Here is a 72,089-nt window from a genome sequence, read left to right on the forward strand (position 1 = left end):
CAACCAAAATAAATAAATAATACACATGACATTATTTAAGTTTTACCTCGGTTAATAAATAACCGGTTGAGACACCGAGGGCTAACAGACAACGCTAGGTGACCAAACAAGATGGACAAACAACGGTGGCGATGCACGAGTGGACCGACAACGAGGATGACACGAAGGGACAGTGGGGCTGCGGCTCGGCTGGGCTGCGGCTGGGGCTGGCTATCCGACGGCGGTGATAGGAGCCGAGAGATAGAGGGAAGATGGTGGCTAGGGTTATGTTGTTACTTCAATAATCAATAATACCTAATGATATATTAACTAGTTTAAATAACTAGTTAATCATGTCGGGCCACCAAGCCATATTAAGCCCAATCTCATTAAAGGTTCATATCTCGTTTATTAGTCGTTACCGGTAAACTAGTGTAAGCGGTCCACGTCCGTTACCCAAGGTGTAACTCTTACGGGTCATAACCCGGTTGGCCACATTGACTTAAGCTGATCGGTCCATATTTCCAAAAACTAGAAGGAGCTGAAAAAAGAAATTACATCAATAGAAGAGTATATGAGTTTTCAACAAATCTAACTTTATAAGTTTTCAACATTGCTTAACTTGGAACAAAATAACCTGTGTTCGATTAGAGACAAAATAGTGGCAAGTTCTTCAATTGAGCGGTGAAATTGGACATGGATGGTGGAACCTTGGCTTCAACTCCTTTAGAAGTGCAATGCAAAAGTTATGGAACTATCTTGTATTATTGTTGGGCACTATCTTGGAGGATACAAATGGTAAGTGGAGGTGGGAGCTATAGAAAGATGGGCTATTAGACTACTCGCTATGGTGAGAGGCTTCGAAGCCCCTCCCTAGTGCCACCTCAGCGCCACATGTGCACTGGGGGCTTCAAAGCCCCACCCCAAAGATGCCCCTCAATGGTAAGGGGGCTTCGAAGCCCCTTAATTTTTTTTTATTTTAATAAACTAACAAATTTATTAAATACAAACTAAATTAAAACTAAAAACATATACATAAAAAAATCAACTAATATTAGTCGTCGTCGTCGCCGTTTTGTTGTTTGTTTCTCCAAATATGTTCAACCAAATCCGCTCGAAGACTGAAATTCGTTTCTTTTTTTCGTGTGCTTAATAAAATAGCAAATCTCTCATCTTCGTTTAGTGTTGTCATCGGATCCGGCGCATCGTCGTACTCGCCTTGACATATTGCTCTACCCGAGTCCTCCAGTATCATATTATGCAAGATAATACAAGTGTACATTACATTTCTTAACTTATCCATGTGCAGAATACGAGCCGGATGTCTAATTATAGACCAACGTTTCTTTAATACCCCGAATGCCCTTTCGATGTCCTTTCTGGCCGACTCGTGTTTTTTCTTGTAATATTGTCGTTTATCATCAGTCGGACACGTAAAGCTATGAACCAACGTTGCCTAATCCGGATAAATGCCATCGACTAAATAATATCCGTATTCCTAGTTGACACCATTAGTGGAAAATGAGGTGTCGGGTCCAACCCCGTTTACGAGACGGTCGAAAAGAGGAGACGCATTTATCACAGCTATATCATTATTTGCACCGGGCATCCCAAAGAACGCATGCCATATCCAAAGATCAAATGATGCAGCAGCCTCAAGGATAACCGTTGGTCCATCATGATCACCCCGATGATATTGACCTTGCCAAGCAACTGGGTAAGCTTCCCAAGCCCAATGTGTGCAATCAAGACTACCAAGCATCCTAGGAAAACCGTGCCTCTGTTCATGCACCTCGTCTATTTTTTGTATGTCGGCTTAAGTCGGTTCCCTCAAATATTTTTTATGATATAGTTGAGGAATACCTAATATTAAATTTTAATGTCAGTTTATTAACTTTGCATTTAAAATGAGAGGATTTATAAATACATATTAAAAAATGATAATACTCACATTCGCAGAACGTGTGAAGGGCTTCACGAGCCATTGTCTCCGACATTTGTAAATACTCTTCCATGGCGTCGCTCGTGGTCCCGTACGCGAGTTGACGAATTTCCGTCGTGAATTTTCGCAATGGAGAATAACCGGGCTTACCTCTCGCGTCATCCCGTTGTTGAAAAAATCAAAATCGCGTTCTAAATCACCAACAATTGGTAAAAAAAGTTGGCGAGTCATCCGAAAACGCCGCCGGAATTGTTCCGCATTAAAAGTCGCGTCCGACGAAAAATAATCTTGCATCAACCTTTCATGAGCACCGACACGATCTCGTTGTCGATGAGGACGTCTTGTTAGAGGTTGTGAGCTTTCGCAATGCTCGACTAAGACTCTGGCAGCATCTAAAATAGCACTAAATATTATGTCATCCCCTGAATCGGAGTCTGAAATAACGTCGGGATCAGGGTAGTAGTCGGGTGTCGAAGACGAATCGGAAGACATTTTTGGGAGAAAATTATAAAAATTGAGATTGTATGGTTTAGTTTGAGATATATATATATATATATATATATATATCCCAAACAGTCCAAAAAATAGCCGTTGGAGAGGGAGAGGGTCCCACACAAATCACCTTCCGCGCCGGCCGTTTGAACGACCTCTCCCTCGGCGCCCCTGGACCAACCGCGCCCCACGGCGGTGTTCCCCGCTCGTCGCCCAATGCCACCTCATCCCACCACGCCCCATAGCGAGTAGTCTTATAACTATATATAATTTACAAGTTTGGTGCCGCAAGTGGTTTATTGGGCCACTTGGCGGCGCCGTATTGGTATATAAATTTTGTATTTTTTTTAGTTATGGAAACTGATAAAACGTCATTTTTTTTAGTTCTGGTACCATAACAAATCCGAAAGAAACCGGCCGAGTTCGTGCAGACTCGCACCTTTATTTAGTGGGCCACTTGGCGGCACCGTATTGGTCGGTGAATTTTGTATTTTTTTTAGTTTAGTTACCACAATAAACGTAATGGAAACTACCATAACAAATCTGTAACAAATCTGAAAGAAATCGGCCGAGTTCGCGCAGACTCGCGACTTTATCTAAAGCCCATGACCGACAACGCTACCGACCGACACCCCCCCCCCCCAAAAAAAATTGGTCGTTGGTCCACCTCAAGTTTTTTATTTTTTTTGTTTTTTAGTTCCGGTAATATAAGGTACGTAATCAAAACCGACCAAATTCGTGTCAAGTTACCGCCTCAATGCTCGGGACCGACAACGCTTTGGTTTTACCATCGCCTGGGTTTGCCAACCAACTAAACATCTTCTTAAATATTTTGTTTTTTTATACGAACGCAGCCGGTACTGACCGAATTCATGTCGACTCATCGTCGTAACGTTCGGGTTTTACCAATGCCCGGGTTTCAACGTATGGGTTTTGAGAGCTGCCCGGCGCAACACGCCAGGATGAAAATCTAGTTTACAATAAAAATCGATTCGTTTTCATGTCGGTAACTCTACCCCTGATGTCTCAACTTTTGCTATGGAATGGAAAATGTAGGTTGTCACACCCTCAAAATCCACTAACGGAGTTTTACCGTCAGAGGGTGTGAACTAACAGGATCGGAATCATTAGTTATAATCAAACCATAAAACAAAGTTTTAAAACCATGAAAACGTTTACGAGTAATTAAATGCGGAAGCGTAAAACCATAGAAACCAATGTTGCGTCACGCAGGACGACTTAAAACCCAATGATAACAGTTTAAAATAAGTTTGCATAATTAAAAGTGTTTCAAGCAATGCATGATCCTAAACCGCGCGCCCGCCTCGGCTACCTGAGAATAACATACTAAAAGTGTCAACACAGGGTTGGTGAGTTCACGAGTTCAAATAAAATAAAGCGTTAGGGTTTGCGTTCAGCGTTTTGCGTTAAGCGTTACCAGATAGTGTTATGTCAATTATATATCTATAGGTAGCTAGCCTATAAAACAAGTATTACTAAGTGTTCGACACCGAAGCTGACTGTTTATCATTTGCCTTGCCACCAGGTCTATCCCGACCATGGTATGTGTTTAGACAAGATTACACCCACTCGACCTCCAGTCGAGTTTAGCGTTGGGTGGGGTTTGTCAAACCCAGTAGTACTACTCAACAATGACTCGCTATTATCCATTATTAAACGGTTCGATGTGAATGAAGGACTTTAGTTAACGCGTTTGCCACTTAGTCTTTACAAGTGATATATAATTTATACTAACAAAATCTTAAATGCGTTTTTCGGGTATGTTATTTCCCCCAAGTGAAAAGCGTTTGAAAACAGTTTAGAAGGGGTAAGTGAACTCACTGTTTGCGAAGTATTCTCAAAATAAATCACCAAGATGCGCGTCACAGAAAAACTCTCTCTAGCGTTCTAAAACAACAAAGAGACTTTTCTAAGTGTCAGAATATTATCGAGTCTCTAGACCCGGCACATAATACCTATGCACACAGCATGTTTCGTGTTTCGTTTGTGAATCGTGTGTGACCTTAACAAGTACATTTGTGATACGATACGTGTGTGAGCAATTATTTACGTGTCATGTATTAATAATGTACATCACTAGCAATTACTCCCCGTAAGGGCAATTTGATCACACATAACAATTAACTAGCAATTATTCCCCACGAGGGCAATTTGGTCAAATCATGACAATCAATTAGCAATTATTCCCCGTAAGGGCAATTTGGTCAAAACACGATAATAAATTAGAAATCACGTTGTTTCATGCAACTTTCACAAAATTTAGCAACTAGTTTCATCGAGACAGAAATTCTACTTGAAAGATTGTACTATTCCACCGATCATAGCATCTCAATTAATTTACCAAAAATCATCACTAAAGCATATATGTCTTAGGTTTCCAGAACATATTTTATTATATTTTTATTCCACATAGAATTCTCACAATAATCAAATCATTACAGCAAACTCATAACAGTCAAATTCATGCGCAACAGAATGTTATTTGAAATTCCCGTTAAACTAAAAATCCAATAAATGCAAGACCACTTGGGTTAGGTTCCTAACTCAATAAGTCAACTTCCAGAAGTGGAACCAACCCAATTGGTCTCGTAGTTCATGAGATATAACATTTACAAAACAACCCAACAGCAGGTCTAACAACTCAGCTTTGCACAACGTTTTTGTAAAATCATAAAGGTTAACTTTTACACGTCCAAAAATTGCAAATTTACATTATTTAGAAACTAGACTCAACCTAGTTTACTGTAGTATCAATTATCTCAATCAATTTTCGCTTTTACACCCCGTTACAGTCAATCAAACATCAACAACACAATCTGTCCAGAAACTGTTTGTATCCAAACTCAACAATTTAACTATCTATGGACCACAAGTCATTCATATAACATTCTAGATACCATAACTACTATCCATGCATATCAATTACACCATACATACATAGTTAGGGTTTTATTTGATCTCAAACTCAAAGACACAACAATTAACATGCAATAATATCAAAACTAGTTATCAAATCATCATCAATACACCATCAAATCAACAAGAATCATATGAACACCATACATAGGAAAAATCGGACCTAGAGTTTGCAATTATACCTTCAAAACACCAATACAAGCAATAGGAAGGTAGAGAATGGCTAGAAACGGATGTAGGATGCTTCAATTGTGAAAGACAAGATCAAAATCCAAGAGGTATGTGTGTGTGTGTGATCCGATTGTGAGGAGAGGGGGAGGGGGGGTTTGGCCGTCGGCTATGTGAGGGAAAGAGGGAGGGGAGTTAGGGTTTATAATAATATTATTTAATAACATGTTACACTTTAGTCCCTAAACTTCCAAATGTTACATCTCTAGCTTAATTAACTTAGTTTTGCACATTGAGTTAACATTATATAACATGTTATCACATAACACATAATCCTAACACATAATTATCACATAATTAGTGTTTTGACGTTTTTCGTTTATTCACCAATCGTTTGCGTCAACTCGTTTGCGTTTCGGTGCAATTCCCGAAAGACTACACATGTAGTAAGTGTTAAGCGTCATTTAAACCCTAGTTTAAATGTAATGAGGTGTGCGTTATAGATTCAGTGATCTTTAAGTTTGAATTGACGGAGTTGAGTTAACGGAGTTAACCTGAAATTGACGATTGTCACATAGGTTCTTCTAAAGGTTAGTCTTTCTGGACAGAGGGCGAAAATGAGAAGAATCGCAAAATTGAACACCTTTTATAAAAGAAAATTTGTGAATGAAATTAATTGGTGCCCATTATGTAAAAGCGAAAAGGAATCGGTGGATCATGCACTAATATCTTCCTATGTGGCATAGGTAATACGCCAATTTATTAATAGTTGGTGCAGCATAACCCGGTGTACGCTTTTGAGATCCGTGATCTTCTCAAAATCCAACTCTCAATAGTGGACTCGATAAGATGAAACATCAAACAACAATTCATTCAGTAATCCTCACAGCGTGTTGATGTATATGAAAGGCGAGAAACAAGGTCTTCTTCCACAACAAAAGGTGTCGGTTAACATAATCAAGGAAGAAATCAAAAGATCGAGCTTCCTTTGGATGAAGAATTTCATGAAGAAAATAGTGGGGACAGATAGGGAAACTTTGTGTGCCCTTTCATTTTGATTATACTTGTATTGGGGTGTATATGTAATACTGTGATTGAGCATAATGTTGTATGTTGTCGGGCATCTTGCTAGTCTTGATATTGTTTGTTAACTAAAATTGGTTCAAAAAGAAAAATAAAACTACTGGTGAAATATTCCCTCGGTAACTTTAAAAAATATAATGTATTCTTATATGTAGATACTAAACGGGTGCTCGCGCGATGCAGCGGGTGTTTGAACCTGCTAATCACGTATAAATATAAGTGTTTATGGTTCGGTTAAAACCTTGAAATCGTTTAAATCGGTCATTGGTTTGACTTCTTTTTTCTTTTTCTTTTTTACTTTCGGTTTGTTGGTCGGTTTCAAAATTTTCAAAATGTAGTGAACGGTTGGTTCGCGGTTTATATCGGCAACCGGTCATATGAAACCAGAAAAGACTGTAAATTAACCTAATTGCAATATGATTCATTTTGTAATCTTTGTTGTTATTATTTCACGTCCTAGATCTTCCATTAATATTTACCATTTATGTGGCTACAATTATCATTTTTTATTTATGATCATCTCAAGTATCATATTATATTGGTTTTTAGTTAAAATTGATAGTACATTTAAATTATTAATTATTTTAAACTAAATTTATTGTTAAAGTTTTAACTGTGAAACCAAACTGGAACCAGACCGTTAGTAACGATTCGGTTTCAACTTTCAATGGTTGAGTTTGGTTTTGGACGACAAAAAATCGGTATTAATAGTTGGACTCACAAGTTTAACTTAAAACCCATCAAAACCGACACTGAACACCCCTGCGTAACATATTAATTTATTTAAAATGAAAAGATTACAACAATATCATATCCAAATTAAAGAGAATAAAATGCTCGTTTTTATGGTGCAATTTGTTTATAAAAATATTAAAGTATGAAAAGGCTATAGTCGTTTAAAAAGCATGGGTGGAAAGTTAGTTTACAAGTTAAATTAAAAACATAATATGGTTAAAGGTGAGAGACCAAACTTGTAAGTTGAATGGATTGTGTTTAAAAGACATGTTTACCCTTATTAACAAATGTACCTCATGCTTTAAGTGTTGTAAATTAGTTAAAAATGAGTGTTTTAATTTGCCCTTGTTTGATGTATTATATATAGTATAGATATAGATAGATATAGATATAGATATTTTAATTCAAGAAAACATATAAGAAAAGTAAAACTGCTGGTGAAATATTCCCTCGGTAACTTTAAAAAATATAATGTATTCTTATATGTATATATTTTAATTCAAGAAAACTATTTGTTTGTATTTGATTTTTTATAAGATATCTCATAGTTGACTATGACTCATATTTTTGTCATTATTTGTCTTTACAACTAGTTTGTTTAAGTATTTTGTTAATGAAATGGCTGTAACGTGTAAACATAACTTTTTTAATTAATCTAGTAAACATACTAAATATTATGAAGGGAAAAGTTAATATGGTCTGTTACACATATAATTTTTATATGAAACATCAAAACTATGTATGTAGTTTAATAAAAAGTCAATTAAAATGTAATTATATATATATTAATTTTGAACTTTCTTGACAAAAACTGTGTATTAGGGGTTGTAAACTGTGGTTTAGAGGTTGTAAATTATGTTCCTTTCATTGTACAGCATGGTTTAATATTTGTATCAGCTTTGTCTGTCTTAGGTAAGTTAACACGTGGTTTCCACTTTCTGTTAACTGTACACGCGTCTTCCCCGCCCGTGCCCACCACTTTATCAGTCTATCGGTCATTAGAACACGGTTTAACCACAACCATGGAGATACCCTCATCTCACTCATGTGTTCGAATGCTTACAGTTTCTCACAGATATGACGCCTTACCTTTGTGTGCGTTTGGAAACCCTAGGTACTGATAAGAGTTTCAGGCGTACTCATTGGTTGTTTCATTGGAGAGATTTTCTACAACGTGGTTAAGGGTCGCTGCCGTCGATGAAGCCTAAATACCGTTGCTTCTTCGTCTTCATCCTCCTGGTAACTGATGTGGTCTGCTTGACTCTTTTCTGAATTTGCTTATGATGATGGATCCCTTGGTAATGAACTTATAATGTTTTTTAGATTACTTAATAATCTGATTTTTTTTTCCAACTTTCATTTTCCTCTATTGCTAAGAAGAGTACTTTTGGTTTTCTTATGCAGAGATCGTTGTGGTGGTTTGTGTCCTTAGCGGAGTTTTGGCTGGTCGAGGTTAGTATTGCTAGCAAACGCACATTGTTTTGTCTACATCAGTTTGTTGTTTGGTGGGTTTTGTTTTGTTTTGTTCGTGACCCTTTTGCAAATTTTGAACTTCAATTTGGATATGTCACTGCTTCTATACTTGGTGTTTTGCAACATGTTGATTTTGTATCTACTAAAATAATATACCTGGATATTGTATTAGAACAGATATTTGACTGTCATCGTCCTCAAAAGTGGGTAGAAATCTCCACCTGGGTTTCGTTTGTAAATAAAGTTTTTGGTAGGGGTGTACATGATTTGGTTTGGGTCGGTTTTGGGCTAAAGCCGAGCCAAAAACCGAAATTTCAGCTTTGGATTTTTGGAAGTTGTTTTGGGCAGTCACAGGTTTCATTTCTGTACCAAATTCCTTTATTGGACATGTGTACTTAATTAGTGTCTTCTGACTTTAAAGTGGCATGTAACGGGCTGGAACTTATGTCAATTATATATTGTGGTTAGAGGTGCACAAACCGGTTTTTTTAAAAAAACCGGTTCGGTTATTAACCGGACCGGTTTTTTTTTACCCGGAAAAAAACCGGTTCGGTTAATAACCGGTTTTTTCTGTCAAAACCCTAACCGGTGGTCTAACCGGTTAGGACCGGTTTAGAAACCGGTTAGAACCGGTTAATAAACCGGTTTTTTTTATTAACCGGTTTTTTTTTTTTTTTTTTTTTAAATTTCGCGGTTTCAAATACGAATATTTGTTTTTTATATTTTGTACTTAATGAAGACCATTATTTTTTCACAGTATAAACAAACCGGTAACTACAAGGCAAACCGGTAACTACAAGGCAAAACGGACTGACCGAAGCCATTCTTTGCTTTCGTTGTTAGGGTTCTTTGCTTGGAAGATGAGTATGAGTGTGTGTTGGTGAATGTGTTTTCAACAAACCAAAGATTAAAAACACATAACTTTCATTTATAGTTTTTACATTAAAAATACAAACATTAAATCGTTATCGCATATTCGTAACTCAAAAATACAAACATTAAATCATTAACACTGAAGAAATCTCTGCCAAGAACTGTTGTTCATGATTTAACTCAAAAATACAAACATTAAATCGTGAACTAGCAGATGCTCCTGTTGTTCCCAATCGCAGTTTGTTCATGATTTGCCTCCATGTTTGCTGTTTCTTTAACTAAATTAGAAAAATCCAAATCAACAAGTAAATAAGAGCACATATTAGGAAAAAGAATGCTTAGACACGATTACATGAACAACTTGCTGTTTCTTACTCATGATTTGCCTCCATGTTTGCTGTTTCTTTAACTAATTTTCTTCGCTACCCGATCCCGAGCTATTTCTTAGGTAATCGTCGTACGCGGCTTCTTCATCGGTCATTGGTTGAGTGTGTCCTTCATTGACCTCGTCTTCATACAAGCCCGCTTCATACTCCATTTCCCCCTCGAGTGAGCGTTGATGTTGTGCCCTATCTAAAGAGTCCAAGTAATCCTTGTAGCAAATCGACATCTCTATAGCTGGTGCAGTGAGTCGAGTCCTCCTAATCGATATAACCCTGCCAGAAACAGAAAAAGCAGACTCCGAAGCTACCGTGGAAGCTTGGACCGTTAGTAAATCTTTGGCCATGGCGGCGACGATCGGAAACTCATCCTCCTTACCTCTCCACCAAGCCAGCAAATCAAGACTTCTAAATTCATCCGGAGTCATGTGTTTCACAAAGTTGGTACCACCATACTTTCCAAGTTCACTGCTTGGGGTGTTTACCCTTTGACGTTTACCGGCGTCTTCCCAAATCATGTAGTACATCCCCATTTCAAGGTCGGTTTGGGATTGGGATTAGGCAACAGCTCTTAACGAGTCATGAATTTGGGAAGACGACCCGTATTTTGTAAGGTAGACATCATACATGTTTGACAAGGTGGTGTTGAAAGCATTCTTTAAAGTTTGGCTATAATAGGGGTTTTGATCGTCGTTTAACCCAAGCTCATCACAAATTTTTTCTATTAAAGCTTCAACACCACCAACATTGATGCAAGGGTTTAACGCAGCAGCACATGTCAAAACAGCGGGTAGTTGTTGAAAATATTTTCTAAATTTTTCTTTCATTTTTACACCCATATCAAAATAAGGTGCACCCCTACAATCAAGTTCACTCAACTTTGTGCACATGACAGCAATTTTTGATAAAGCAATGGGGCTTGTTGGATAGTAAACCCCGGATAAACTAGTTGTGCAAGATTTAAAAATTTGAAGGACCTCCGTAACGATCTCAATTAATAACCAGTTTCTAGGATCATATGGTGCACATTTACCCCTACTTGACAAAATTTGATGAAACGCAATTAATGATTCTTTTTGTTGGATGGCTTTCTCAAACATATTACAAGTCGAGTTCCATCTTGTTGGACAATCCCAATTTGGCCCCAACCATTGACAATTAGCTTCTACACAAAATTTTTTGTATCTTGAAAATGTTTTATTGTTGCTAAAAACATCTCGTAACATTCTTTTAAAACTGTTTCTTTGCGTTTCGATCACGTTTAACCCATCTTGCACGGCCAAGTTGATAATATGTGCAATGCATCGGCTATGAAAAAACGCTCCATCACAAATAGGTTTATACTTTAATTTTAAATGGCCAACCGCGGCCGTATTGTTGGACGCGTTATCAAACGAAATTGAAAAGATTTTATCTTCAATTTTGTATTGTCGAATGACTTTATCCAAGATTTGAAAAATATTTCTACCCGTGTGCGGGTAATCAAACAATTGAAACGCAACGGTTCGTTTCATCATTTGCCACGACTCGGGGTCAACCCAATGAGCCGTCACACAAATGTATGAGTCGGGCGAACCATGAGGTACCGACCAAACATCCGTTGTTAAGTTTACACCAGTTTGTAAGTTTGAAAAGTATGAAATTAGTTCGGATTTAGTGTTTTTCCATGCTTTAAGACAATCTCTTCTAAGGGTCGAACGACTTACGTGTTGGTAGCGTGGTTGAACATAGTTTTGCATCATCTCCGTGAATTGAGGGTTGTCGAAGTGGTTGAAAGGAAGTGTTTGTTGAATCACAAAGTTTGAAAACTGTTGACGTACCGCTTCAACGTCGTACGTAAACACCCCTCCTTGATTCGTCGTCTCCGGCTGCGAACTACTTCCCGCTTCGTCCTTCAAGGCCTTGCAAAAGCGCTGTTGTATATGCGCTTTTAAAGTGGAGTTTGCATCTTTGGCATAGAACTTCAAACAGTGCTTGCATCGAGCTTTTTGGCGACCGTTAGACAGTTCGCATAGGTCGAAATGTTGCCACACATCTTGGTTTCGTTTCGTGGGGATCATCCGAACGACCGTTATGTCTGTGTTCGAGGCACCCATGTTGACGGATGAAGCAGCACTTTGGGAGGCCATGATAATAAGAGCGTATAATCGAGTATGAAATAAACGAGTACGAGTATGAAATAAACGACTACGAAATAAGAGCGTATGGAGTGGTAATGTGGTATAATTGAGTGTGAGATAACAAAATAATCGCGTATGAAATAAACGTTTAGAGCTAGTAGAGTTGTATAATCGAGTGTGAGCTAACCTACCCAACCTAAACTATATATAGTTGTTTGTGGGGGTAAAATGTTAAAAAAAACGGCTAGAAATCAAGAAAAAACGGGCAAAAAAGGACCCAAACGGTCATATGGCCGTTTTATAACGGTCAAAAACCGGTTAACCTAAAAACCGGTTAACCGGTTTTTAGGTTAACCGGTTTTTGACCGTTAACCGGTTTTTAGGTTAACCGGTTTTTTAATAACCGGTTTTTAAATTTAACCGGTTTTTTTACTAACCGGTTCAATAACCGGTTTTTGTCCACGAATGAGTAACCGAAGTACTAACCGGCGGTTCAATAACCGGTCTAACCGGTTTTTTAATAACCAGTTTTTCTATTAACCGGTTTTCGGTTAAACCGACCAAACCGGTTCTATAACCGGTTTTTTTGAACACCTCTAATTGTGGTTATAAAGATACATGTTATTTGTTTGTTTTTTTAGGTGGGCTTAACAGTTTTTTACTAGGACGGTTCAAACTAAGGGTGGCAAACCCAACCCAAATAAATTGTTTTGGGTCAAGATGGATAAACTTTAAAAGTAAAATGGGTTAGGATGAATCATAAAAAATTTTTAAGTGGGTCAGGATGGGGTGGAAATATACAAGTGAGTTTCATTTATAGGTTAAAATGGATCAAAACAAAATATCCAAGTTATCCAAAATTTATCTAATTCAAAATACTCAAACTATCACGTGCGAAACAAAACTCATCCGAAACCCAAAAACGATCAAAACGAAACAAAAACCCTGAACTGACTAAAACGAAACTGAACTGAAGTAGAAAAACGACCAAAACTAAACAAAAAAAAAACGGGAATGAAACCGAAAAACTGACCAAAACGAAACAAAAAAAGTGAAATGCAACCGAAAAGCTAACCAAAACTAAACAAAAACACCGAATCGACCAAACCGAAACAAAACTGAACCGAAATAGAAAAACGACCAAAACGAAACAAAAAAACGGGAATGAAACCAAAAAACTGACCAAAACGAAACAAAAAAAGTGAAATGCAACCGAAAAGCTAACCAAAACACTGAATCGACCAAACCGAAACAAAACTAAATCGAAATAGAAAAACGACCAAAACGAAACAAAAAAACCGAAATGAAACAGAAAAGTTGACCAAAACGAAACAAAAAAAAAAAGCGAAATGCAACTGAAAAGCGGACCAAAACAAAACAAAAACAGCGAACCGACCAAAACGAAACAAAAACACCAAATCGACCGAAACAAAACAAAAAAAAAAACAAAACGAAACTGAACCGAAATAGAAAAACGACCAAAATGAAACAAAAAAAAGCGAAATGCAACTGAAACCTGACCAAAACAAAACAAAAACACTTAACCGACCAAAGCGAAACAAAAAAACCGAAACGAAAATGAACCGAAATAGAAAAACGACCGAAACGTAACAAAAAAACGAATTGAAACTGAAAAACTGACCAAAAGGAAACATAAAAAAAAACTAAATGCAATTTAAAAACCGGACCAAAACGAATCAAAAACACCGAACCGACCAAACGAAACAAAAAAACTGAAACGAAACTAAACCGAAATAAAAAAACGACCTAAACGATACAAAAAAACCGATATGAAACCGAAAAACTGACCAAAACGAAACAAAAAAAAGCGAAATGCAATCAAAAAGCTTACCAAAACGAAACAAAAAAACTGAAACGTAGCCGACCAAAATAAAACAAATGTTACGAAACGAAATGAAACCGAAAAAACTGGCTAAAACAAAACAACACTGAAACCGAAAAAACGAGAAATCGAAACCGAAATCATTGAAACCGAGCAGATACCGAAACTTACCGAAATGGAAAAAACAAAACCGTACCGAAAAAACCCCTGAAAAACTCGAACCTGAACCGGTACAAAAAGTTTTGTTTTTTTGTATTTTTTTTATTTATTTATGAACGAGGATGATGGGGGAGACATTTTAGTTATTTTACATTTTGCATTTTTTATTTATGTTTTGAGTTATTATTTTTTTAATAGTTTTTTTGAATATATTCTTAGGGGTTTTTAAAACTCTTTGTATGTCAACCTTCACTTGAGTCAAGATATGTTAGTTTTACCCATCTTGACCCATATCCATCCTAACCCTCTATTTTAAAAATCCATCTTGACCCCATATCCATCCTGACCCATACCCACCCTGACCCGTTACCCAAATCCAACCCAACCCACTCCAATTGCCACCTCTAGCACTTCAAACAGTAAGCGTCTTTTGGTGCAGTGGGTTATAATCAAAGGCAGTGTTAGTTTGCTCAGATACATGAATTGTCAAACAGTAAGCGAAGAACATAAGATAACGTCTTTTGGTGCAGCTTCTGAGTTGTACTGAATGTTTCTTTTGTTGTACATATGCTTATCCCTTTGAAGTTATGCATCCATCAGTTGTACAACCTGCTGGGTCTTCTGTAAGCTTACTTTTTATTTATTTCCTTAGATGTGTCTTTCATATGGCATACGTCTCACTTACTTATACACGTGTCTTTCCCCACCAACAACTGGTTAATCACTCAACATCATATGGTGGTTCTCTCTCATCATAAAACATAGATTTCTTCAATCATAACTATGGAGATCCCGGTACATATCTATATTCTTCGTCATGCCACGAAGTAAAGAGAGGAATTGTTTGCAGTGGTTGCGTTGACTTTTTAGCCAACGAATGATCATTACCGACCGTCTATGGTGGCAGCGACATACCTTTTTTTTATCTCTCTCTACTTGGGTTATGACAGCCGGCTATCAAAACTAAAATTGATCTCCGTCGTTTGTTGAAGCCATTGTCTGCTGCAAATCCCCAATCACACTGCAGTTGCCGGCTCCAATTGTGGCGGTGGTGTGGTCGTGGCAGTGGTCACCGTCATGCCTTCTTCGTTTACAGCATCATCAAGGTCCCTAATTTATTTATAAATTTGTAGATAGGGGTTTCAGTTTTAGACCAATTGTGACTTGATATCCTATTTTATGCAATATCTTTTGTAGAGTCTGGTACCGCAGGGAGACCAATTTCTTAATCAATGGTGATTCTCTATTTAATTTGACTTGATATCTTATTTTATTCCTTTTGTATGTAGCTATGATTCTGTGTCAACATAAGTAATTTAGTAACTATGTTTGATGGATAAACCATTGTTATTTATAGTTTGTGAGAACTCCGGAAGCAGTTGTCATTCAAGGAAACAATGATATCTTGGTGAGCATTTTATTATTATATACATGGGTCAATAATATGTTAGCAGTAAACTTTTTTGTTAACCTAAGTGTTCACCATGGCAGATATAAGACAATTTGCTGAAGGCCTGTGACAAGCAATGAAGTTAGATGGCATGGACCATGTGATATTTGACATTTCCAATTCTTTTAGTTAATGTTACGGCATTCAATTCAGAGGCATAGATATTAAGGTGAGCAAAATAGTATTTTAAATGTATAACATCTAATTTACATGTTTGTGGTAAAAAAAAAATTCAAATTTCACCACAAACATGTACAAAATAGGATTATCATTGATAATTTCCAGTCAATTTGGTAGTTAATTGTTGAACAAAACTCCAAGCTTGGAAATATTGCAGTTTTGATTTCACCGAGCTTCATAGGAGGGATAAAACTGAACCCTAAGCTCAAGACGGCAGTCACACAGAGGATGATGATGGGATGCAGATGAGCCAGATGCAGTGTGGTGAATGAGTCAATGAAGATGTCAAAAGAGTAGACATTTTATATGCTCTTATGAAATTTGAAATAGCAAATGGGGACGAAGTGAATAAGATAGGCCTACTCTATAGTTTCCTGCACAAACTAAATATAATCCTATGAGCTCTAAAAAACTTGCAGACCAGGAGTCAAAACACTAACCCTATATCCGTTTGCGTTTGGCGTGACTCCTAGGAAACTATAGAGTAGGCCTATCTTATTTATTTCGTCCCCATTTGCTATTTCAATTGTTATACAGATTAGGTGTAGTCTTTAGCCTTGATTTCTGTTTAATGAATATATTTGTTCACTCCTTTATTGGCAAAGTTTGATTTCATGAGTAAGTGATAAAAGGTTGTGAGAGAGATGTGAAGGACCAACGTAGCGTGCCTTTTGTTAGGTAAAATGCCTTTGTGGTTTACTTTTTATGAAAGCTTACTCTTATTGTCATTTTGTCCTTATAAGTCATGAATTTTTATACACAAATTGGCAGTATTGCAGTAGCACTAAAAGTCAAGTGTATTGTTTTGTTTATATGTTGACAATTGAGTCAAATTTTGATTTTGTGGATTGGCAGTAGAGATTAATTCTCATTTAAAGAAGGAAAAAAAGATGTTCTTGGAGTAAGGAGCCTGCTAATAGGAATGGTAACTAGATTATATTGATGGCATTTCAAACACCTAAATAATAAGATCATGATGGTGGCACAACCGCAAAATGGCAGATGACTTTAAAGTGAAGAGGCCCATAATATGTTTTAATGATAAGAAAAAACACACAAAAACAAGTGGAGGTGAAAAGAAACTGAAGTTTTTAAGAGACTTTTGGTAAGGCAACGGGCACCCCTTTTTGCAGGCTTTATATTAATGTAAAAGCTGTTGAAACCTGGGTTTCATACTAATGTAAAAGTTGTTGAACCGAGCGTTACATGTCTTAACTTGTTGCGGCGGGTCTAAGTACTAGTTTAAATCTATTTAGTACATAAAACTAACTCCATAGCTTTCTCCAAACACTCTAGCCAGAATCAATCTTAGAAAACCCCATTAACACCGGAATTATTTCGTTGTTTAAATCCATTTCGTTGTAAATTCCATTAATAAAAATGAATGGAACCTGGTATGTTGAAAAAAAAACAAGTTGAAGAAAACAACGTTGAACCTGAATTATAAATATAATAACAACCTAAATCCATTGTTATTATCTAAGAATTTCGAATTAAAAGAAGAAGACAACATGAACTCCTTTGTTATTATTTAAATATTAACCAAACCCCATAAAATAGGTCAAACATCGCTGGGCACACAAAACCGATGAAGAAGAAGCGTAATCGAATGGTTATACAATTTTTGGAGACATTAAGGAAGATAATTTTGTAAACAAGGAAAGAGATTTTAAGTGAGTTTTAATCAAAACTATGTAGTTTGATGGGTTCACATATAAGTTATATATGTAACAACCTCATATTCACTTTCTTCTATTAAATATACCAAAACAAAATTATATATAGCTATATAAACAATAGTTAATGGGTTGGTGACTCATTACAACAACAAAGACTATAAAACATCAAAAGATTTTGAGGTCTTAAGCTAACTGTTTGGATATAACATAAATTCGCTCTTAAAAAAGTAAAAGAAAACTATATAAACAATAAATACCATAAAGGATGTTCATACTTGAATTTAAAAATCAGGTCGGTCCACCTAGTTTTATAAACCAAAATTTATAAGGGAATCCCCAGAAAAACGAATATTGTGTTTCCAATCTAAACAAACAACTCATGCCAGATTTTCAGCACAACCTGTTTTCTAGTATTTATTCTAAAATAATATGTATAGAATATATGGACACTACAGGAACCACTGCATAATACAATTAAACAATTAATATCAAAATAGTGAAAAAGGTAAAAGTGTGACGTAAAAATCTCTATATAAACATCACATTTAAAGAACATTGTACAAATATATCATATAGATATTACAATTCGTACTATATGTGTATGGCATAATACATATAATTAAAACTATAGTAGTGAGACAAGAAAAATTGTAGGTAACTAGGCATGCGTTATATTTAAAACCAATTTTATGTTAAGAACAACGAGAATTTAATAGAACACCTATACATAGTATATATTGACGATTTAAATGGAGGATGAGCAAGCACTTATGTAACTGCATTACGTATCACACTTAAATAAAAAAGAACAACTTAACTATACCACCCTCAAAATTCTCTATATTCTTTTTTTTTTCCTACAATGTGTAAATGTATGATCACCTAAACCATTATGAAATTCAATGATGAGAAACACTATAATAAATGATGAACAACTCATGAACAATTACTGTATAAACTTGACTATTAATTATGAAAACGTTGTAAAATATATTAATGTTCCGGATTTAAGAACAAAACAAATCCATAATCAAAGAATCAATCTTCTCTACGTACATTTAGAAACCAAAAAAGAATAGATCAAAAGTATACCGAAAAAACCTCTTTCCAATTTCCGATCAAGTAACATTATTATTATTATTATTAACTCTTCCAAGCATAAACCAGCAACGAAAAACCCGAAGGCCCTTTAAGCTCATTCTCCTCCACACTCTCCCATTCCATAACCGACCCGCACCCGGACGACACCGACGATAACGATGACGACGACGAGCTTTTCGCCCTTTTCAACTTGTCCTTTTTCATTTTCTTCATCTCGAAACCAAACCCGAAACCCGACCCGAATGCTGAAATACCCGACCCGGACCCGTTTAACCGGGCTAAAAATTTATCATCCTCATGGTAGTCAAATCCGGATTTCTCAAATCTGAACATGAACAACGCGTAATTGTCATCAACTTCTTCTCCTAACAACCAGTTATGAACATCCCACGAAATTTGAATAGTCACGCCGTCGATTTCGACGCGCTCGTTGCCTCGAAATTTCCATTGTAAATGTTTTACGACCAGCACTCGTTTACTGTCCACGGAAAAATATAGCCGGGACTCGTCGCCAGCGCTAGAACTGCCAAGACTGTCAATACTGGCGCTGGCGACGCGAGTGCAGTCTATAGTGATTTCGTGGGTTTTCCCCCGAAAAGTCACTTTAGTGGTGTATTTTTTATTTGCTATGCTAGGAACATGTTCCCGGCGTAGCATGATTATTTGGGATTTATTTGATTGGTTGGATTTAATTTTGGAGTAGGCTTGTTTTGGGGAGTCTCCAATGAGGAGTGTTATTTGGTTATTCGCGGTCATCGCGATGTAGAATCCGGATACAGGTTCCGGGCCAAATTCAAATTTGGCTCGGGACAAGTCGTAGTGTATCCGGATGGAGTCGGTGGGGGAGATTAAAATTTTTTTGGAACCATAACGGTTCCAAAAAATAAAGGGTTTGATTTGGAGGTGGAAGGAGGGGTTGCCGGAATTTGAGTCTCCGGCGGCGGCGCCGCCGTCGCCAGCGCCGGAGGGGAGGAGGTGGAGGTGGAGGGATCGGGTGAATTGGGTGCGGGACCAGGTTAGGGCGAAGATGCCGATATCGGTGTGGTAGAGAGTGGTGGTGACGTTGGGTTTTGGCGACAGTGGTGGTGGTGACTGTGGCTGGTGGTGACGGCGGTGGGGGGTTGGGTGGTTGGAGGACATGGTGGTGGATTGGGTAATGAACTAATGATAATAATAATAATAATAATAATAATAATAATAATAATAATAATAATATTAGTATTATTATTTTGGATATTGGAAGAAAGTGTAGGTTAAAAGAATGGGTTTATAAAGGGGTGAGTGGAACAATGGGGTGCGGGAAATAGACGTTTTGGTCACATCTAAAAAAACTTATTTCATACGACTAGGATTTAATTATTTACTAATCGTGTTTTTTAAGTAATAATCAAATAATTTATGTTTTAAGATCAAAAGCTGCCAAATCATCTAGAAAAAACCTTCTGCTCATCCAACGAATTAATATTCACGTTGTCATATCTTTATAATAATACATGTAAATGTTCACTCATTTTAAAACAAAAATATATGCACAAGACTACGTTATTAATCTATACTATATATAAAGCATGAGTGATGGACCTCTTAATTTTTAAGAGGTACCAAACTTGTTTTTAGTACAAATTACAATGCATTAAATTAAGACATTTTAAGGGCAAAATTGTATTTTAACAACTTTGTCTTTTTGCAAAAGCAATACGGTTGATTTTTATATTATTCAAAAATATTTACAAGTTTAGTCATTTACCTTTAATCACATTTTATTAATTTATATAATAGTTGTATATATACCCCTTTTTATAAACCAACTACCCCGACAATGTTTAAACACTTATAACTTTTTCACACACTAATATTTTTTTAAAAATATTATACCATAAAAATGAGTATTTTATTCTCTTTAATTTGAGTATGGTATTGCTATATTTTTTTAATTTTAAAAACTTAACGTGTTACGTGATTATCATTAAAGACCGTCAAAAGAATCGGGCGGGTTCGGCCGTTCGGGTCATTGGTCTAAAAGGTTAAGGTTGGAATTGGTAGATACAAAAAATGCTACTTTGGTTTGGGTCAGGGCGGGTTTAGGTTGAAAGGGGTCAAGTCATAACAAATTTCGAGTTAGAACAATGTCAAGCGGAACAGGTTGCAGGTCAAGACGAGTTTAATATAGAGTTACGTGCGCACCGACACCTGATTGCGCGCGTACATTTGTTGTGTGGCGTGCCTACTAACCCCGGTTAAGATTAAAATGCCGCAATACGAGCACACTATATTCGAGTTACACGCGTACTATCATGAACTCACACACATATAGAAACGGTAACATCGGTTACGCATCTGATGTCATGTTTGCGTGTATACTCCGCCGCATCGCACGGGCACGCACTAGTATTATACAATATACAACTTTGATTATCATAACATAAATACGAACTGTATAATACAATCTATATTATACAACTTTGATTATCTTATATTTTAGTTTATACAGGTGGGTTATGTGTTTCTCAAAGTCTTAATATATAGATATATAAAGTTTTATTTAAAATAAAAATATATAAAAACAATATATATAATTTAAGTGACTTATTTCTCTAATAATCCATAACACTATTTTGAAAATTAATAACTAGAGTTATTAAGTTAAATATGTATAAATTGTTAGTCGATGCTTATACGTGGTTTCTAATCTAATTTGTAGTAACTCTGTAATAATACAATGTTAGATGTATGGTAGTTTTCTTCTAATCTTACTATCATATAAACGTGTAAATATTGTATGATTTTATTAGTTTTATATTGTTAGAGAGGTCGAAAGGGCACAACCCTAAGGGTACCAAAGTACCTTAATTCGAACCAATTCTTAACTGTCATCTCATTTTTACCACAATTGACTCTGAAATATCCTAAAGACCAGCGACACATTGCTAAATGACCCTAAAAATTTTAATTTTTAATTAAAAATAGCTAATTAATTTTAATTTTAAAAAATCAAAAATAATAAACATGCATAGATTTTAAATTTATATATGGAAAATTGGTTTTTATTGGTCCCAACTATTTTATTTTTGTCGGCGGTGGTCCCAACTATCATTTTGGCTGGCAACGGTCCCAACTTTCACATACGTTGAATCCACCAGTCCGCGACTAACGGAGTACTAACTTCGTTAGTTAAAAGCTGATGTGTTCGTCCTAGTTGTCAAAAACAGCTGACATGGGATCCTACATGGACCGGCTGTGTATTATACATGCTCCCCAAATCCCCAACATTCGAATACATCAACCAGCTCTCGGTCTCGAACCATTGAGATAACCAAAACCAAGCCCTAACTTAACAACCTCCTGACTCACCTTCCTCTTCTTATTACTAACCCTAACCTCACCATCATTAAATTCATCATCTTCAACTTTCACTTGAACAACATCCACCGCCTTCAAATTGGACAAGAACGTATCGTAACCGGGAGTACAGTTAAACCTCTTTCGACCGCGATTCTGGGTGTATGGCGTGCAAGGAGATGTGGCCGAGTAGACGATGTCAAGCGGAACGTACCTAGATGATGATTGTTCTGGATGTGTAGGGGGTTAACAATCGGGAAGAAAATGCCATCAAATTTGGGGGAATTAGGGTTCTTGAGTTAGAGAGAATTTGGAGATTTAGGGGGTGTATAATTTGAGAATTTATGTTTGTATAATGTTTAATATAAAATGTTGGTTATAATACACAGCCGGTCCACGTAGGATGCCCATGTCAGCTGTTTTTGACAACTAGGATGGACACATCAGCTTTTAACTAACGGAGTTAGTACTCCGTTAGTCGCGGACTGGTGGATTCAACGTATGTGAAAGTTGGGAACGTTGCTAGCCAAAATGATAGTTGGGACCACCGCCGGCAAAAATAAAATAGCTGGGACCAATAAAAAACCAATTTTCCTTTATATATACATAAATACTCGAAACAACACTTTAATCAAGATATATAAAATGTTATTCCCAATTCCATCGGCTTTTGATTTTCGTTATGACTTCATGTGTGTCATTATCGTGAGCCTCAAACTTGTCTCACCATATTTTGTCATTTCAACCTCACTTGGTGCTTTGTATAATCAATTGATTCTCCATCTGAAACAAAATAGTTCAAAACTCATGGCCAAAAATTAGACGTTCGTTGGTCCACAGAGGCCATGTCTTGAAAACATGGACCTAAGAGTCTTTGCTAATGCAACTTCTTCATGGCTCTATCTTTGTAACTCTCTGTTAATTATTGGTTGGGGATTTGGTTGTTCCATATATAACGATGGTTTGGAGAATAATTGATAAAATTGTTGTAGAATAGTACGTAGAAAATTAGTGGAGAGTGCGAGTTTATGTATATGTAAAAAGGAAAATAAAATGGTCAAAAACATAAATGTTAGACACAACTCCCAAACAATTTCACTCTCCTTTTAACGGTGAAAACTACCCCTCGCAACTACCTTCCGGAGACTTTTATGGGGCTGGCATCGGTGTTTTTCATGGACCCGCCATACCCGTCACCGCTACCGGCCACCCACTCCCTCCACCCTAAGAAAGTGAGAAGTACGTCATTTTGTCATTTGTATTGTTAGATTAGATAATTTACTATTACATCATACTTGTTAAATGTCAAGATACTGTACCATTAAAAGTTGTATTGCTCAACCAAATTTTAAACTCCGTGTAATGGTAACTAAGCATAATCAACATTTTTTGACACACGACATTCCAGTTAGTAATGATTAGTTTTGTAAAAAGTAGCGTAATCATAACAATGCCCAATAACCACTTTCAATAATTACATAATTATTATTTTTTTAATATAAATATGAATTAGAAATAAATAATTGATTGGACTCGTCTGAGTTTTTTTTACCAAAATAGGGTTATGGAGAAAAGTATTTACTAATATGGGGACTTTGAAAACTATTTACAAAAATAAGTTTTTTTGTTTAAATCAACATTTCTCACTCTTAATCTTATTGGGTCAAGATAATTTATATTAATTTTTATTTAATGCATGTAAGATAATAAATAATGAATTAAAAAAAAACAAAGTTTGCATATTTGTTTTACGTTCCATTTTTTATCAAAATACTTCAAAAAAATAATTTTATATTGAATTTTCTATTGAATTTTTTAATTCAAGAAAGATAGATAGAAAAGTAAAGTAAAAAATAATAAAACTTACTTTTTTATATTCTTCTATCATTTACTTTAAAACAATTCGATTATTTTCCAGAAAAATCCCCAAGTATAGGCGTATAGCTAAAAAGAATTACAATTTATATAGTGCTTTAACATTGAAATAATCAAATTGTAGTTTTTTTCTTCGTAACATTTCGTTATAGTATTTTAAAATGGTTAAAGCGAATGAATAATAAAAAAAAGTCTTTTTTTCTTTGTAACGTTTCGGCGTAATTGTTGTTGAAAACCAAATGTTCCTACCAAACAACATTAGTACTGTCTTCGATTTTATTAGAATCGCTACCCACATTCGTTTTTATAACTTTTACAGCTATGTTTAATTAATTTATTTTTTAGACATTATAGATTTTGTTGAAACGAAGTTGTTTTTGAAATATTTTTTTATACCGCAAGTGTTGGTATTGTATTAGTATCGATGACAAAGTAAACCGATTATGGCTTAACAACATAGATACCATATCGATATTACCAATATTAACCACCCTTAATATAAAAAAACTTGTAAGACAATAATAAAGCAATAATAAAAAAAATAAAAACTATAAAAAGTAATGTAAACTTTTGTTTTGAATCGGTTTTGTAAAACAAAATACTTTAAACTAAAATATGAACATTTTTCGAAAACATCTTTTTGAAGTATTTTGGAAAAAAAATGGAACGTAAAAGAAATATGTAAACTTTGTATTTTTTAATTTATTATCTTACTTGCATTAAATAAAAAATAGTAGAAATTATCTTAAATAAAAAATAGTAGAAATTATCTTGACCCAATAAGATTAGAGTGAGAAATGTTGATTTAAACATAAAAAGCTATTTTGGTAAATAGTTTTTAAAATCCCCATATGGATAAATACTTTTTCCCATAGCCCCATTTTAGTAGAAAACTCAACTCGTCTTAAGACCCAAATGTTGTGGAGGTGGGGGCATCACCCACATGCCACCTCAGCCTTTAACCATGATTTAAACTACCACTCCACCTGCCCTCCCCCTCTCAAACCGAGTAAGGCCAAGGGGCTAAAATTAGGGGTGAGATCCACCCCATCTCAACGATCGCCTTCTCTTTGTTTGTATAATAGTAACTAATCAAACCACAATACTCTGTTAAAGAGTTGGTTAATTAAAGCTCACATTCTATATTTTAATAAAGTTACATTATAACTACCATCTCCACAATACATTACATTGTTCCAAGTATATATGTTGATACAACGCCCGAGGAGCAGCTTATAAAAGATAGGGCCATATAATGAGGATCAATTATTGTACTTTGCCTTTATGCTATATAAAAGTAGAATTTAAAATTAAAATATACAATAATAATAAATTATAAATTAATTTGTAATTTTCAATAATAATCTACATCACCGATCGTCATTGCAGTATTTTTTATTTTATTTTTGTAAATCCTTTATATTTTGAGATAAGATTTCTTTTATTAGTTCTATATTATTCATGTGTTTTCTATGATTACCAAACAATATAAAGTAATAAATCAGTTTCTATTTGTAAATTAAACAAGAAAAATGAATAGTTTTGTCTGATTATTTTGAACATTTAACTTTACATTCTTGAGTAACCGTAGATATAAACATCATAGTGTCACATCCGATAGTTGGAATTAAAATTTAACAATGAGTTCAACTTTATGTATATACTTTGATAACGGACCATATAGTATAAAGTATTTTGGGGCACTAAAGTCTAAAACCATTACAAAATATAAAATATGTATATACAAAACTTGATAACCGTATATTTAATACATAAAATGGTTAGCGTAACTAATTTACTTTCTCTCTTATACCACTTTGATTATCTTATATTAACTATATGTATACGTTAATTTGAGTGATATATATATATATTCTCCAATAATCTATAGCAATAATTACAATAAATAACTAGAACAATTATGTTGAATATAGATTGTTAGTAATGTATATACATGATATGTAATCTAACTATATATGAAATCTCTCTCCTGATTCTAAAAAACACAATCTTAAGGCATATGATACTTTTCTATTAATCTTGTTATTATACAAATGTTAAGGTGATCATGTATAGTTTTAATAGGTTCATAATGTATGGGTTTTTTTGGTAAAAAAAAGTGTGAAGTACGTTATATATATTGTTTTGATAGTTGAAATAATATAACATCGCGCCATTTTTGTAAAGGTTTAGAACACCATGTAACACTGAAAATTGTTGTATTGCTCACCCAATCTTAGTGTTAGTTTATAAAAACATGCAAGTTATAGGATATTTTTTTCATATAGGAGGTTGAACTTGCCTTTAAGTAAATACATGTTGATACATCCTTAGAAACATATAGATTAATTATAGTACCACAAGTAGAACCCATGAGGAGGGCACTTATAGAGAAGCTAGGACCACATAGCTAGAGCCGAGGTGTGGATCAATTACTATTTGCCTTTATGCTATTTCTGTGTTGTTATATAGTAAGATTTAGTTTGTTAAAAACTAGATGGTCCTTACTTTTTTATAGTTTGTTAGTGGGTATGATTGATTGATTGATTTTATGAATGTGGTTATTTTCTTCGATTTTGTGAAACCATCTTATGATTATGTTTAGTTTTCAAGTGCTGAATTGCACGTGTTATGATTATTTGATTATCGTCAACTAAGAGAACCGAAATAACCACTTAATGCGTTTGTTTGCAGATGTTTTGAATGTGGCGACGTCGAGTTCTATGTATGTAGGTGTTATGCTTGTATTAGTGTGTGTAGATGTACGGGTACGGTGGTGACGTCGAGCTCTGTTACTTATTGTGAGGATTCGATGATGGAGAGAAGTAAAGCAGATGTTTCGCATAAGTAAACCCTAGAAAGATAGCTTGATCAAGTCTCATTGTTTTATGATTTAAAAAGTCGGCTGGCCCATTTTACTAGATATCAAATATAACCTAACATTTACATATTCTAAACGGATACAAAATATCGAAATACCCTTACCGATACCCCTATCTGTACCCATTTGTACCAAATACCAAAAACCTAAAATCTAGGTACCAATATCCTTACCGAGTAGACGAAATTGGTACGAGTACGGGTACGGTACAATACACATACATATTAAATTATCTTCCATTCACTATTTACAAGTTGATTAAGCAGCTCTGAATTATCAATGTGTTAAGTAAATAGACATTGATACATCCTTAGAGATGCAACAACTTGAAGGCCCGAAGAGGGGACTTGAGTAGTTAGATAGGACCACATAGTATTATTCTGTTCAGTTATGTCATTCCTATGATTTTATATTGTAGAAGACTATATCTTCCTCGATTCATCTTTTTGATGATAAATATCTTATGACCATCTGGTTGTTTTTCTTGATTTTGTGAAACCATCATATGAATTTCTTTTTCTGTTTTGTCACGTATTGATTTGTACGTGCAATGATTTTGTCTGAGTATCTTGAACATTTAATTTTAATTTTTTGAATCAACGTTAATATGTGCATCATCATGTCACATCTACTAGTTGGGATAAGAATTAACCAGATAGTTCAACACCATATGTACGCTTTTAGACCACGAACCATGTAACATAACTGTATAAGTGTTTTGAGTACTTATTAAAAGCATTACAACATGATTTAATTAAATTATTTCAAACGATTTACCGCCATGTGTTCAGAATATAAATTGCTTAATTCATGAAAGTAACTTTGATGTTTTATATGTTAATGATTGAACTAACTTATCAAGAAACTATTCCAAATATTAAACATTTACTATAAAATTTATTTGAGTTTTAATTAACCATGAGTATCTATTATAGAAAAACGCATAGGACCCTATTAACATTTCACTAACCAACGATATAGGTAAATCGTAGCTTGTGCTGATAGACGATAATCAAGAGTTATGGTGAGAAAGTAATTAGTTGTATGCGATTTAATTTTAATGAAGCCATACATGTTTGGTGTTCAAATGTATACTATATATGAGATAGATGTACGTGCAATAAACATGATAATATCAGTACACATACAAAAATCCAAATGCCCAAAGCGCGTGCTAGAATAAGAGATATTTTATAATGACCCTACTCACAAGTGTGTATAGGATGGTTAGATATTTTTAGTGACCCTACTCACAAAGTGTGAGAACGATGCTTTCCAATCATAACTTGTATGGGTCTTCTCTTCTTTCTTTTGTGGTACTATATCTAAAACGTAATTGTAGTGGGGCTTCAGGTTTGGGCGTCAAAACCAATATGAAAGGTTAATATCATGTCTCAGGAAGACTCACTCCGGTATTGAAATAGTTCCAAACGCTATTTAGAAAAGAAAATCTGAAACATAATTATAGATAGCTTACTAACTGTTTTGTGATAGCCTTGAAACAATCAACATCACGTTCAACACTTCTTTCAGTTGCATAATCAATTGATTCACACCACTACAAATTTTTTAATTCATTGACAATGGTCATTAGTCATTACAGTAATTTTGAATAAATCCATTACTTGCATGACCTTTTCCTATAAAATTGATTCACACCACTACTAATTCAAGGGGCATTAGGGATCCTAAGTTGGGATGGGAAATATACCCTCATAATGATTATATTAAAAAGCTATTACGGAGTGAGTTATAGGTAATGTGTTTTTTACTCATTTAAAACACATATTTTAATGGTTCATGAAGTCTTTAATAGATAAGTCTTTGAAACATGCTGGTTGATTCAAATAATACCTCTTAGTCACTCGAATCGCTTAATGGCTCAATTGCTAAACAGCCCTTGAAGTTAAATTAGCGACCATGTCAAAATAGTCGTAAAAGAGTGACCAGAATCCATTCAGTCACAAAAGTATTTCTAACTGTGTAACCACTTTAACTCGGTCAAAACCGGCTGCAAGGTTTAATATTAAAAGTAAACAAAAAAAATCATTTTATATAATGGCCGATAACCGTTCACCAATCTTTAGAGAATAGATACTAAAAGGGCACTATATCGATTTCTTTTTTAACGACAAATTTCTTTAATATTTGTCGTTTATGACACTTAAATCCAAGACTTTCTAAATTAGCTTTTTTATTAGCTATGGTATCTAAAACCATTTAATAAATAGTCATTGTTCAGTTTGGCATGTTAACAAGCTTAATTACACCGGTCATGTCTGGGTTGAATTGTTTAACTCGTTATATTAGATAGTTCAACACAGGCATGATATTTGTTCCCAATACTAGTACCCGTAACCGCATATTCGGTATTCGATACTTATAGGTACGGGCATTTCGCTACTCGGTACCTGTCTGGAATATGTAAAGTTTTATTGGGTATTATGCGTATCTTCTGGTACCCATTTGGATATGGATATTTTGGTACTCAGTACCCGTTTTGGTTGTGGTATTACGATTTTGGTATTACAGTTTATTGAATGTCAATATTGTACCGATACCTAGACAAATTCAACTTATTTGCTATTCGTACCGGTAGTGATACCAAGTTCAGTGGAGATTTGAAAAAAAAAAAACAAAAACAAAGTGGTACCAAAGCGTGTGCCGTACTACCGTACTTAAATACCCATACCCGTACCACAAAATCCGATATGGTTATTTTTAATACAGGTACGATACCGATCTCATCCATAGTTCAACCCAACATGTTTAAACCATTACCACCCTCCAGCCCACTATGACATGTTACAACTTGATTATAACTCGTTTGTAACTCGTCGACATGTTTAACTCGTTTAGATATAAATGAGTTAAGCATGTCGTGCTTGGATTCCATGATATATTGGAGTTAATATCTTTGACACAATTAAATACATGATCCGTGTTTAGATTTAGCGATTCAACCTGAAAGCCCGAGACTTTTCTTCAAAGTACGTCTAAGATCCTACACTAGTTTATTTCGACTCCTACCAAGCTAATGCCGTTCAAAAAATAAAAAAAAAGTTTATTTCGACTCCTAAAAATAAATAATAATGACGGTGGCATACAAAAGCACATTGATGGTTGAATACATCATTAAATATCAATGTCCCAAGATGTTAATTGTGTGTTCCTAGATAACATCAAACCAAACAAATTGTCCATACAAGTATTGGGTTACTCTTACCTGGCTAGTATTGTCTTGCCCTACATGATGTCTCATTGTTCTTTATAAAACACATATGGTGCTTCTTCAATTTGCCAGCTTGTACCTAACAAGTATTTTAGAGTACTCCCCATCATCCAAAATTGAAGTTGAACTTTAATTTGTCAATTAAATGTCGATAGATTAAATATTTGATTTTAATTTTACACGATTAATGTTATAAATTTAATCCTACAAATTAAACCCTATGGCCTATGCCACATTATAATTGTAAACACTAGTAAAACGTTATGTTGAGTTGACAATCAAAAGTTTGAAAGTCCAAGTCAATATGTGGTCGTGTTCAAACTTCAAAGAGTTGGTATTGGCAGAAAGAATGGATTTGACTTGGTATTCAAATTGACTCGATGGTTTTATCTTTGAATCAAATGTTGCTGTCATGTATAATCCGACAGGCCGGAGACTCACGTTTTGGAAACTATTACAATTTTATTAACGTGTTCAAAAATATTTCTAAGTACTTTTCTAACCAAAATTACACTCCGTCAGGTGTCGATTAATCAAGAGAATAAGAGATTGCGTATAGTTAAATCGTCACTAGGTAATGCCTAATATGATAAATAACTAACAAAAGAAAATTCTATGTAGTTATTTTTAGTATGCATGGAGTGTTATTGTAGGAAGTGGGTCCTAATATTATTAAAATATATTAATAAAACTAATAAAGATACTCTCTTTATGTCTTTGAGAAATTATAGTACATGTACCGTGTACATAACCAAAGAAAATCGACATAAAATACAGCATATGTATACAACTTTATTCATACAACGACTTTACGAGTGATTGAATTATGATTTCTTGAAAAATCTTATTAGAGTTCAAACCGGACCAGAGCCACATTTAACCACGCATCATGTTGAAAACGGACCGGAACCGCGTTGACCAGCATCTAGCTCGTGTTGCCCGAGACCCGAACATCACCTCCGAGTGTTTACACCGATCCCCTATCTACAATAATGAACAAAGTAATATTGAAGGTTGTGGTTGAGGATTCATGTTTAACATGGGTCTCTTAAAACAGTAATATTGAACCCGTCTGTCTCCTAGGGTACAATAGCCGAAACAATATAACTGCTGAGATTAACCTAGCACCCGACCCATAGTTGCAACGTGAGCTCATGAACAAGAGAGTTGGAAACAAACTTTATTGAGAGTTTTCTTGTGTGTGTAGTTCACCATTTCATCATCTATATATATAGATGGTAGAGTGGCTTCATCATGACACATGGCACACATGCATAAAGGTGGTGACACTTGTCACACACTCTTGCATGGACGACACTTGTCATGCATGCACATTTCTTGGTGAAACGAATTGGTGACACTTGTCACACATGCATATCTCATGGGGAACATTGGCGGGCATATGGTATAGGCAGGGGTAGCCCGGGTTACCCCTCAACTTCCATTCCGTGGTGTAAAATTTTTTTATTTTCATCGTTTTATATACCGGGTTACCCCTAAACGAAAACTAGGTTACCCTCAAAGATTTTGATAAGCCCACACATTAGTTAAAATCCCACCCAACTTAAATAGAATAAAACCAAAAAAATAATATAAAACATAATACATACCTGACCACCATCGATCCTTCTCCCTTTGCTCCCACCATATCCAAACCAGCCAGCCACCACCGCCATCCGTCGGCCCCTTCTCCAGCCAACTCCGTCATCCACCTCCGGTTCACCATCGAGCACCTCTTTTTTAGTCAAATAATCAAAGATTCAAAGGTATTGTTCTTGTTTGTTATTTTGATTTTAGGGTTTATATGTAAAAGAGATTAGATTGGACTTTAGGTTAGGGTTTGGTTGCTAATTTTAGTTGTTATTGTCTTTGTTTATAATTAAAATTGTAACTCTTACTTTCCTATATAATTAGGCCATTAGGGTATCTGGAACTTTGAAGATGAAACCACATCCTAATAAAGTTCTTATTGGCAAATTTTTTAAAAGAAAATTTTAAGAGTTTGACGACATTGATGGAAGGCCAAATATTGGTAATGATGTGCAAGAACAAGATGATGATGATGATATTGGTCTTAATATTCCTTTGACTTCAAGTCCTTCAATTCCACATACAATTGATTTGAATGATCTTCATTCGGATCCCTTTGATAGGCCACCTATTGCTAGTTATTACCCTAATCAAAGAGATGACATAAGACGACATTATCTTGTTAAAAAGGCTTTTCAACCACGAAATCATAACTTTCCATGCAAAGCTTATAATGGTAAGCCAAGACGTTTTAATGATGGTTTGATAAATATCCGTGGTTAGAGTATAGCATAAAAGTAGACAAAGCATATTACTTATGTTGCTACTTGTTTAAAGAAACCGTTGGTAATCAAGGTGGAAGAGATAGTTTTTTCAGCTGAAGGCTTTTGTAATTGGAGTAAACCAGGTGCTTTAAAAGAACATGTTGTGATGGTTGACAACTATCATAATAAGGCGATGCGAAAATGTGACAATCTCTTGAACAAAAAATGATCCATTCATGAGAAATTCAATAAGCAAAGTAAAGAAGAAAGGATTGGAAATCGGTTTCGATTAATGGGTTTGTTTCGTAGTACCAGATTCTTGTTAGAAAATTCTTTATCATTCCGTGGTCATAATGAATCGGAAGACTCTTTTTCTAAAGGTCTTTTTCTTGCAACTTTAAAGTTGATTAGTGAAATAATCCGGAAATTGGTAAGTACACGTTAGGGAATGCAAAAAAGAATAACAAGTTGACATCTCCATCGATACAAAAAGAGATTGTTGAATGCTTTGCAAAAGAAGTAACCAAAATGATTTGCGAAGAAATTAAAGACAATGTTTTTGGGTTGTTAGTAGATTGATGTGAACACACATGTTTTCCTAATAGTTTTTATGTTATTTTGTGCTTAAATGTTAACGATTATTTTGTTATTCTTGCATGAAATTACATGTTTGTGTATGTGACAGGTCCCATGTTGAAGAGAGAGAGAAAACGAGTCAAATGAAAAAAGAATCAGCTAAAACGGAGCTCGGATGAAGCCGGTACGCACAAACGAAGTTTAAACGAGTCAGCAGTCGATAAACGAAGACCCAAAGGGCATGGCCACGCCGAGCGGCCACCTGACCCTTCATGGTCACGTAGCTTGGGGCCCTAGGGGTGTTCCATGGCTGCCCAAATGCATCAACATGACTATTTTGTCTTATATGGGCTTGTTTGGACCTAGTTTGGCTTGTTTATCAAGTTTAATGATATATTTAATAACCCTAAACCCTAAAAATGATTGGAAATCATCATTCCAGCCTTTCAAGATCAGTTTAAGTCGAAATACCAAGGAGGAGGAGCTTCGGGATCTGAGTTTCATCAACCAGTTGTCGGTTTTGCTTGTTTTAACGTTTGTGAGTTCGTTTTTGAGTTTTAGACTTTGAAACAAGTTCCAATCAGTTTGTAATGGATACCTTGAGCTTAATTATGATTATTATCTGCTTTTCGTTCATAATGATTGGCTAAACTTGTTTGAATCACCTAGGTTTGATGTTTAACGGTTAAAATTAACTAGTTTAGGGTGCTTAACAAGTGGTTGATTGTTTTTCTATTGTAAAGTTCATATTTTATGATATTATTCCGTGTATACCCGCTGCCATAGATGTATCTCAGGTTGCATGTGCCCCGTGTGGTTGATTATTGCATGAATTAGTTTCGTGTAGGCGTTAATTGCATGTTTCGGTTAATACTTTGTGTGTTGATTGATTGTGGTAGGCATACCATTAGGCTTTGTGTTTCTTGGATCATTAAAGTCAGTAGGTTCACCACCTTTGAGTTGGACCAAAACCTTAGGTGTCAGCTTATCTTGCTAGTTAGTTGATCGGGTTAGTCGTTGCGAGACCACGTGCGGTTTTCCCATTGTCGGCTAGGTTAAGTTTGTAAGTTGAGTTATTTTGTCTTTAGTATTGAATTACCCCTCTTCTTGTAGGTTTGTAATTAGCTCGAGCCTTAGTGAGATCTGTAACTTAGACATGGACCAAGTGATGAGTTATTAGGGTACGTAGATTAACAACCATGAATTAAAAGCTATCTAGACGTCGTTAGGGTTTTCTGGTAAAACTGACCGTAGGGACCCGGTTTCCTCGACCTCACCTATGTTAGCTCATCTTTTGAACTCTGGTTTCAACCACATGTTAGCACCCGTGTCATTTTACGACCGTTAAGTCATCCTACCTAGGTGATTCGTTTTCTTATTATCGTTAGTTCCGTTAAGTTTCACAGTTAGTTAAGTTAAGTTAGTTTTATATAATTAAGATAAATAAATATATTATTTAGGCAAGACTTAGATTAGTGTTAATTATCTGAGCCGTTCTCACGTGTCTTTGTGTTCGACCTCCGGACTTCCATTAGACTGTGCTGTTACGCGACCGGTACACTTGTCGTTTGTGTGAAGCTTAGTTAGGTTTGTTTGGTTTTATAAATTTAAGACTTAGTGTTGAGTTGCGAGAATTAGTTATTAATATATATATATAGCTTTTCGCACATCATAGATGAGTCTAGCGACGTATCTTTAAAAGAGCAAATGGCTGTAGTCGTGAGGTATGTTGATAAACTTGGAGTTGTTAAAGAGAGTTTTACTGAAATTACTCATGTGAAAGACACATACCTCAACTCTTAAACAAGCCATTGTTTCTTTATTAGCAAGTAACCAATTGAGCATAGATCAAGCAAGTAATAAGTTTCATACTTTAATTGCAAAAACTTTAATAGAGATTATTTAATTTATCTTATAGTTTTTTTTTTGTTAAAACATGTTAGGGGTCAAGGTTACGATGGTGCAAGCAATATGCGTGGAGAGTTTAATGGGTTAAAAGCTTTGATTTTGAAAGGTAATCCGTCAGCACATTACATACATTGCTTGGCTCATCAATTTCAGTTAGTGATTGTGGCTGTTGCAAAAAATCATACCGGTGTTAAAACTTTCTATGAATACCTTGCCATGATTGTTAACACGGTTTCTGCTTCTTGAAAACGAAAAAAATTCAAGAGGGTGATTATAAGACCGGGAAATTCAAGAGCAAATAAGACCGGGAAATAAAGAGGCAAATAAAGAAAGAGTAGAAAAAAAAATTCAAAAAGGTGAAAATAAGACCGGGAAATGATTAAACCAAGAGGTTTCCCTTGTACGAGCTTGAGATACACGATGAGGTTCTCATCATAGAACATCATAAGTTTGATTAGATTATTTCCGGAAGTTGTTGACGTGCTTCGTTATATTAAAAAAGAAGGAGATGTCACTCAATAACGAACTAATGCAAAATGTATTCTATCATATTTCAAAAAACTTGAATTTGTTTTTTATGCACACTTGATGGAAGATGTTTTAGGCTCACAAATGTCCTTTCAAAACATCTTCAAAATAAAGTCAAGACTTATTAGAAACGGCTAAGTTGATAAATGGAACAAAACGAGCATTGAATGATTTAAGGCAAAGCGGGTTTGCTTCAATGTTGAAAAAGGTAACTTCTTTTTATGTAAAAAACAATATCAAGATGTTAGATATGACGGAAACGTATGCTAAGGCTAGAAACCAAAAGAATGTCATTACTAATCGACACCATTTTAAAGTTGATATTTTTAATACGATTTTGGATATGCAAATTCAAGAATTTGGAAATCGATTCAATGAGGTAACAACTACTTTGCTAGAAAACATGTCGGGTTTAAATCCTTATGACCGGTTTTCTAAGTTTGACACGTCTAAGATAATTGCATTTCCTGAGATGTATGAGAACGATTTTACTACAAAAGAAAGAGGGTGTCTTTTGGGTGAGCTTAATGTCTTTTATCACTCTGTAAAGGAAGATGAAAGATTTGCAAAATTGGATGGAATACGTGATCTTTTTCGTCTAATGGTGGAAAGCGGAAAATATCTTTCTTTTCCTTTGGTTTATCGGATATTGAAGCTAGCGTTGATTTTACCTGTTGCAACAGCAACCGTTGAAAGATGTTTTTCTAAATTGAAGCTTATCACGACGGATTTAAGCAAACGAATGGGTGACGATTATTTGAACAATGCTCTAATTTGTGCGGTCGAAAGAGAAACATTTGATAAAGTAACAGAAGACGATATAATGGCTCGATTTCAAGCTATCAAATGCTAAAGATGAGAGATCATCTATTAGGTAGGTGTGCTAACTTTATTTGTTATCGTCTTTTTTTACATGAATGTATGATGAAAACAAAAAATAAATTAGGCCACCCTTGGAATTTAGTTCTAGATCAGCCACTGATAGGAAAGCATGTTGGTAGCACTTGTCATGCATGCATATCTCATAGGGAAATATGTTGCTGACACTTGTTTCACATGCATCCATTCTAGATCAAACTTAAGTGTTTTCATATACCTAATTGGTCAAGGTCTTTTCAGTGTCAGAGTCTTAACGAGTAGGGATCCTTAAAGCATTTCGGTTAAAGCTTAGAAATCTCTAATGAATTCTAATTCGCTGAAACATTTGGCTCTGATACCAATCTGTCACGCCCTGCCAATAAGGGCCTGGGAGTTTCAAGGACAAATTGGTACCAAGTGTAAACAGCGGAATATTATTGATAAAAATAAGTTACAACGTTTGCACTAAGTATTTATGACAAGGTGTAACCACACAACTATCTCTTCTCTGACACTGCTACAATCCCGTGGTTGGTTATACTAATCTTCTTGGCATCTAATCTTCATTGTTCATGTTCGGCATACGCCTCTATCCTTAACATTCTCATTACAAAGCTAATCCAAATTGCTAATCCCCATAGTACCTGAATACATGCTAAAAAGTGTCAACTAAAAAGTCGGTGGGTTCGTGAGTTTAGCTCACATACACATAAAACAGTTCATTTATAAAAGCGCGCAAGTTTGCGTGTATGTAAGTATAAAGCATGGTGCACATCAATCAAGTCTACAATCAAACCTGCAACTAGCATAAGTATCCCCAACTCATACTAGAAGTTAAACCGTCTCGGACTATCATCCTGCTAAAAGCAATAATCAAACACGTAGGTTATATGCCGCAACGATCCGCAGATCTCAGTGTGGTTTACCCAACATAGGGTCACTGTGCATGGGGGTCTCCCAAATAGTACTACCCATACAAGCCTCCGGCCCATTCCCTCGGGCTAATGATTGTGTAAAAGTTGGGACAAAATTTAGCAGTAAAACACCTCTTGATAAATATCACACCATAAGTAAAACCAACATGCATCCAGCCCAAAACGTTTAAGTAAAAAGGGCAGCACGAAACTCACCTGAGTCCGTATGCAATGTGTATTTGAAAGATAATCAATGAGCTTGCACTATGCTAGAAATCACCAAGTACGCCTAGTGTATATATTAATCAACAATAAGTTATCAAGAAGAACAATGTAAAATTCACTATTAGTATTGTGTACTAGTTAGGTGTTTTCCAACGTATTTGGTTCTCGATGAGTAAAGTTTCCTTTTATGGGGCGTTTGTACTTAAATAACTTAATAAGATTGATGTTTTGTGTTTTGGTATATAAATCAACTTCCCGGAGTTTTAGTTACATTGGTTCATTTGTCAGGTTTCCATAAAGTTTCCATTTTTGGAAAGTTCGGGTTTTCGGTTAGGTTTTGAGTTACCAAACGACCATAGAATATACATTTCATCGACGTCAAAAGTTTAATGATTCTTATTTAAACAACCATGGCTTGTGTTTTCAAAAGTTGACAATATCGGTTAACCGGTGTTGTCGGTTTTTAACGATGTCTTGAAAGAATAGTTTAAATAAACGAATGCTCTTGTAACTAAAACTTCTAATTTTCCAGAAACATTTATTATACAAAATATGAAAGTTTTGTGTTGTACGGGTTTAGTACCCGCACTTTCGTTTCGGCAAAAATCGGGTTAAAGACTTAGTAATTTTGGTAAAATAAGTAAAGACTCAAATATGGTTTCATAAACTTATACTTACTGTTAGAAATCAAAAACTTCATAATTTTGTATTTTTCAATATGCTTGTTCGGTTTATGTCGTTTTACCGTAAGTCACGTTTAAACGCCAATTCTTGACAAAAATTGTGTTGTAAATATATAAAAAAAATGGTTTATAACATCATAATAAATAATTTTATTTATAACTTCCGGAAAAATATCCATTTTATATTTTGAAGTCTTTTAGTCTTTAACAACCGGCCCGTTCGTCGGTTTTAACGAAACAATAACTTTAAACTTGTAAACGGGCCTTGTTTCTTAATACACTTATCCTTAAAATTTTGTAGCTAACTTATGCCCATTTTTACTCAGAAGTTTCTGTTCTAATATCATATTTTCATAATTTCAGTTTTTAAGAAGTAACCGATTTTCAAAAATGCCATTTCGTTATAATTTTAACAAAAACACACTTTTGGTTATCCAACTTGTTAATACCTTCTATAATACATAAAAATAGGTTGTTTTGGTATTTCTTGGGTTTTGAAAATATGTTCATGGCTGCGTTTTCGCTAACGGGCCCGATTTTGGCTCTTTTGAGTTTCTGTTCGGTTATAAAAACAATGATTCATGTAAAATAGTTTCGGGTCAGGTTATAACTCATCAGAGTATTATGTTTAGGTCTGTAAAAAAAGATGTTAAAGTATCAATTAGGTTGCAGGGCTTATTTCTTAGTTAAGCGAGTTACAAGAGCGACGATTTAAAAGGTTTTTAATATCCGGTTTTAGCATTATCTGTTGGGGCTGGTTTATACCATGTTTAATGAGTTAAAGAAATGTGTTTAACTTCTGGAAATTAGGTTAAACATCCAGAAGTTAATAGGTCACTTGTCAGGTTCCTTTTCAAGCTAGTTTACCCTTAAACGAGTTACCGATTGTTCATAAATCCAGCCACGGTTTTGGGGCTGCTCTCAATATGATTTTATAGTTTCAAAAATATATATTCTTTTTATAAACAGATCCGGGCTTAGGTCAGTCCGTTTTCTTAAACATTAAACAATTCGATTCTTGGCAAAACTATCGCTTTTGCTTAAAACGATTTTTCCTATTTAACCCCACAAACCCCAAAATAGTTTAGGAGGCATATATGGCTATTTTAAATCAAAATTCTGTTGTAAAACCAATATTCCATGTTTCACAATATCAGTTTTATATTTGTCTTATTTTCAATCCAAAAATGCCCTTAACAAATTTTATTGACCAAAAATCCATTCTTCACCACAAAACAAGTTTGAATCTATTCAAATGCATTGTAAATGACTTCTCTATAGTTTCATATTGATATTAGGGTGTTCGGAACCTTAATAGTGGCTTTGGTTCGTTTAGGCCCGTTAGCGCCTTTTGTTCGGTAAAAATAAAAACAATGTTTCACTTAGAATAGTTTTGAAACTGAATATATTATGAAAACATTATACTTAAGGCTGCAAAAAGATACCATATTATTACTTAAGTTGCACGGCTTGTTTCTTATTAAAATGGGTTACCAAAGTGTCGATTTAAACGGTTTTTACCACGCGGTTACATCTTATCTTTTGAGGCTGATTTATACCAAGTTAAGGAATTAAATAAACATGTTTAACTTCTGGAAATCATGCTAACAGCCCAGAATTTAATATGCTCACTTATTGTTCGGTTTTCAAACTAGTTTGTCCTTAAACGAGTTACCGAATGCCCATTAATGTGGCCCCGGTTTTGGGGCTGCATATAATGTAGTTTTTAGAGTTTCAAACAAGTATTATTTTCTGCAGGTTTTGGTTACTTTAACGAAGTTAAATGAGTTAGTTTCACATGTCATTTGTTTTGTTTAATGACCAAGTTTTCGATTCAGGTTTTATGTTTGTAAAAAAAATCAGCTTATCTCTTGTAAGAAGTTAGGGTTCAGGAAAGAGTTTGTGACTTGTTTATGATCATGATTTTCCATGTATAGGGCAGGTCGTTTAATAGAACAACATATGGATCATGAAACACTTAGAATTAAGCGGAAAGAAGGATTAATACATAGTCACAAACATATACCTCGATCAGGTTCCATGGGTTTGGGCTTGCTAGTTCTATGTCTGTGATCACTCCAAGAGCAGGAAGAGAATAGGTTTGGGCTGGGATTTTAGTACTATATTAGAATCAGAATAGGGATTATAAGAAAATTGAATGGATATTCATTAGAGCATAACAGGTTACCAGAAATCTTGATTGTAGATGGAAACTTCGGTTCTTCAAGTGCTGCAACATAAAGCAAATTTGCATATGGGAGTTTTGAGCATGATGATTGAAATTGAAAGGGTTTATTAGAAGTGAGATCAAGTTGCAGAACATTGGGTGAAGAAAACTACATGAAGCTTGATTGGAAGCAGGCTGAGGTCGAAGATGAGAGGGGGCAAGGAATGTCAGACGCTAGTGATTGGAGAGCAGGGATTTTGATATTTGATTTAGAGTCTTTTGTAATTTTTCATAATATCTCTTATCATATATTTGTTATAAAATTCAAATAATAAGTTTAAAATAAATAATAAGGAACCAATTTTAATATAAAAAAATAAAACACAGAGTTATGTAATTTAGATAATATCTAGTGCGTCACGAATCTCGTTTGTCGGTTTTTGCTTCATTTGATTCGGTGACCGGACAGTAATATACGAAATCGTTGATGTTTGGGTTAAATATTTTTGATACCTGGTATGATTTAAATCATTATTAAATGGTTTATATGATTTATGAAATTTTCAGTTTCAGGTTTGTTTGGGTTAAACAAGTCTCGGTTTCGTTTTCTAAATTCGGGTCGAGCCCATGTTTTAAATTACGGTATTATTATTATTATTAAGCTTATCCATATCTCTATCAGGTTCTACGTAATTATCGGCCGATACCATTAGTTATTATTTCAACTGTTCAGGCCAAGCCCATTGACGTACGATCGCTTCCATTATTCGACTAACATTTCACTCGGTGTCTAATAATAAGTTTTCTCTTTTTTTTTTGTTTTTATAAAAAAATTAGCCCCATTTTTGGGGTTGTTACAGTCTTCCCAACTTAAAGGAATTTTTGTCCTCGAAATTCAACGTAGATTATATAGATGAGAGTAACACAAATTTTCTCGTTTTATTTTACAGCTTTGTTAAGTTAATGTACACGGCTCCAAGACGGTACCAAATCTAAGAGGTTGACAAATTGTCAGTAGTTGACTAGAATGCCTAGGATTATGAATTCATCACAAGACGAATTAAATTATTGACGCCAACCAAAGGTTTAAGAATCACCAAGTGAAATATGATTAGCCATCTAGGCTTACACGAAACTAAAGGACTTCAATGAGAGGTAATGTTGTAGTAATTAGTTTATTCGAGAACATAACGATTTAGCAACGAAGGTTATAGTTTGCATTTGGAGGACTTTATTGACTTGAAGGAGATTTTAAAATAATATTGGAGGTCAAGTCGAAAAGGCACCGTATTCATTATATTCCTCAAGATCGGATTAAAATGATGCGGTCATAATGCAGGCAGACTCGAAACCCGATTAACCTAACCCGAAAAAAACCCGAACCTGAATTACCCGTACCCGAAAAACCCATGAGAGATTCGGGCTGGGTTCGGGGCAAAATTTAAAACTTTGAAACCCGAAGAAACCGACCCGAAAAACCCTGAAGAACGAACCCAAAAAACACCCCCAATGTAAACACCCTAAACGGACGACTCATAAGTAGCAAACCATGCAAACTTACAAATAGAAATAAACAACTACAACCAACATAAAATAAACTTTCATTTCATCTATAATGCATATAGCTTTTGTACCATACAACATTTCTTTACAATTTGTTATACTAACAGTTTTCTCTATATCCAATAAAGTATTGTTAAAATTTAATTCATTTTATTCAGAAATAAAGTTAATTCAAATCCGATTTACTTCAACTACAAAGAGTTGCTTATAAATATATTTATTTTAAATTTTGTGAAAAAAGAAAAACCAGGATTTAGTGTTAAGTGTATCCGTTATTAAATTCTAAAAATCGTAAGTTCCATCATATTATATTGGTATAGACTATGACAAGAGCTCTCTAAGGATTCTTAATTTTAATTAATACTATTGGAGCCTAGTTCTCTCCAAAATCATAAGCCATCATATGGCTTAATTTGAACCTAATCATTTGTTCATGTGTTGAATCTTTATTTTATTTTATTTATTTTTTTTACTTATGATATCAGCTAAAAAGGAAGCCCCTGTAAACTTTCTTACAGACCCCATGGAAGGGAGATCCACTCTACGACCGGCAGATTTGCTCGTCTTTGGTTGGGCCAGGGAAAACACGCTTGTGTTGACCTCACAGGGGTATCTCCTTTAGCTGGTTTGAGGGATAATGGGTTTGTAGCTGGGCAAGCAATGAAAAAGGCTGAAACGAAGAAGGTGGAGAAACATGCTAAAGCCTGCGAAGAGAACCAACATGTTTTTATGCCTCTTGCTTTTGATACCTTTGACTCCTTGGCACCGGAAGCTATCTGTTTCCTAACCAGGGTCCAACGGGTTGTGCATGGTAATGTGTCGACTCCAGAGGGGCAGGGGTATGTATTTAGCAGGTTAGGGTTTGCAAATTCAGAAAGGGGTGGCGGCGCAGCTTGTTGCCCGCCTACCTGCTATGTTGATGTAATATCTATGTTTCTATATAATGAGAAGAAAACTTTCTAAAAAAAAACTTATGATTCTTCATTTTGAACGCTTATTTTGATTGTAATTATAAATGTACTTGATCTCAGTATGCTCTATATAACGAATTTAAAAACACTTAAACTACATTGATCGGAGGATGCAAAATTCAATGGACCAGACCAACTAAATGACACTGGTCGAAACATGTGTTAAAATTATCGATTGATTTAGGGGGGACATAGAAGTCGATTGAAGCGTTATAAAAGATCAACGAATATTAATTTACATACCTATCTTTAGGAATATTTTATAGAGGTTATAAAAAGGGTCAGACTAAATGTACCCCCTGGTTGCTTGTCATACCCTCTTCCTGGAAAAACCAACTTTAATATTACCCCTTGAAATTATATAATTACCAAATTAGCACAAAAACAAGGATTTCATATTTTTTTTACAAGTTGCTTTTTTTATGATTTCGAGTTTAGGGTTTCGGGTTTCGGGTTCGGGTTTAGGGTTTAGGGTTTAGGTTTTCGGGTTTAGGGTTTAGGTTTTCGGGTTTCGGGTTTAGGGTTTAGAGTTTAGGGTTTAGGGTTTCGGGTTTAAGGTTTAAGGTTTAGGGTTCAGGTTTTGGGTTTTAGGTTTTTGAGTTTCGGGTTTATTTTGTAAAAGATAAAGAGGTAAAATAAAGATATTATAAATATATATACTATTAAAATTAAAAAAAATATTATAAATATTTTACAATTAATACTAAAAAATAAATTAATAGTAATACTTGATAGTTTTTAATTTGATATATGTAGTGAAGATTATTAAGTGAAAAATATGTTGTAGGGACTAATATGTATATAAATAATGTTAAATGGTAATATTAATTTATCTAATAAGTTAAGGGGGTGTATATTTAATAAAAATAGTGAAAGGAGGGAGGTATGTTTAGCAGCATCTTATAATAAAAATGAAGAACAAATTTGATATTCAAAATCAAGTGATGAGCAATGCCACATTGCCACCTAATAGATTGGCAAGTATAATCACTAAAATTGAGTTCCAAACATTGTCAACATGCTAGAGAATAGGGGACCATCATGGTAGTTGGATGCCAACTTATTTTTACCTCATTTCCCAATCAAGGAAAAGGGTTACCTTTTTAGTTTTTATAATGTGCTAGTTTTTGTAAAAGTTGTCCTTTTGCTTGTAGTTTTATATAAAAACATATATAAACACACATTGCTCACACGTTATAATTTGTTAAACAAATACTCAGTTCTTTGTTTTTTTCTATAACGTTGATATTTATTGTTTATACATGCATGTGCGTAAGTGAAGTATTTATTTTAAAATTCCAGATAACTAAAAACTATTTAAGATCACGTCATATCAAGGTTAATGTGAATAAGGAGAGAGTAGATACGAATTAGGATGAAGAGAACATTAATTAAATTTAATAGTTGAAAGTGGTGATACAACAACTTTAAACTCAAATAATCACAATAGAATTTTGTTTTATGTTCATTTCACAAATAAAATTAATTAGTTAGTATGTCATTTCACAAATAAAATTAATTTAAGTTAGGAGAGCTTCACAAATTCTCGGTTAGCTAAAAATTAAACTACACTAGTACTTTGTGCGTTGATTCCCTGGCAACGGTGCCATTTTGATATAGATGTCGTGCTCTAATAAAAAAAAAGATATTTAATTAACTTAAATACCTACAACTAGTACGGGTAAATAAGGTCGTCTTCACATGGAATCAATGAAAAATGCATATAAAACTCATATGAATTAATTATTAAATTAGACGGGCCAACGATGTCAAGCAGTTTAAAAATATGATTTGGAAACACACGATTAAAAATGGGTTAGTCTAAATGTACCCCCTGGTTGCTTGTCATACCCCCCCCTCCCTTGGAAAAACTAACTTTCATATTAACCCTTGAAATCATATAATTACCAAATTAGCACAAAAGTAAGGATTTAATATTATTTTTTTTACAAGTTCCGTTTTCTTTTTATGATTTCGAGTTTAGGGTTTAGGGTTTCGGTTTTAGGGTTTGGGGTTCGGGTTTAGGGTTTAGGGTTCGGTTTCGGGTTTCGGTTTTAGGGTTTAGGGTTCGGCTTTGGGTTTAGGGTTTAGGGTTCGGTTTCAGGTTTAGGGATTAGGGTTCGATTTCGGGTTTCGGGTTTAGGGTTCGGATTTGGGTTTAGGATTTAGGGTTTCGGGTTTAGGGTTTTGGGTTTAGGGTTTCGGGTTTAGGGTTTAGGGTTTTTGGTGTATTTTGTAAAAGATAAAGTGGTAAAATAAGGATATTATAAATATATATACTATTAAAATTTAAAAAAGATATTATAAATATTTATAATATTAATATTAAAAATATTAATATTAAAAAAAATAAATTAATAGTAATACTTAATAGTTTTTAACTTGATATATGTAGTGGAAGTTATCATATGAAAGTAATGTTGTAGGGACTAAATGTATATAAATAATGTTAAGAGCTAATTGTAATTTATGTAATAAGTTCAAGGGGGTTATATTTAGTAAAAATGGAGTAAGGGGGGGTACGTTTAGCAGTACCCTTATAAATTAAGAGTTGTAAACAATTATGAGAAAATGATTCACTTCAGGCCAGGTAATGTGATGACCGACTAATCATAGATTCAGATAAATTAATTGCGTGGTAATTCCTAAACCTAATAGTTAGGTTGTGATAAAAAACGATACCCTAACCGAATTGCTGACACAACTGAAAACCGGTTTACTCAATTGCCAATTTAATCTATGAAAATCAAGTATAAGCAATGACTAACGATTATCGGTTCAATGACATAAAAACTAACCCTAAATGTTGATGAACACAACCAGAAAAGTGATGCAAAGTTTGATAGTCAAAAGCTTAAACTTTTTAAACAATCAATTGATAATGTAAAACAAGATTAAAGAACACTCAATCAAGTTTATAATCATTGAACACATAGAATCTGATCAAAGTTAGTTTACACACAACCCAAGCCTAAAGTGAATACAATGGTTTTAGCCTAACATCGAAATCATGAGAGACAACCTTATCTGATGAAAGGATGAAAGCAAGCGATGAACTGACGAACCGGATGCTTCGGGATGGTGCAAAGTCGTCTTAGGGTTCTTTTCTGATTGCTGGAATGAAGGATACATCGAATAGGGGCTCAAAACTGATTATATTAGAGTTAGGTTTAATTTTCCCGTCTGTAGCTCGTTCGCGTCACGCAAACTGGTCTGGGGCTGATCCTTCGCGTCAAATGAAGAACAAATTAGTCGAGGTCTGGCTTGCTTGCGTCACGTTAAACGTCTTCCTCTTATCCCTTCGCGCGCGAAGGACATTTGACAAGGATTTTGTTTTCTTCTTGTTTTTTGCATAGAAAAGCATGCTGATCACTTCCGCTTTTCCAAGTCCTCGTTTCAAGCCCGTAAATCACCCTGATAAGCATCCTTAGCATCCTGTACCCTGAAACACATAAACACGCTTGAAGTACCAATGTTCACCCAATATTTAAACTAAAACTAAATAATTAATATAATAAAACAAACAACTTTTACCCGACCATCACCTACCACCACCTTCTTACCTCCTCATCGTCGATCACCATCACCGCTTTGCTTCTCGCCGCCGATGCATTCACAATCGGTGAAGTCCTTTTAAAATACCAAAATTAGAATCCTCATCCCGACATTCTCTGGTAGATTTGAGAATTTTTTACAACGGCAACTGAAACGATTTTGAAACTTTGAATTTGATTTTGAAACTTTTATGGCTTTGAGTTTGAATTTGAGGTCAAAGTTCTTCAAGCATATATGTATTTTTTTATTTCGAATTTAGAAACAGACTTTGATTATGAAGCTGTGAGTCTGTGATGATGATTTTTAATTTAGGAGTTATGATGTTCAATTTTGATTTTCATTTTTAAATTTTATTTCGATTTTCTGAATTGGGATATCCATTTTATATCCGAAATTTCGGACACGGATTCGGATAGTAAAATTCACTATCCAAAAATTTCGGATATCCGAAACTTCGGATATCTGACTTTGAACACCCCTAATTTTAAAACTATGATTTTCCTAATTGTTATGTTTATTGTCAATACCTTAATTGGCGTATTAAAGTGTGTATACGCTATTAAGTATGTTAGGTTTAAAAGACATATTTTTTTCGGCTCGACAGAAACATAAATTCTCATGAACGACCCTCAATTGCTGATTAAAATGGCACGCATAAGAAAAAGTAAGGTTATGTTTAGTTATCACTAGACGTGTTCTTACAATTGTAATATATGTAGATATGGTGATGGAGTAATTAGACTTTATGTTCCTTGATTGGTGGAGAGACATCTCACACAGCAGTACAGCTAGAATTTGTAGTGCTCACTTTCCAGTTTCCATCCAGCTATTAATTAGCTACTGTCCCATCCATATAATAATAATAATATTGCATCTTTTAATTCTAAACCAATTATTTTTAAATCATTAGTCTAATCATAATACGAATAGAGTCAAACACTCATACTTCTTTTATTGATTGAGTTAATCTTTTATTTTAGGGAAAATTACCAAAATAACCCTAGTTAGTGTTTCCAAGTTTATCCCTCATATTTCAAGTTTTCAATTTTATCCCTTTCGTATCTCGTTGTCGACGACATGATAGCGAACACCGACGACATGATAGCGGACACCGACGATGTGTTACCGAAACAAATAGGATAACGACACGTGGCACAAGTTGGCCGGAATAGGTCGCCGCGACATGTTAACATGATGCCGGGACCCTACGTTAGTGATAACATGACGCCGGGACCCTACGTTAGTGATAACGCTGAAACGACATATTACGTTATATAACATGACACCGGGACCCTACGTTAGTGATAACGCATCGCTCCTACCCTACGTTAGCAACATAACGCATCGTCAACCCTATGTTATACCTAACAAGTCGCCGGCCATGAGATCCGGTAGGTCTTCGCCGGCGATGTGAACACGAATGTCAGGTATGGCAGCCCGTCGTTGACGTAGTTAACAATAACACATCGTCTGGGCCGAAGAAAACATTGCGACGACCTATTCCGGTCACGTGTTGTTATCCTATTTGTTTCAGTAATGCATCGTCGATGTTCGCTATCATGTCGTCGGTGTTCGCTATCATGTCGTCGGCGACGAGATATGAAAGGGATAAAATTGGAAACTTGAATTATGGGGAATAAACTTGAAAACATTAACTATAAATGGGCTATTTTAGAAATTTTTCCTTTATTTTATTTTAAAACGACCAAAGTGCAAATGTAAAACAAATTAAACACTACACTATGCAAGAGTATGCTATGTTGGTCACACTACGTACAGCCTTGTTGTCAAATCGATACGTTGAAATCATTAATATTTACGTAATTTAATATTCCTTTGCTTTATATTTTTATTTTATCACAGCTAACAAGTTTTAGTGGATTTTAATAGTTGAATTAAATTAAAACTAAAAGTTGTCATGTTATTCTAAGAGTGACGATCATGCATTCATTTTGGTCAAATTAAATCAGACAACGGGCCAATTTAATCAATTTAAGTTATATAGCGGGCCAAATTTAATCAATCTTATAAACATGTTAACTTAAACTTGTCCAGCCGGTTAATGCTACGATAAACCATTGTTTGTCTATGCCACATCGTCGCTGACACCACCACCATCACAACCGCCGACATCACCACCTATGTTGCTACCACTGCTATTGCCTCTAGCAACACCATCATCACTTCCCATTGTCGTCACGATGCCACCATCGTCCATCGCAATGTACAAGCACCGACACCACTAACCATTTCACTTTTGTCATCATCATCTGATTCAGCTCACCACCACCCGCCACAACCAACACCACCTGGTCTCAGTCGTCACCACCACCGCCGAAATTGTGCCATTACTACCGTCGCCAGTGCATGCCATTGCCGCTACCAAATTATTTTTCTTTTTAACGACCCTTTTGATCCAATCTCATAACTCATTATGACTACCAAAGTAGTGTTCTTTTTAACAACCTTCTTGATCCATTCTCATTTTAGTCAAAACCCGTTGTGGCCCGAACCTGTTTTTACACATCATAAGACTAGGCCCATCTATCACTAGGCTTAGTTGTTCTCAAGTCAATCCGTTTCCTATAAGTGCCTCGGTTACGTACTTGTTATCCTTTGTCATTCAGATCAATGAGTTTAGCTAAATGGGCTAACCACTTCAAGTGAGCCTGTAGCTTTGGCCCAAAAGAAAGTATTTTGGGTCATGTTCTAATGAGTTTTAGGCACGGTAAATGATCGAACAAAGTACGTTAAAACAACACAAAGTGCTTAAGGGCCTGGCCCATCAACTTTACTATCACAAAATTTAAGGCAATTTGCGAACCCATCCAATCATGAAATTTTACAAAAACTATATCATAGGTATAAATAATGGTTTGGTTATTCCATAATTATGTTTATATATACATAGAGGTACGTGACTAACAGCCATTCAAACAATTTTTACAAATGTATGTCATTTACTTCAAAGTTCAACTTTATACAATCATAACTTTAGCCCGTTCTAAAAATAACCTATTTTTACCCATTACCCAACGTGCATATAAACGGTAAACCCCTCATCTTTTAACTGATATCGTAAACACCCGTGCGAGGCCCTGCTTTCTTTACAGATAGATAAAAAGGAATAGTGGGGTTTTGATGACGGAGGTGGAATTGATATGATTCGACGTCGACGGAAGGTTTCGTATCCTCGTCATCTCTAATCTGTTCAACTAGGTTGTTTTGTGTGTCGCATCAATTCAATCAGTCATGGTAAAGGTATTATCGTCGATTAAGATTATATTGTCTCTGTTATTAGTTTTGTTCAACAAGGAAGCTGATTATTTGCTCAATTTGACTGATTTTAGCTTTCATTTTTCATGCACATGAGTTGTTTGATATAATGCTCCAACTAAAACCACTTTGGTTGCTGCCTATCCAACTGCTCCATGGTTTTTCTGTTTAGCTTTGATAGACAATTCTTTAATGTTTGCCATTTTACATTTGCAGGTTTTTCTTTCATGGGCCATCATCGGTAACAGCTACTAACTTTACAATTATACCTATTTTTCATTTTTATTGTGTGATCAAAAGTGCATAGCCCATTTACTTTACATGCATAGGTTTTGTTAAAGGTTACAACTGGGCGAGTTGGGCTACAGGCCAGGCTACGGGTCAGGACTGGGCGGGTTCGTTGGCTATGGTTCGGGTGTAACATTTACACTTTGTTGAAATTTTAGTTTGTTACACATTTTGAAACGAATTCGGGTTCCGGTTCTTTGTCCTTCAAAATAAAGATGACATGTTAAGGCAACTTTTGGTTTTTGCTACGCAGCAGGGAATCTTTAGGTTACTCAAGAATCATGAAGCAAATTCTTCAAAGAAATTAACTTAATTTGCAATTTTTACATATAGTCAGTCAAAGAATAACAAAGGGAGAGGATTGATGATATGGGTGTGGGCTCAAATGAAGGGGAACAATGCTCAGAGTGCTTTGCGGTTAGGAGTTCAAATACGGATCAGAAGGTTAAAAAGATGGAACGTTTGAATTTTTAGTCAACGTTGGCACTTAACCAAAATAGAAGGTTTGTTGTAAAAAAAAGTTCTTTTGACTTAATTATATTCAAACACAAACCATGATTTCAAATTTGTTAATTGGTTTCTGTTATAAACATTGCAATTTGAAGTTGAGGACTAAAAGTGCGTGGCCCCAACCTAATTGGAAAAAAAAATTACGTCAAAGGATCAGATAGTGTAGAGATAACGCAGTTGTCTCATTATAAAACAAATGACTGTATGAACACATCTATCGCAAACAAAACATGGCCCCAACTCGGCCCGCGGCAACGCGCGGGTTCGATTGCTAGTTGGACTTGAAGCATCAACTATATAAGATAGAGGTGTACAAATCGGGTTTTTTCTAAAACTCGGGTCAGGATATGAAACATGGTACAGGTATGATCGGGTATTGAGAGAAATCGGGTAAGGTATTGAGGGGGAAAACTCAACCCTATGTACCTAGGTATTAAAAACATGGTATTAGACTATTAGGTATAGGGTATAACTGGGTATGGGTATAGTGTATGACCAGTTCCATGTATAAATCGGGTACAAGTATTGAACTAAAAATGCATACCTTATCAATACCCTACAGGTAGGGTCAGTTCCGGTTTCAAATATAGAATACCTTGGTATAAAAAAAACGGTTCCGAATATGTTTTCAGTCCAATTCGATCCAAGTAGGGTTTTTGTGCACCTCTAATATGAGACAAACATACACGTACACACTTCAATTCTACATTAAATATACATTTTTATTCATCAACTAATGGCTTGAAGCTTCAAGTATATTTAGGCGCCTCACTAGATTGAAACCAATTCTCTGCCATTCCTCTATTTGCAACCATAACTCAAACTCCAGGGTACGCACGCACATGTTAAATTTTCACTCTTAGGTCAACAGAGTTTCGTCTGGTTTTATAAACTTTTTTACTCTTCAATATTAATGTTGCAAGTGTTAGTTTAGTTTTATAAAGCTTTGTGTTGACCAACATTTTTGTCTTATTGTTTTAGTGTAAATTAAAGTTTTATTTATAATATTTATTTTAGGATTAATTAATTTTAGATTGTTAGTTGTTATAGTTGATTCGAATTTAATTTATAAAGAATACACATTTATCATCTAATCAACTTGATGATGTGTTTTTCTTGTTAGTTGATGGTCAAATGACTAAAATCAACCAAATTACACTTGCACATGTTTAGATTTGAAGGATTTGGTTAACTTTTTAAATAATATTCGTTTTTCAAAAATAAAAATATGGTATTCATATTGAAATCGTTAACATGGACATTGATTACATTAACCTGAAAACAAAAGATAATGGACTAGTTTATGTTATCATGATTAATACTGATTATCATGTGTTTGATTGTTTCATCGCGGTGTTAGAAATACAAATCCAAGAGAGTATGTAGACTTTAATTGAATCCATGTGATAATTTTCGTGACTTTATTGTACCAAAGATGGTAAAATTGGCTACATTTGTCCAAATGATTGTAAAATTTTAAGTATAAGGAGAATGAAAAAAGGACAGTCTTTTATAGTTACAATATTATATAGACCCATGTATAATATATGTATATTTGTATAGTATGTGTTAATTACGGTTATACCCTTGGGAAAACTGTTTCCTTCCTAGAAAAGGTATGTTGAAGGTCATCTATTTTGTCCCGTCTTTACTTTGAAACAAAACATTATTAAAAAAAAATGGAATGGATAGTTACAGCCATGTGAATGTTAACATGAACATGTTCTCCCACATGTGGAGGTATGGTGAGAGACAATATCGTCATGCATACTAACCTTAGTTTCAACTTGTTCCTTGACGGATGTGTTATTACCATCATCCCCGTTATATATTTAGACTTGTGGAGAGGTTTTTTTGCCGGTGTTATAGTTATTGCAGTCACGTTGCATAAGTTTGATTTTACAACTAGGGTTTCTATATAATTTTTGTTGGAAATAAACAAAAGATGGTTTCAGTCTATTAGATGTTATTTAAAAAACAGTAAGTGATGTATCACTTAATAAAATATGGGTTTTGAAACATTAATGATGGCTTGTTAAAAAATTACAAATAAAACTGCTTAATTTATTGATATAATTAATGGTAACTTATGATCGATATCGAAAGATCAATCAAAAACATTTATAAAATACATTTACTAGCAAGGTGTTGAATCCACAAAGAATCAGTGAAAAATGCTAATCAAATTCATAATTTATGAAATATTAAACTAAGTGGACAGACGATGTCAAACGGTTTGAAAGATTTGTTAAGCGAAAACAATGTTACTTTGACTTGTAAACAATTATGAGGAAATAACCAATCTCCAGGTTTCAGGTTGTGAATCGAGTTGGACAGGTAATTAAACCTATTTGAAAATCTCTTTGTTTGAATCAATAAGCAAAAGACTAAATATTTGGCTCTGCTGATTATCAAAACTTGATCCGAACAATTAGTGCAGCTAAATAATAATCTAATTGATTACCAGTTTTAGGTATTGATGAATGAAATCAATTCTATGGTTAATGGTAAATATGTCAATGACGATAAGAACTCAATCCTAAATGTTGATGACCTCAAACCAATTAGCTGATACAATTTTAAGCATTCAATTACAAAATTCTATTTAAGCACACAAACAAATGTAATGATTAACCAAACTGAATGATTAACCAAATCCAAATCCAATATTAAGGTTCAAAATACCAAAAAGTCTAACAACAAACACAACCCTACACCCAGAGATGGTCACAAAAGCTTTAGCCTAGCATAAGCATATTGGAAATCTTGATTCTTGGTTGAGATGATGAGAACATGGATGCTTGTGGTGATTAATAGGTGTTAGGATGGCGGAGAATGGCCCCAAAATCGCCCAAGGATGTTAAGGTATGAAGAATTGTCGATTTAGGATTTATCCGGACTTAAATATGGAAGAAAACAAACCCAAAACACACTTCCCGTTAGACCTGGCCATAGCCTACGGCCAAATCACCATAGCCTACACCCTTAAGCTCTTCCTTATGGCTCCCATTATTTCATTTTCGTACTCTTCTCGTCGAAAAACCCAAAATTCATATATTATGGGTTCCGTAACTATTTTTTTAGCCCCAGATATGCCTGTTTTACTTTATATGAGCACGAATCACTTCCGAGCACCCACGATTGCTTCCTTTTTGCCCATAACTCAAAATACATAGGTTGTTAGATCTTAATCATGCCATTTTTTTCGATCCTCATCCACATATGCATCTTTAAGTCACTATCCAAGAGGGGGGACACATTAAATTATTGGATCTTTCTTGATCATTTAGCTTTTAATGCTCATTTTGATAAATTCATGAAGCTATAGTGGTGCTTATTCATTAACTTAGACATTTTAGTGAGATCAAATCTTAAAAGTTACATGGTTTTAACCTATAGTGGTGCTTATTCATTAACTTAGACATTTTAGTTTCTCCACTTTCCTAAGAGAGGAACCCACAAGACTTAATGATTTTAATTATATGTATATTAATACATTTTCAGAAATCTTTCATTATCGGCTGGGCCTACTGACACATCCCAAGTTAGGTGTGTTTCGTCTTTTATTCTCTCTCATATATATATATATATATGTATATATATTAGTTTTGAAAAACAACTTCCGATTTTTCTATTATTTTCCATTGTTTTGCAAAAAAAGTTAAATTTTGGGACATTTTTAACATTTTTTACTTTCTCAAAAACTCTTTCCCGGATACTTTCCCATATCCCCACACTTAAACTTTACATTGTCCCCCAATGTATATTTTCATTTAACAATCAAGTGTAGTACACAATAACTTAAACTATTTTAACAAACAAACAAAGGAAAGAGGCACATGCACAGGGTCATGCTAATAAGTAATGTTGCAAAATTGACCCGCACTCCTTTAACTATGGTATGACAATATATATTCCACCAAATCTTGATCGAACCACCATGAGCTTCTGCACACTTAAGGCTTACTGTGACTATAAAACCCAAACAAAAAGCAACACACAAAAATAAAACCAAAAATCAAGAAAACAAAACAAAAGGCCGGGTTGCCTCCCGGTCAACGCTAATTTTTTGTTAAGGTTTTCAGCCGGACCGTCACCTCATTTTGTGGTTATGGTGGTCGAATGAAGTACTTACCTTCCTCCATATCACTTCGTGTACTTCTCCAGCACAATAATTTATTTACCTCCCAACTTGGCCCAAAACATGCCAACCTCCTTTGTTCATTCTCGAATCCGGGTGATTTCTTTACCTTCTCCTTCTTTGATGGTTTCTTCTTGCTTGTTTCACACTTCTCCTAATTGACCACCACTTCCATCACTGTCTTAGTACTGTTTTTTGAACTAACAAGATCCCCTTTTTGAATTTCTTCCGCATTCAACTCTCCCTTCTCTTTCTCACGCTTAGACTTGTATCACCTGGGGTTCTTCATCCTTTGCAGCTGGCACATAATCAAGAATAAGAAAGTCTTCAGAATAGTAAATATCACCAACCTTTACCGCAACACCAACCAACTTCCCTCGTGGCCGCCTTCGAGTGAAATCAGCTAACACCAAGGTGGTCTCAACCTCTTGTAAAGGCTCGAAGTTAAACTGGTCATACACACTCCTTGGTAAAACACTAACACTTGCACCATAATCAACTAACACCTTGGTGGTCTTGAACTCGCCAATTTGAATGGGAATAAGTGGCGCCCCCATTTCAAATTCTTCAACTGTGTCATTCACCACCTCATCTTCAATGGTGATGGCACTGACTTGTGCATTTTTGCCATTTGATGAAACGCTACCCTGATGGCTGGGGTTTTTCAAAGTATCACTCAGTAGCTTAGATATTTCTTCTCAAAATCGCCACCTCTTCAGCGAGCTGACCCACCTGTTTATCCGTTGAGACATTACCTTTTTTCTTGGAGCTATAATATCTTATTCACACTTTTATTTGAGCCTCTTGATCTGCCTTCATTTGTTTCAAGAAATCCATGACATCCGTGATTGATTCCCATTTGTTACCCCCAGAATATCCTTGGTTATACCCCATCTGATTATTACCTGAGCCATTCCCATACTGCCTTTGATTCGACTGGTATCCTTTTTTCTGAGAACTGTCCTGAAAGTTTAGGTTATGTTGGGTATTTGGATTTCCATAACTGAAGTTTGGGTGGTTTCTAAGGCCTGCATGGTTGGTATATGAGTTCATATTGTTGTTATTATACCTTCTTCCACCCTGAACATAATTCACCTCTTCTTCATCATATGTCGCACCACAACTTGACACATCATGCCCTAACTCACCACACCCTTTACAAACCGGGTATGTTTTTTCCGAGTTACCCTTTTCTTTCTTACCCGCAACCAACAACATGTCCATCTTTCCTTTCAATCTCTCCATTCTATCATCCGACCCCTTAGTTTCTACCGCTTTCACCACTGCCCTTTTTACCATTCTGTTTGACTGAGCATGTCTCTTAGAATTCGTTGTATATCTTTCCAAAGGTCTTCAATCTACATTCTCATCATTTGTTAAGAAAGATTCATTAGTAGTAGCCTGAGATCTCGAACATCATCGGTAAAGAGACTGCCACGAAATGCCTTATTCAACTCCCATAAGACAATTCCATGATGAGGGCACCTTCAAAAACAACTTAAATCTCTGGAACAACTCATAAATGGTTTCACTCGTATGCTGATAAAAATTCCGTATGGCATTTTGAGCCTCTGTGGTTCTCTGGGTCGTATAATGTTTGTCTAGAAACTGTTGTGCTAGATCACGCCATGTGTAAATGCTGGCTGATGGTAATGACAAGAACCACTGTTGCGCTGCATCTTTCAAACTAAACTGGAAAATAACCAGTTTCACCTCATCTGCGGTAAATCCTTGACTGGTGATGGTTCCACAAATTGAATTATAATCACTCAAATGGAGATAAGGTTCCTCTGTGGCTTTTCCAAGGAAAGTGGGTAGTCCGGTTAAACTGCTATGTCTCACTGAAAAAGTTCTTCCATCTCTAACTAGAATGATTATCGGTAGAGGGTTCGTGGCTACTTCTGGGATGAAGTGACTCTGAACTCCCCTGACTGGTGGTGGGACATATGCTCTCGGTATTCCATCATCAAACTCATAAAAGGGAGCATATGGCTCACGGTTATTCTGACGTCTCGCTGGTTGATATGCTGATTTTCTGGATGGTTTTGTCAAGGTTATTGGTTATTCTAAGGATTTTGTTGCTAATACTAACCCCATATTCATCCAAAAACTCCTCCTCATCATCATAATCGAACCCTGCATCATCCCCTATATTCCAGTTTTCGACCCGTATATGAGCCTGGTTAACCTCAGGTCTTTCCTCTTTAAATTATGCTGGTCTATGACGGTTGGGCGGATCTGACTGACAAGTTGTCATCAAAATTCAGTTGTCTTCTTTGGTTACGGTTACCCCCTCCATGGTTTACTTGGTTTCGATTACGGCTAGCATTTTAGTTTCGGTTAGGTGGTGAGTTGTTTTGAGGAATGAGTTGTTCTTGGTTTGGTGGTTGGTCTTAGTTATCTGGTGGGTAGTCATTCGGGTCTTGGTTGTATCAGTTACTCATTTTTTATGTGTTTGGTACTGTGGCTTCTGGTTTTTAGTTTACTTTGGGTTTCTAAGATGCTCGGTTTCTCTTTGTTGTTTTCTCAATTTCTAGATCAAACTGTAGCGGCTCTTTCTCGCGGGAATATCTCATCTGCATTAACCTGTAGAATCACCTGCACACACAAAAACACTAACACCCCACATAAAATCAACGTAGAAATAATAAAAACAAAAACGAAAAATTATGCTAAACTAGCACTTTGCGCGTTGATTCCTTTGCAACGACACCATTTTTATCGATGTCGAAAGGTCAATCAAAAAAATTTATAAAATACCTTTACTAGAAAAGGAAAGTAAGATGTCGAATCCATACGGAAGCAGTGGAAAGTGCTAATCAAATTTATAATTTATGAAATATTAAACTAAGTGGACAGATGATAGCGGTTTGAAAGATTTGTTAAGCGAAAACAATGTTACTTTAATTTGTAAACAAATATGAGGAAATAACCAATCTCCAGGTTTCAGGTTGTGAAGCAAGTTGGACAAGTAATTAAACCTATTTGGAAATATCTTTGTTTGAATCAATAAGCAAAAGACTAAATATTTGGTTTTGCTGATTATCAAAACTTAATCCGAACAATTGGCACAACTGAATAAAAATCTAGTTGATTAAGTTTTAGGTATTGATGAATGAAATCAATGCTATGGTTAATGGTAAACGGGTCAATGACGATAAGAACTCAATCCTAAATGTTGATGACCTCAAACCAATTAACTGATACAATCTTAAGCATTCAATTACGAAAAATTGTTTAAGCACACAAACAAATGTAAAGATTAAACTAACCGAATGATTAACCAAATCTAAATCCAATATTAAGGTTCAAAATACCAAAAAAATTCTAACCAAAAACACAACCCTACACCCGGAGATGGTTACAGAAGCTTTAGCCTATCATAAGCATCTTGGAAATCTTGATTCTTGGTTGAGATGATGAGAACATGGATGCTTGTGGTGATTGATAGGTGTTAGGATGGTGGAGAATTGCCCCAAAATCTCCCAAGGATGTTAAGGTATGAAGAATTGTCGATTTAGGATTTATCAGCACTTAAATATGAAAGAAAACAAGCCCAAAAAACACTTACAGTTACACCTAGCCATAGCCTACGGCAAGATCACCGTTGCCTTTGGAAAGCGACCCTTAAGCTCTGCCTTAGGGCTCCCATTATTTCATTTTCATACTCTTCTTTTCGAGAAATCCAAAATTCATATATTATGGGTTCTATAACTAATGTTCTAGCCTCGGATATGCCCGTTTTACTTTTGATGCGCACGAATCACTTCCGAACACTCCCGATTGCTTCCTTTTTGCCCATAACTCAATTCCTTGCCATTCTAAGTGCTCCAAATTAGTTCCTTTAAGATCCGAGCACCTGTAATCATAAAACTATTCAAAGTACTCGTGTTCGACACATATAAACAAGTAAAATACACGAGATTACACACTATAAACACATGCTTTCAACCACACATCAACTTACTAAATTTCACTGCTAAAATATGAGGATCACCGGTGACTTTCCATTTACAAACAAGATCAGTAAGTTATAAATTGCATTAAGAATAATTCTCGATGATTACTGGAGAATCAATAATGGATGTAACGTAACCTAGAAAGTTGAGATTGTTATTTATCACCAATGAATTGCTAACAGATAACTGGCGTGAGTAAATACTAACCAGTTGTTATATGTGAGATCTATTTTTCGATGGGCTATCCTTGGTAATCATTTGGTGATACCAAGGATAAAGTTTCAGATTAGATTCTTGGGCTTTTCATTTGTTTGTCGATGATACCATTTGTAAAGGGTTATCCCATCAGCATTCCGTCAGTAATAAATTGTGTATATAAGAGTGATAACTTACTAAAAATATTGTCAACCTCTTTCAAACCTAAAAGAGAGAACAAAAAATGTATCCTTCATCTCCCAAAACTATTAACCCACTTTGTTTATATTTTCGGTAACTATAGTACATTAGAACTAATGGTCTTGAAACTAAGTTTGTTGCAAAGTTGTTTGTAACTAGGGTTTTTCCCGGCGTAACGTTACCAGTTTTTATCCCCTGTCTTACGAGGTTGTTTTACATTATTCGTTTTTAATATTTATATATATATTTTTTAATTTTAATTTTATTTATTGTATGGAAATTAATAATATACTAAGGATTAGATGATGATAAGGTTTCACAAATAAATGATATGGTATAACCCGGTTTAAAAAGCTATTTGGGTTTGGTGAAAACCATGACCAGTTTATTTATTTTTTACTATAAATTTGTATGTTTCTTAATTAAAAATAATTTCTTTTTTTAAATCGAATATTAATTTTTAGTATATCCCTATTTTATAGGATTTTTATATCAAATATTTGGTAAGACTAATTTTAATTTAATGAGATGTTATAACCCGTTTAAGGCTATTTAGGTATGGTGAGACCCATACCGGTGAATTTGAGTCAAATGCATGAGAAAACTCTATTTACTAATAAAGCAATCTGGTGACTTAGAGAATATAGAGAACAACTAGAGAGCTTTTAAAGGTTTCGTTTATATATATTTAAAATTAAATACGATTATCTATATATATTATATATAGTACATGAGTCATGGGCGAATTAAGATACCATCTTTTTAAGTAACTTACAACTTATAATGCATTAGGTACACCTTATATAGCATGTAAGGTAGAGGCAAACTTGTCCATTATAAAATATGCCTGTAAATAGTTACAACATTGTCCCCTCAATTTTTCTCTACTTTTGTAAATTTAAAAACTAGTTACAACTTTGGACCTTTATCTTTACCCATATTTTCCTTTTAAATTTAAATGTAACCAACTTCCCACCAACGATTTTTCAACGTTCGTAACTTTTTCACATGTTAATATTTTTTTTCAAAAAAATTGCACAATAAAAATGAGCATTTTATTGTCTTTAATTTGGGTATGGTATTACTATTGTTTTTTAAAATAAAATTAACATGTTACGTATGGGTGTTTACAATTCAGTTTTAATGGTTTCTAAGTTAAATCGTGAGCCAAACTGTTGGTTTAATTTTTTGTCATCGAAAACCGAAACTGAACCATTGAAAATTTAAACTGAATCGTTATTAATAGTTTGGTTTCACGCGGCATTAAGCTTTAATAATAAGTTTACCATCTGGTCCGGTTTTATATGGCCATCTTTTGGTATAAACCATAAACCAAAACGTTAGCTATGGTTTGAACATTTAGAAACCGGATGACCAAAAGTGTTGATTGGTTTAAATGTTTTCAAAGTAAAAAAAAAAAAACTTTAAACATCTATAATTTTTACACAATTAGTAGAATTTTTGTTTCTTGTCGTATCACGCGGACCTAGTCAACAAATATATAGGTTGTTGGAGTTATGCAACATTTAGGTTTCTTACTCTTACAAGTATGTTTTTGTATCTCATTTCTAAACACATCTATCAATGATATAATATTGTCATCCTATTTTCACAGTTGGCTTTTGTTTTTGTTTTTTTTTCGGGTGAGGTGGCTCTCTCAGCCGATCATTGTTGTAGGTCCGAAACTTTTATTAATATATATAGGGTTAGTATCCTTTCAGAGCTCCGAAAAACTTAAGAACTTTTAGGAACTCATAACAACCAAACGTTTTTTTTATTTTTTTTTCATATATTAACAATGTTTGAGACTAGTTTTATCATATTTTATATATAAATTTTTTATTACATATATAAATCACAAGTTTACATATGTGTAAAATTTATGTAATAACAAATTTACATACATGTAAAACAAAATTAGATATGTATAAAAACTAATTTCCGTAATTGTAATCATAAATATATATTGAAGGAACTCTTAATAAATAACGTTTTTTATAAAAAAGTTTGTTTGTTAATGTTATTTGAGTGTAGTTTTATCTCTACATTACGTACGCAACCTTCCAGAGCGTTAAATTAAAAACACGCAGTGGCAGTTTCGTAAATAACCCAACAGTAGTTCGCGATCAAATTCATCGATTACCAATCGACTCTGATTCAAATTCAGAACTCGTCGCTCTATCTCATTCAACTTCTAAACTCTAATCACAGCTTGTAAGGCCCTTGTCCCGGTACCTTACTTTGATGTTGGATTTACTCATAAACACAGTTCTAAATATCATAGTTAATTAAAACTTTTCTCCGAATTTAAAAACATCAAACATATTTAACAAAATCATAACATTCTTGTTTAAAACATTCAAATTGTCTTAAGATGAAACATCATAACTTTCCTTCACTTGATGTCAGTCAGCTCAGTCCATGCCATATGTCCCCCTCAAGCCAGCTCCTTCATTCGATTTGCCTGCGTGCATACTAAAAGTCATCTAATACAATACGTTTATATATTACATACTTAACCTACTTTACTTTCTTTTGTACATACATAAGTGTATACCTTCATTCTTACTTTCATACTTTTGTACTTTCATTCTTTCATACTTTCATACTTTCATTCTTTCATACTTTTATATTTAATCTTACTTTGCATACTTATACGTTTTAAAGAGCATTAAGCCCTACTTGCTCGAGTATTATTAGGGCTCAGTCCCCTTTCTTCCTCGGATATTATTAGGGTCTGATCCCTTCTTCCTCGAGTATTATTAGGGCCCGGTTCCCTTCTTTCCATACAACCATACCATACATTTCTTTGTATTTACTTTTATAAACTTTCATAGATACTCTTAATCATTCATATAACATACATATATCATTCATGCATCATATATAAAGCAATCCCATCTTCTAACGATCACCTATCCTGGCGATAAGTGCAATATCCCAAGATCGTTCACGTATCGACAAACATTCATTCATAACCTCAATCACTATCACATATATCATATAAGGCATACACTTACCACTTATAGTAAGTGTATTAACTAGTCACATCGAGTATGTACACAGCCTCGAAAACATAACAAGGAAAGGGGCTAGAAAATCACCTGTAAACGATTCTTCTCTGAATTTATGGTAATGCCCTTCTTGAGCTGTGCACGGCTAACTGTGTATCAATTAACAAGCATTACTTAACTACTCCTAATTATATTATATTTCTAAGTCATTTCCCGTTTTAAACGTCACATTTCCTTATTAATTAGTTACATATCTTTAGTTCATATATCATATAACTCCATATCGTACGTATACGATATTTGTCTTTTGTTTATTTTGGAAAATCATATTAGCGCATAAGTCTTGTCTGGTTTGTAAGTCTCCCCAGCGTATAAGTCGTCTAGAGCATAAGTCATACATATATGTCACACTTATACATATACGGCATGCACATACTTATGCGGCACATGCATATATGCGTATATACTTATACCTACATATGGGTCCTTAAATATACATATACGACACATACATATGCGTCCAAACATATACATATACGGCACATACATATGCGTCCATACATATACATATACATATACGACACATACATATGCGTATATACATATACATATACATTTACGGAGCATACATATGCATCCATACATATACTCTAGCTATACTTATACGACGTAAACTTATACGCTATAACGTTGTGTTCAGCTCTCTATTTCACGTTTTTTGAGAATTTTCTTCAATTCTGGAGCCGGAAGCCGCCGTTAACCACCATGGTTGGTCGGAGTTTGATCGTTTATGACTTAGTTAACTTCGGGGTGTCCAGATCTGAGCTAAGGTGGCCCTTAAGCTCGTTTTTTGTTTATTAAACACCCGGATAAAGCTAGATCTGGATTCAAACGGCTCATTCAGCATCACGGGGTTGCGGTGTAGGGTTCTAGAATGTTGTGTCAGCTGAGATAAACAATATCTACCAAGTTTCATACAAAACCGACTTCGTTTACCCACCCTTTTCATGCACCGAACACAACTCGTTTTACCCGGAACGAATCAACTAACCCGTTTACTAGCAAATTCATTATTTTATCAATAATCATGGTCCGTTCTATCATCCTACCAATTTTCGTGTAAATGCGTACGCGAAAAGTATTTTTTTTTATCAAAAACGTACATTTGAGGTTTATGATCGAAATCACTCGAATAGACTAAAACCATATCAAACGAACTCAGATTTGAGTGATTCAAGCAGCCACGGAACCGTCTCGCCCCGATCTACAATCCCATCAGCTCGCCTTTGTCGGAAAACGCCACTACAGTCGCAAGAAAAGCTGAACAGTGACAGGAAAATTTCATTTTTAGCTGTTACGGGTTTTCTGATAAAAACGGAATTCCCGACCTCTGATCGAATATCTGATAACGAACTCTCAATTATAATTTGAGACCGATCCGACAGTTAGATCTTCGGGAATCGTGGTGTCTTTGTGGGCTATCTTCTCAAAAACGGGAATTGGAGAAGTGTGTGTTTTCTTAAGGTGTGGAGACAATGATGATTATGAATGAGATGGTGGCTACATTTATAGGAAGAAGGTAGGGTTTCATGTTTAACTTTTCATCTAATGACACTTATTCCCCTCCTACTTTAGATAATTACATTTATCTTCCATAATTTAATTAAACCCAATTCCTTTTTAAATACTGACGAAACTTGGGATGCTACACAGCTTAAAGTATGAATTCTCAAAAGTCAAAAACCAAAATTGAAATAAAACGTCGTTGAATATCAGTGACCTTCAAATTGAGATAAAAATGATGGTTTAATCAGCGGAATTGATGTGTAAGAGGCTTTAGAATCATGAGCCGATTATGAAATAGCAGAATAATACATTCAGTTGAGCTCTGATTAAAGGTTCATGTTTAAACATTCTGCACAAACTTTAAACGTTTTGAACAAAAAAACGACTCATGATTCTAAAGTTTAGAAGTTCGGAACTTCTAAACTTTTTGTCCTGAAGTTCTTAGTTTTGAACACCTAGAAACACAAACCTTTAAACGTTCAAGCCAAAATCTTTAAACGTTCAACACGATTAAACGAACAGAGTCACAAATCAAAACCAGAAAAATGCCACTAAATTAATACGTTCAACTAATACATTCAAAAAGGGTCATGCTGTCGAGGTTTTGGAAGCGTCGTTGGTGGTTGTGGAAAGGGTACTCAAGCTGTTGAGCTCGAGGTTTAGAAATTCTAGGTGCTCAAAAAGTTTAAAAGTTCTGAACTTTTAAAGTTTTTGTACTAAACAAACCTATGAACGTTTAAACGTTCAATGGCTCAGATATGTTAAATTAGGTTTTAGATGAATTACTCTAAAACAAAATTGAACCTTTATTATTGTTCGTTATGTTCAACTGCTCGATTATTCCAATTCTCAATCTTCGATTAGTCAAACTCCATGAACTAGAACAAGGATGGAGAACACCGTTCAATTTTCAATTTAAATTTGATTATGTTTCTGATCTTGGTCTGCAATTTATGAGTCGATGTATGATCGTGGTTGATGAGCGAATGATTAAATTAGAGACGAAATCGGATTTGAACAAATTCACAATCTTGCCACCGCGTGTTTCCACAAATCGACGTTCCAGACACTCGCGCACCTATTTTACGGGTTATTGTAATGGATTATTTCTCTCTCTCTCTCTATATATATATATGCTTAAGTTCATGCGATAAGTCATCTTATTACGAGAAATACTATAAACTAATTTGGACCACTAGTTTATTTTAAAATCATAAATGTTTAGAAGTAAAATAAAAATGGTTTAAATGGAACAATAATTACCTTCTTTATCTAGTTAATACAATTAATAAACCCCTTGATTTCTCTTTCCAATTAGCATAACTAATAATATTAAAATAATTAAAAAAGTATAAAGATAATACCATTATTATTCTCTTTTGAACTATAATAATTAAAAAAAACTAAATACGTTTAAATTATTTATATAATATTTTGATCATCCCTCGTATATTATTCTACATAAAGTCATAAATACAATTTATCCATACACTATAATTTCTTTCTATCTAAGATCAATTTCTTCCAATTCAATATCCATCAATGTGTAATTTTTTTTAATAGTATAACAACCCATAATACTAACAAAAGGAAAAATAAAGAAAATGAAATAAGGGAATTCCATCCCACATTGATGGATAAAGAAAATGGAATGCCTACACATTGGTATAAATATGAAAGTGAGTTCTTATCCCATATGAAAAGTAAGTTAAATTTGGAAGCTCTTTATAAGAAGATGAGTTTCCATAGTAATATTCTTTTATGCCTAGCATGCACCCAGTGTTCATAGCGAAGGGTGCGAAGAACCCGACGCCCACGCGAACGGGCTCGGGCTCGGGCGAAGTGCAATGGGCGCAATATGGCGCTTTGATGGCGTACTTCGCACGCTCGCATCGTCGCTAAAGAGCCTCCTTAATATTTTTGAAAACTTGTTCTTTCGCGCTACACAAAGGAATGAACTCAGGTCCCTTCGCGCTACGCGAAGTATTATAATTATCCAGACTATCTTTTGTCATTCACGCTACGAGACGTGGTAGTCATGCAACAGTGACACGCCACGTGGCCTAGCTTGGGCTGACTCGACAACCTTAACTCATGTTCGCGCTAGGGATGAGATCGGGACCGTACCAGTACCGACCAGTCCCGGTCCCAAAAATCCCTATCCCGAAATTCACGAATTCTTGGTACCGGTATCGGTACCGAAATATTTAGTTTGGTATTGGTACCGGGACGGTACCTGATTGAAGGTAAAAATTCGGGAAATACAGGTCTCGTCTCGTCTCGTACCGGTACCGGTACCGGTCCCGTACTGGTACCAACCGGTACTTGTACCGATTTCGCCCATACCTAGTTCGCTCTACGAGAAGCGCTAGATAGTGTTGGTTCGCGCTTCACGAACTGATCAAATTTCAGGTATTAATAGGAGGGAAGACCAAATTTCAGGTATAAATAGGAGGGGAAATCAGCCTTCACTCTTCGTCCAAAATTTTGTTCTCTCTTGTTTTCCTATATAACGATGTTACTATGTAGGTACCTAGCCGGATCTACACAGGAGTATCTCGTAACACGAGGTTGCGGAATCCCCACGTAATATGATACGAGCGTAAGATATATTAAACGTTGAGACGATACGAAAACACACGTTACAATACTAACAAGCACTTTTTATTGCAACACTTCAACACGTGATATCACGAATCACAAAAGCACGTTCTCCAAAAAACTTTTTCAAAACAAGCCGAAGCTGAGGTTATATAATCCTCGACAACTTCGCCTAACATGTTATGTCAAGTTGTCACAACTTCGCTTGTCTACAAGTTCGCCTACATCCCAGGCGAACTTGTGTGACACAATATCCAAAACCCAAACAAACAATATAACACGATTACAGACACATACAATACACTAGATACTGAACTACTGACATTATGCACCAACAGACTCCCCCTTGGCAGTAGCTTCATATCTCTATCTTCATTCTCGTGTCTCGTAATCTTAAAACTCGTGTCACCCGTCTTCAAGCATGAACACCCTCTCTTACACAAACAGAGACCACCCTCTGGTACTTCTTGGCTTCATCTTTCCATGCAGGAATATAAAATATCTTCTTATCGTTTAGTATCTGCAAGTCAGCTTGAGACAAATTTACCAAGTGCATGGGATCATACACTCTCAGAATTTCTTGTTCATCTTCATCTTCCATAACCGCTTCAGCTGTTTGACTATCAACATACCACCACTTTAGATTCTTTAAAACATCCTTGGGCATTGTCTTCATCGGCACTTCTTTTAAACACCGAACCGGTTTATATTTCATTACCATCCAAGGTTTTCCATCGGCTCGCATTCCTCTTTCCTTATCTTCAACCAGCTTCCCTTTCTGCGGCTTTAATAGCTCAAACTTTTTCTCTTTCACACTTTCTTTCCACACAATCTTCCCAATAATTCTGGCCATATTATCATCACTTGTATTAATCAACCCTAATTTAGCCAAATCCTTCACCTCACACTCAGGCAAGGTATTGAGAGAAATCAACAACCTCTTAAAGTACTGAATCCCATCAAAGCATTTAATCACAAATAACCTCAACTGCTCATCATACAACCAGCATATAATACCCTTTTTCGACTCAGCATACCCTTTGATATTGTAACTCTTCTTGAACATGGTTGGAACCACTGGCTTCTTTGTCTTTACAAACCACTGAGCGTAGCCTTCTTTCCATCTCGGCTGCTCTTCCCACTCCGACTCATCTAACACATCCATATCTTGACTCACATTTGCCTTATCAACGTCTGGAATGTCATGTTCTACACTGTCATCCACAATCTCTCCCTCTTCAATCTCACTATCAATCACAATTTGTTCTCCTATCTTCTCAATTTCCTCAACAGGTAACACATCATCATCACCCACAACATTATCATCCAACATCTCCTCATCATCCACAACCACGACATCTTCACTACCTGATCCTCCCGCCATACCAGTTGACTCCCCCTGAGATGTGGAAGTCCCAAGAGTTTGTTCAGTTCTTGGCAACTCACCACCTGCACCTTCCGATGTATTGGAATCATCGTCTCTATCATGTCTCTTCTTTGTTCTCAACTTATCGCCCTTGCAGCTCGTCTCCCCCTGAGATGCTAAGAACTGCTTTAAAGCATCAAAAAGTTTACCGTGCTCAACCAGGAGGGACAATTGGATCTGATTTTCTGCTACAAGGCGCTGGATAGCCTGAGTCTGGATCAAATTGATTCTAGACTGTTCAGCCACTACCTGTTCAAGTGCAGCTATCCTTTCAGAGTCAGACAAGGTAGCATAAAAATCGAAACGCATATGAGAAACGTCTTGAGCATACGGTGGAGGTATTCCCAAACTAGCAGAAGTGTCAGAAACAGACTGAAAAGTAAACCGCGGATGGTATTGTGACAGATAACCCCGCAGTAGCAACCAATGTGGACTCAACAAATCTTGCAACAACCTCCGATGGAGTAACAGTAGGAGGTGGCAAGGAAACTATCTCTGGAGCCGAAAACTGAAATGAGGTTGGTGGAATACCAAATAATGATGAAGTAGTCACCAAGGGAACACTTGTGGTGATCGGTCCTGTCACTGTCATCGAAGCAGGAACCATAGTCATACCAGATAACGAGGGTGGAGAGAAACGAACCACCCTTGAGCTTTCGCCAACTCCTGACCTCTCACCAGCTATGACTTTCCTCGATCTTCGTATCAATTTATCTAACTCCTCCTCATAGTCAGATTCACTGTCATCCGAGTCTCTCTTTCTCTTGCCATGTATTCTTTATTGTCAGATCAGAATCTGTTGTGCTTCAGCGATATCATCCGTGGAGGAGTCAGAATCGGTTCTCTCAGTATCTGCTACTAACGTAGCTACCATCGAAACATTCACACCAGATGCCTCAGCTTCTGGTGCTTGAACCTCTGCAGTTGGATCAATCTGCTCCATATCGAAGAACCCTTGGCCACCAAAAGCAGCTTCAAGATCTACCTGTTTCTCTGGAGCTGCAACAGGATCAGCAGGTAAAGCTTGCTGTACCACAGGTGGTGGTTGAGGAACATCAGCCTGTTGCGGTGAAGGGTCCCGAAATTCATCTCCACGAGGAGCAATATAGGCATGGTTCACCAAATAAACGAACAATGGAGTGTGCCGCGGACGAAGCTCTGGTTTGCTACGTGCGCTGGACGACCTACGTTATGCAAAGATCCTCTTGCTTACACTCTCAACATAACGGATGGGACGTCGTTGAGGTAGTGTAGGGGCTACATGATTTAAGATCATATGTAAAAATCTCGGGTACATTAGAAACCTTTCACGAGCGACCGCACGTCTCTGAAGATCGATTTCATAAAACACCATCTGACTGAAGCTGTAGGGCTTGTTGTAAGTCAGGGATGTCATAGCAGATTGCATTGTTGCCCGCATTCCTTCAGTGCCAGCTTTACGACCCGACATGCACACAATCATCACGTGCATCAGAAAACGCCACTGATCCAGCAAGAATCCCTTTCGCCTTTGAGTGTCACCCAAAGGACCCGAATAGCCCATACGTAAAAATGCACCATCTCTGAATGGAGCTGAAAAATCTGTAGGATCATCCCTTGTTTCAGTCCCGAACTGCAAGGCGACTCTGATATGATCTGCTGAGAACTGCACCACCTGATTGTTCACTGTGGCGCGCATAACCGGAGGCTCAACTCTACAGTCATATTCTACCGTTCGCCAGAAATCTTCAATATTCGGTAGAGAAATGGGTAGAGTTGTAGTAATAGCGTGAAAAATTCGTGAGCGAACTAGGAAGGAGATGATGTCGCGAAAATCATCGATACCACTGGCATCCGGATCCAGAGTAATGTACATGTTGTGACCCGGAAAGAACTGTCGGTTGTTATCACCACCTTCGTCACCACCAGCACCACCAGCTCCTGCTACAGCAGCCATATCTGCACAACAAACGGTCTAAGTTAAAATATCGAAAAAGCTGATCATAACTTCGCCTGTTACCATGAGCGAAGTTATGATAACACCTTATGTGCATGCGAAGTTATCCATATGGCGAAGTTGATTACAACTTCGCCTTAACCCTAACTTCGCCTGATAATTAAAACCTTTAAATTAACAAGATAAGCAACGGGCGAAGTTAAATATAAGGCGAAGTTGAGGATAACTTCACCTAACCCTAACTTCGCCCCTGAACAACTCAGAATAATTATTTTATTAAAAAGAGCAGGCGAAGTTATGCCTAGGGCAAAGTTGAGAACAACTTCGCCTAAAGCTAACTTCGCCTGAATCTGAAACGGCATGAGATATTTATCCGATCATGGTTTATTTGATGTATTTGTGATTGAAAACATGAAAAGATGTTACTATGGAGATCTAGACGATCAAATGAGTTACGAACACATTAGAAACAGATTGGTTAACGGGTTTATAAAGGGTTGCATGAACGAAGTCACAAATCGGACCAAAACGACATCTGATTAACACCATTGACAAGAATTACATGTCATACCGAGCCTACACACCTTTAACACGGATTGAAAACAAATAATAACAAGGATCGATTCGAGGATTAAGTTCGCCGAGGATGAGGAGAGTTATAAGTTCGCTGTGTTTCTGATAAAGTGTAAAGGAGTTGACCAGGTTGACCCTTATATATAGGTTTGAAAATACTCAGGCGAAGTTAAGGTTAACTTCGCTTACCCTTAACTTCGCCCCTGCACAACTTCGCTTACTATTCACCTATTTTATTTACAAAACAGGCCCTTATAACTTTGATCAAAATGCAACTGTCTTTTAAAATCCTCCGTTAAAGATTTAAACTTTATAATCAAAGATCCAAGAAACCAAGCTTTGACCCATAATACGAAATATGCAATGAAAATTTTAGAAATTAAGTAAACGGGATCAAATTTCAGTCTTGACGGGGACCAGTATGTTTTAGAAAAAAATCCAAACAGGAATCATACTAATTAAATGGCTGTCACATAGATCCATGTTTAGCGGTATTATGACATAAAGAAACATGTTGTAAACAGGTATAAAACTTAGTATGGTTTTCATCGCTTCTGTGATACGGATTAGGTTCAATTAAGCTAAAAATTTAGATGGACGTCACATGAGAGATTGTGATGCCTCCTATCTATTCTCAAAGCGTATTTGGCTTTCCCCAAGTCACCCCGAGTTGACCTCGACCCGTAGTGTCTGATTAAACAGTAAGTAGATATCAATCTTTAGAGTCTTCTTCCCGTTCTCTTTCTTGCCTCTTGATTGATAATTATAACAACACAAGCTTCAGAAGGCTTAACAACAATATCAGAACACTCACGGATCACTGCAGGTACTTGACACACCATCTTCTCGAGAATCAGAACACTCACGGGCTCGTGTATGACTGGGTAATCACTTTTCTGCCTATCATTCGGAAAGATGTATATGGAGACATGCACAACTTAGAATGATTCTCCACATTAAATCGAGGAGATTTAGTTAGTATCACTTCTACTTTTACGCACCATAAAAAGCTACCATAACATTCAATGGCTGTTCTAGAGTCTTTTAGGCTTAATAACTTCACCAGTTAAGCACACAGAAATAGTATTTCTATCACTTTCCAAGGTTGGATCAATTTTCTTTTAAACATTGTATTGAAACTTCTTATGAAGTTATAGACTTGAAAAATTATATCATCTCCCTTTTAAAAAATTTTTAAATTCTATCGCCAGGATCAAGTCAAAGTCTTCAGGTACCCGGCTATCCTGAAGATCCAATAGATCAGCTGGACCGACCACATACGAGTATGTGTCCTTCTAACTAAGTATGAACGACTATTTTTCAGCGAAAGAATAAAAACACATCTTAAACCGCCCCGGTCACTTTCAGTCATCTGGTTAATGGCTATCCTCATAATCTACTAGTAGAAGTAAGGACCAAACGTATCCGAAGATATGTCCTTCAAACTGAAGCAACCGACATAATTCTAAGCGATAAAGATGTTTTTTTTAAACGAAAAACCAGGTTACTCGGGATTGATCATCCCATTAAGTTCAACAAGATTTTGAAAACGGGATTGGTCAAACGCTTTAGTAAAAAGATCGGCGAAATTATCCAACGAATCAACCTTTTCAAGCACAATTAGTTTCTTCTCAGCACAATCCCGTATAAAATGGTGACGAATGTCAATATGTTTCGTTTTGCTGTGTTTGACGGAATTGTTAGTTACTGAGATTGCAGCAGTGTTATCAATGCAAATAAGAGTTTGAGTGAAATTCAGACCGTAATCGCGCAATTGCTGTTTTATCCAAAGAACCTGGGAGCAGCAGTTCGATGCCGCCATGTACTCTGCTTCGCAGGTGGAAATGGCTACTGAGGTCTGCTTTTTGCACTGCCACGACACCAATCTTCCTCCCAGAAACTGACATCCACCGGTTGTTGACTTCCTGTTCTGATTGCAACCTCCATAGTCAGAATCTGTGTAAGAGACCAAATCCAGTTCTCCCCCTTTTGTGTACCACAATCCCAACTTAGGCTTGCCTTTGAGATACCGCAAGATCCTCTTCACTCCCTTCATGTGAGATTCCTTCGGGCTTGCCTGAAACCGAGCACAAAGACAAACTGCAAACATAATATCAGGTCTAGATGCAGTTAGATACATTAAAGAACCTATTATTGCTCGATATTGGGTGGGATCCACGTCTTCATCACTGTCAGAATCAGCACCCAGTTTGTGGTTGACGCAAATTGGAGTATCAAAT

The 72,089-nt window shown here is 35.5% G+C and overlaps 2 protein-coding genes and 1 long non-coding RNA gene across 3 annotated transcripts; 2 read left to right on the plus strand and 1 right to left on the minus strand.

Moving 5' to 3' along the window:
- Positions 1-1,477: 1,477 nt before the first annotated feature.
- Positions 1,478-2,413, minus strand: LOC143626964 (uncharacterized). The gene is made up of 2 exons (XM_077096881.1): positions 2,072-2,413; positions 1,478-1,759 (listed from the first exon to the last, which is right to left on the minus strand). Exons 1-2 carry the CDS (start codon positions 2,411-2,413, stop codon positions 1,478-1,480), a joined length of 624 nt encoding a protein of 207 aa, XP_076952996.1.
- Positions 2,414-15,036: 12,623 nt separating this feature from the next.
- Positions 15,037-15,921, plus strand: LOC143626938 (uncharacterized). The gene is made up of 3 exons (XR_013152512.1): positions 15,037-15,252; positions 15,550-15,592; positions 15,676-15,921. It is a non-coding gene; the product is annotated as an uncharacterized LOC143626938 (long non-coding RNA).
- An 18,577-nt stretch (positions 15,922-34,498) lies between these two features.
- LOC143626965 (uncharacterized) lies at positions 34,499-36,080 on the plus strand. Its single transcript, XM_077096882.1, has 3 exons — positions 34,499-34,515; positions 34,735-34,805; positions 35,584-36,080. Exons 1-3 carry the CDS (start codon positions 34,499-34,501, stop codon positions 36,078-36,080), a joined length of 585 nt encoding a protein of 194 aa, XP_076952997.1.
- Positions 36,081-72,089: the final 36,009 nt, after the last annotated feature.

This window comes from Bidens hawaiensis, unplaced genomic scaffold (assembly GCF_021521415.1).
Source record: "Bidens hawaiensis isolate Kalapana, Puna unplaced genomic scaffold, B.hawaiensis_p1.1 tig00004551_1, whole genome shotgun sequence".
NCBI classification, from domain to species: domain Eukaryota; kingdom Viridiplantae; phylum Streptophyta; class Magnoliopsida; order Asterales; family Asteraceae; genus Bidens; species Bidens hawaiensis.

Excerpts from the sequence above, each read along its gene's own strand:
- LOC143626964 (XM_077096881.1), bottom strand. The coding sequence starts at position 2,413 with ATGTCTTCCGATTCGTCTTCGACACCCGACTACTACCCTGATCCCGAC. Across the intron at positions 1,760-2,071 it reads ACAACGGGATGACGCGAGAG|AGGCACGGTTTTCCTAGGAT; the intron begins GTAAGCCCGGTT and ends GTGCATGAACAG.
- LOC143626965 (XM_077096882.1), top strand. Across the intron at positions 34,806-35,583 it reads AAAAGCTTTGATTTTGAAAG|AATTTGGAAATCGATTCAAT; the intron begins GTAATCCGTCAG and ends TGCAAATTCAAG.